The 72089-nt window shown below is 40.2% G+C and overlaps 2 protein-coding genes across 11 annotated transcripts; both read left to right on the top strand.

Annotated features, from left to right (window-relative positions):
- Nucleotides 1-18155: 18155 nt before the first annotated feature.
- TMEM196 (transmembrane protein 196) lies at nucleotides 18156-37194 on the top strand. 7 transcript variants are annotated; one of them, XM_063324975.1, is made up of 5 exons: nucleotides 18158-18792; nucleotides 29985-30041; nucleotides 31880-32134; nucleotides 33953-34026; nucleotides 36344-37194. In XM_063324975.1, exons 1-5 carry the CDS (start codon nucleotides 18634-18636, stop codon nucleotides 36348-36350), a joined length of 552 nt encoding a protein of 183 aa, XP_063181045.1. In that variant the 5' UTR covers nucleotides 18158-18633; the 3' UTR covers nucleotides 36351-37194. The 7 variants fall into 7 exon arrangements, with proteins under 7 accessions (XP_063181050.1, XP_063181051.1, XP_063181045.1 ...); XM_063324974.1 differs by having other exon boundaries at nucleotides 18159-18798; XM_063324976.1 differs by having other exon boundaries at nucleotides 18162-18780.
- A 23834-nt stretch (nucleotides 37195-61028) lies between these two features.
- On the top strand, nucleotides 61029-68002 carry POLR1F (RNA polymerase I subunit F). 4 transcript variants are annotated; one of them, XM_063324972.1, is made up of 6 exons: nucleotides 61029-61315; nucleotides 61498-61639; nucleotides 62813-63021; nucleotides 64132-65670; nucleotides 65895-66024; nucleotides 66678-68002. In XM_063324972.1, exons 1-4 carry the CDS (start codon nucleotides 61098-61100, stop codon nucleotides 64532-64534), a joined length of 972 nt encoding a protein of 323 aa, XP_063181042.1. In that variant the 5' UTR covers nucleotides 61029-61097; the 3' UTR covers nucleotides 64535-65670; nucleotides 65895-66024; nucleotides 66678-68002. The 4 variants fall into 4 exon arrangements, with proteins under 4 accessions (XP_063181042.1, XP_063181043.1, XP_063181041.1 ...); XM_063324973.1 differs by having other exon boundaries at nucleotides 64132-65666; nucleotides 65936-66024; nucleotides 66678-68001; XM_063324971.1 differs by having other exon boundaries at nucleotides 65922-66024; nucleotides 66678-68001.
- Nucleotides 68003-72089: the final 4087 nt, after the last annotated feature.

The following is a 72089-nucleotide window of genomic DNA, read 5'->3' as shown; positions in this document are numbered from 1 at the left end:
AATGTATATACTAAGTATGGGCTGCAGGCCTTTTGGGGGTGCTCTAGTGTAGGTTCTTCCATGGGCTGCTCCAGCACAGAACACCTCCTGTTCCTCTGGCCTTGCTGTTCCTTTTCTCTAATTTCTGAAATATGTTTTCACAAAGTCACCACAAACTCCTCTGTCTGGTTCAGAGGCAACACCAACTCCGCTGTTGGACTCAGCTGTCTCCTACGGTGGGTCCGTTGTGGAGGTGGCTGGAACTGGCTGTGTGTGGCACAGGGTAGTCCCTGATCTCCTCCCATGGTGGTCATTCATTAGGGCCCCACCCCAACCTTGCCATTTATACCCCTACATTAGCAACATTATTGCAGAACATTCATTCAGTTGCTATGAAGTCATGCTTTTGGAAACCAATTTACCTGCTTGTGAAAAGTGCATGGCAGCAGTTGCCTGACTGATGTTCTCCTCATAAATAAAGTTCAACCTACAGGGCACAACTTGCCAGAACGTGAGTCCCGGATGATTTGGTACCTTATAAAGCCTTATGCAGAGTACTAATATTCAGCATGGACGCTGTAGTCCATGAGGGACTAAACATGAGCATGGGAGTTTGCTTTTAATGAAACTGGAGACACAAGATGCTCTGCAGAGCTCAAGAGCTGGCTTCACTGCCAGGCAGTTAGCCTTACTGGCACCAGTGGTAGGTGGCTTTTGTTCCCCTCTAGTATTAAGACAATGTACAGCAATATTAAATCTGCTGTTGATCTGAAGGTTCAGCAAAGTTCAGTGCCTAAGCATTGACAGGAGAAACTGGTGTAACCAGTCTCATTAGAAACATAGAATCATAGAACCTGTTGGGTTGGCAGGGACCTTTAAAGATCATCTAGTCCAACCCCCCTGCAGTACGCAGGGACATCTTCAACTAGATCAGGTTGCTCAGAGCCTCATCAAGCCTGGCCTTGAATGTCTCCAGGGATGGGGCCTGCATATGCGTATTTATATAAATTAACTGCATTTTTTAACAGTTATACTATTAAAACTGCTCTGATACCACCTCACTCATGAATGCTTTGCAGACACAAGGCACCTCCCATTGGCTAAAATGAGTCGCAATGCAAAAACTGAGTGCAAGATCAATGTGTGTTTTTCCAAGAAGAGAGACCAAGTCTCAGCAAGAATAATTAGCAGCTGAAATAATTAGCAACGTTAGCTCTTTTAGACCACAATCAAATATTCACTCAAGCCTCAAGGACTTACTGAGTCAGTGTAGCTAAGGCAGAGCAGACTGTGTAATGAGAAGCGCCGTGTGGAGTTGGATCAGCTGCCTCTTACTCCTGTGATCAAAAGGACCAGGTGGAGTAATGGTGGGCAGCCTTTTGGTATAGGTTCAGACCAGTGCGTGTGACATTGAAGGACACCTTTGCTGCTCTGTCCGACATGTTAATGCAGAAAAGACTAAGAGGTTCCTTGGAAAATTAGCTTCAGAGTAGCTGAATTTAGGGAAATTGATTTCATGAAAGTGATGAGAAGGAAACAACTGCTGCTTTTTTTATTTTAAATTTTATTTATTACTTGGGTTTTTTTCTCAAGTCCCAGATGCTCGATTCATTGGAGGCAATGAGGTCTCCCGGTAGCAGCCAGTGTGTGGAGCAGCAAATTGCTGCTGAACTCAGAGGCTTCCACAAGCTGAGGGAGACTGGAGTGACCTGTCTGCATTGCTGTGATGGACAGCAGAACTGGACCTTGCGTATCCTTTCCTTTTCTGAAAGATGCTTATATTCTAAGAGACCTCCCAGTACCAAACAGTCATGGGGTGGCGCCAGAAAAAAAAAAAAAAAAAGTGGATGTGGAATTAAAGGAACGGTGTCTGTGAAAAATTATTAAAAATACAGAGTGAAAAGTTGAATTCCATCAAAATCCACAATTTTGAGTAGCTGTTCCTGGATCTATGTTTGGGAACTTTATTACCTTCCTGTGAAGCTTTAGGTCAAGGGGGTCTTCACCTAAAACTTCCCCCTTAAAATAAATAAAGTCTCCTGTATTTTGAAGAATCAACATATAACATACCAAAAAAGGAAGTGACATGTTGATAAATGTATGTGAGTCAAATTCTGCACATACTTAACTGAAGTTTTTCTTAACAAACACTTTTCTATACAATGGAAACTTTTAGACAAAGATTAAGCAGGAAGACCACGAAATAAAAATTAAGGATATTGGTCTAAATCCTTTATTACAGTGAGGGAAAAGTTGGCTTAAGATTTAGAAGATCAAATACGCCTTTACCTTGCCATCAAAAAGAATAAATAGAAAATAAGAATAATACCATTATCAGAAAGCAGAATCTGGTCCAGAGCTCCCCTGCCAGTTAGCTTGTTTTGTCCACGACACATATTCTTGAGGTGAGATGACATTATTCCAATTTTTTTGACATTTTAGAATCACTTCATACTTTCTCTGAGCTTGAGCTTGGTGGGTGCGAAGCAGAAAAGAATGAGCTCAAAGACGTCTTCTCTGCTGCCAGGCAGGAGACTTTACAAGAGACACCAGACTTGGGAATGTGAGATGCCTGTCTAAATAATTGACAACTACAATGAAGTGAGGGCAAAAGTCATTCCCAACCAGACTATATTTAAAACTGCTAACCTGAGCAGGCTTCATATTCTAGGAAACGTGTCTGAGATTCATCTTAAAAACCCCGCTGCGTGTTTCCAACTTCAGTCATCAGCTCCAGTGCATTTTTAAAGGAAGATTTACTGAGACAGTTACTGCACAAAACTAGCTATAGGGAAAGTTACACTGTACCGATGAAAATAAAACATACTATGTTATATTACAGCAAAGCTAACTTAGAAACAGTCCGCTGTCACGAAACTTGTAGCTGGGTGTACGTATTTAAAAGAATTAGTTTTATTTATGATCTGAGGTTGTGCTTTGCTCAGAGACCTTTCAAGAGCTAGATTAGCTGTGGATATAATGTTAAATTCCAGTCAACACATAGGCAGAAGGAACAAGACCACTACCCGAAGGGTCTGGTGGTTGTGTTCCAAACCACGGAGTGGGCACCAAGCTCAGGGATCAAATTCTTCACCACGTGAGTATGCCCTGCTCCTGCCAAAGTCAGTGGGAGCAGCATGCATACATTGCAAGGCAGAGCATTTAACAAAGAAACAGAGATATATTTCTGCAGAGAAATCTTTCTTGTGTTCTTTACGAGTATTGTTTGAGGGTTTGTTTTTTGGGTTTTTTTGTTTGTTTGTTTGGGGTTTTTTTATAAGCCTGCAAAGCTGCGGGATATTGAGAAAATAGATATTGGATGAAATCCCGGTTCCACTGAAGTCATTGGGAAAATTCCTATTGACTTCCCCAGGGTCAGCTTCCATCTACAGTATGGTCCCTTGTGTATTCTTTCTTGGTGACACCCAAATAAAATGTGCTTTGCTTAGAAATCAAAAGATGGTTTTCATTTTTTTTTAAGCTGCTAGCTCTTTCAGCTCAGCATGGTAGCTGAAATACAAGCTGTGCTCTTCCCTGCATCTCCTATTATTACCTGTCATAAAGAATCCACAATTAGGGTCTAGCTGGCAATTTCATTGCTGATACACAAAGCTGATAAAAATCCAGATTGTTCTTCCAAAACTGTTTTAGCTGTATGTTGCTGACATAATAGCTTTTTTGAGGTGGTGTTGGAATAGTAAGTAGATATGTATCTCCATCCACGTTGCCAGATCGGAAGCCCAACGAAATCAGTGGGATGGGCTCCCACCTAGTAGAAAATCAATATACTCCACAATGTCATTATCGTTTAATTTTTACAACCCTGTAGTCGGGTTTACTGCAGCAGCTATTCCAGTGTACCTGATCTCTGCAGGCGTTTTCAGAATTACTTCAGTGACAGCAGGACCAAGTCTGTAATACTTGACACCAGTACCTGCAGACATGCACGGGAAGAAGCTGATCACAGAATCACAGAATCACAGAATGGTAGGGGTTGGAAGTGACCAGAGACCATCTAGTCCACCTGCCCTGCCACAGAAGGTTCACCTAGGGCAGGTGAGTTTTGAATGTCTCCAGAGAAGGAGACTCCACAACCTCTCTGGGCAGCCGCTCCAGTGCTCTAGCATCCTCAAAGTAAAGAAGTTTTTCCTTATGTTCAGATGGAATTTCCTGTGTTCCAGTTTGTGCCCATTGCCTTTTGTCCTGTCATTGGGTACCACTGAGAAGTGTCTGGCCCCATCCTCTTGACACCTGCCCTTTAGATATTTATAAGCATCGATGAGATCCCCTCTCAGTCTTCTCCAGGCTAAACAGACCCAGGACTCTCAGCCTGATAGTTTAAAATATTTTTTTCAAATAAACATGACTTTAAAGAACCCAAAATAGAAGAGAAATATTCACAGATATGAGCATTTCTATAATACCACAGCAATCTGTTGAGAGACTTCTGTTTTACCTACCGAGGAGTGAGAAATGGAAGTCGAGAGAGGATGAGTAAGGAACAACATAGGGGGTTCAAAGAATGAAGAGGGACATTTTTTCTTTTGCAGATTGACCAGTGGAGCAGGAAATGTCTTGTACATGACTTAGGAGTTTAAGTCAGGCAATTTCTTTATACATGGAAAATATTAGCTTTCAAGTTGTGTGCAGGGCAGACAAGCTAGCTGGCCTACACCTTAATCTCTCTACAACTAGTGTGATAACTTATGGAGGGTGTCAGAAACTTTACGTTCCTTTCTGTGAGAAATGCATCTAACTTGATTTCTGTCCTGTTGGAAAAAAGTCAAGTTAAAATATTTCCTTTTGCCACAGAATGTCAACATCAAGTTAATAGTTATTATTATATATAGAATAATTTCACATCAATCCACAAAAAATGGAAAACAAAATGACTAAGAGGAAATAAAGCAAATCTTTCACATTTTTTTAATTAAAAGTTATTGAAATCGAGTCATTCCCATCCAATTCATATTTTCTTGAAAGAACTATTCTCTCAAAATCGTTTGACCCTATCTATTTATAGATGTTGTTTGTACTGCTCTTCTTATTTGTTTCTTTTTGCATTACTGCTCAAATAATTTCATATTGTGATTTATGCTCATATGGCAACACAAAGGATTGAAGCCAGCGACATCTATTAAAATAGCCTGTGTCAGAGATTATACTGTATTTACCTCATCCTGAGGCATTTTCCTGTGATCTCTTTAAATTAATTTAATTTGAAAAATGTTGTTCTGGAGCTAAAATACACTGAATAACAGTTGGTTGTTTTGGAAACTGAATAACAAGAAATAACTTCATCCCTTTTTGTCAAGCTACTAATTGTTTTGTTTATTTAAATTAAGAAAACTGTATGCCTACAGACATGTTATGAATTCTCAAGATTATACAGCATTCTCTCTGCCCAGCAGCAAGGATTAAAAAAAAATAAATCTGTAATTAATGTTTCTCTTCACCTACTTTTGTAAATGGAGAGCAAAAAATTTAAACCAAAAAGCAATCCTTTGTTTCCAAAAAAGGAAAGGCTGGTTTAGTGGCTCTTCAGTTAATTGGAGGCCTTTATCCGGCTTGAAACGAGAGTGGAAGTCAGGGACATAGCCTGTCCTCAAGAGCTGGGGTGCTTCTCATGAACCATCTCACAAGGGAACATTGCTTAGATCCAATAAACAGTTGGGGACCTTCTTTTTAATGAAGATACTCTCTTGCTGACAGGCTCTGGGCAGAAGCATCATCGTGTCTGTTCAAAACCACAGAAAATTGTGCCTTGAGCTGGCATCACAGCAAAGCCCTACTGACTCAGACCTGGAGTGACAACACTTACTGCTTTCTTCTACGTGAACAAACGGCACTGGAGCAGGCACAGCGCTGACGTGTAACAAGAACCAGCCTCTGAGAAGGGCATGCTCTAAATCGAATCAGACAAAAAGGAAAAGTGCAAGGATTATTTCTATCTTACAAATGGGAAATGCAGTACAAAAATAAGAGCTTTGTGAGAGGGCTCACATGGTCTCAATGTGCATAAATACCTGAAGGGAGAGTGCAAAGACGACAGACCAGGCTCCTTTCAGTGGTGCCCAGTGGCAAGGTAAGAGGCAATGAGTACAAACTGAAACACAAACCTGTCTGAGCATTAGGAAACACTTTTTTACAGTGAGGGTGACTGTCCCTGGGCACAGGCTGCCCAGGGAGGTTGTGGACTCTTCATCCTTGGAGATATTCAAAAACTGTCTGGACATGGTTCTGGGCAACCAGCTCTAGGTGTCCCTGCTTAAGCAGAGGGTTTGGACCAGATGACCTCCAGAGATACCTTCCAACCTCAATCATCCTGTCATTTTGTGATTCCATCTCAACAGAAAATCTGGAAACTGACCCTGCCACTGCTCACCCTCAGGCCAATGGCGGAGGAAGACCCTTACGCTGTGCCTCTGAGCTTAAGTTATTTGTGGAGTATTTTATTCACACATTTTTATGTGACTAAATGAGAAGCAAATATTCTGATCCTTATATCTACTTAGATCTCTTTATGCTGCTCTGGAAATGCAGATTCTTCTCATTTTTACGTCTGCTGAGGGCACACTAGTTTCAGTCGCATGGTGATTATAGTGATATAAGGGAACGCAAAGTGTATCTGGATAGGGATTTTTTTATTTAACTTTAAATGTGACTATGAATTTGGCTTAGTAAATTTGTGGCATATTTCACTAGCCTCACAGATTCTACTCTGGTGAATGTTTTCTGGGTTTTTTTCAAGTTGTGATGCCCTGTTTTCTTGTTTATCAATATTATATAGATAGGGCCATATACAAATAGCTTATCTGTCTTTGCATGCTAGGAAAATTTCAGAAAAGGCTTTGTTTAGATCCTAAACAAGTAGGAACATCTTGTGGTTGACATACTTAAATTATTTGAATGCCTAACAGGGGCAATTGCCTTCTTTGAAAGTGCAAATATTCCTTCTAAATCAATAACCAGAAGGAGGAGCATTAAATAATTTGAAGCAATGCTAAAAGAGATATAGTATAAAAAGACAGTCTCCTGTAATTTTTTCTATATTCTTCAAATTCCATATCTTTGTAATATATATCTACAGTGAGAGGAACCATAAATGAATTGTGAACGACAAGACAGTCTTCTAGGGGTGATGGTTTTCCCTGAGGTACTACAGCTCTGCGAAATAGCTGGTGAATAAAAAGGTGTATGTGATGTGGTAGCAGTAGGCAAAGTTAAAAACCATAATTATTCCGTAGTTAAATATGGGTGCAGGAGGCTTTTACTCTTATCCGTTCCCACAGGTTAGATTCTTGGATGATAATTCATTGGTTCACATCCACCAGATATAAAACAATTAATACACTCAATGCTTAATTCTAACTTAAGTCTGTAAATGACAGAAATTTATTTGTTTTATCTATGTTGAGTTGCATTTAACCACGTGAGCTGGGAACCAATTAAAATGTGCTTATTTCAATGATGTTTTGTCTTTTCCTTGCAATACCCAAATACCACGGAAGAGTAAGGAGAAATCTATGCTGTTATTTTTAGACTGCTATTGAAGGGAGATGAGGTACCATGGCCAGAGGGAAAATATATTTTTCTGTTTATTATATTTAAGTGACCTCTCTTTTTTTCTCCAAGGTATTTTTTTCATAAAAGCATCTATTTCTGAACTGACACCATTTTTCATGTAGGCGTCTTGCAGGCATGGTACAATTTACATTATATTTTAATTTTGTTTTAATAATAATTTTAAATTATCTTTTTAAAAATTATGTGTACATTTAGCATTTCATTTTCAAAAGGAAAATACTGTTTTGGCGTCATTTAATTTGGATTAAAAGTTAATTTTTGAGAAAAATACACAGCTCAACTGCATTAAAAATTATTTCTAATACACTTGGGAGAAAAGGCTCATATCAAATGTACTAAAAGGGAAACATCCTGAAACGTCTGGTGGGTCATAAAAATAGTTTCCACTTTTCTTTTTTCATGGATGTGTTAGAGCAGTCAAAAGATGCGTAATCAGTGAGTTCTGGGGGTATGGTTTAAACTGAGAGAGCTTGGAAGCTTTGAACAACGATGAGGGAAATCACGCTGTTGTAAGAGACAGCCCGATCAGGACAAGTGAAACAAGAAATGTAAAAAGCAAGTGGCACTGAAGTCTCCTAGAGATGGCTGAGATGGCCTAGGGCAGTGCTCCTCCTCCCCTACCACAGGTCTCATGGAGTCTCTCTCTCTCTCCCTCTCAGAGTGGCGCAGTCCCAGCTGTGAAAGAAAGTGTTATTCCCATGAAGATAAGCTGCTCTGTTCCATCAGAAGCTGCGGTGCTCACAGGTGCACGTTAAGGAAGGCATGAGAGACTCTCTGAAAGCTTTTAAAATACATATTTCTATTGTTTTATTTCAAGACACTTTGATTTTCTCTCTACACCCACAAAAAAAAACCCCAACGCTCAAAAATAATTATGCGCTAATAAGCAGTTTTTAAAGTAGTTTGGTGTAATTATCATATGGAGATATAACACACAATGTCAAAAAATGTATCAGGAACACACGTTGGGGAATGAGCGTTGAATCAGAAACCAAAACACAGCTCTGTGATCACCTTTTCAAGATGGAAAGCACTAAGCAGAAGTGAAAATACGATTGCAATATGACTGTGTTAGAAATTATTACAAAATCTGTCTTTACTATCAGCTAGTACTCACTGTTCTGCTGGTTGGGAAGGTATGGGATTTTTTTGGATTGCTCAACTACAGTAATTTGCTGCCAGATGGATGCAATTTTAAGATCATTATTTGTAATCCTTCCTGTGCCCTCAGTATTTTATCTTGAAACAATTGCAATTAAGATGTTCCACAGCAGTTTTTTGCTGAGACATGTTCTTTTCTTGTTCACCCAGGTTAAAAACACTGCTAAATTAATCATTGTACAATTTAGCTAAGGAATGTAGCTTTCTTGATACGCTGTTATTTTTAACATTTAATTAGGAAGAGTCAGAGAGCTGATTAGCAGTACAGGATGATAGCACAGATCATTAAGACTCAGATGCAAACCTAAGTGCACTATCTTGTTCCACCACGGGCAGGTGGCAAGTGCCTGTGTAAGCAGAGCTCTCATGGCATGAAGCGCGGTGCTACCTGAGTGAGGGGAGATTTTGACGATGGGACCTGGTTTCTTTGTCGGATATGTGTGAACTGATCTGACTGAAACCCACGGGAACCACATGCACCAAGGGCAGCCAGCAATCCAGAGGGCTCAAGGTGTGTCTCTAGGCATGGTTGCTTCAGATACACTTGCTCTTCAGAGCTGTAAGGACAGAATTCTAACTTATAATATTATGTCTATAGAATATACACATATAAAGCCCAGATGTGATTTTATTAGGTGTAATAAGAGCCAGGGTGCCTTTGGTCTCCTCCTGCTCTTAACACTGGCCGTGTTTGCATAAACTCCCTAATCCCATGACAGTGATGTGACGCGACAACTTTCCCAGACAGACAGCAGATCTAGCTGCTGCCGCTAAACTGTCATCAATATACAGAAATTATTGACCAAAAATGGTCTCAGTTTTATAGATGGATGTAGTAGGATTTTAGTCTAGCAATATACCCTGTGTTGTTTCAGCTGTAAAAACTATTTGTAAGTGTTGACCAACTAATAGTCATTACACAGCTATACCCAATTCAAATGACATTTCATTCAGTAGAAAGATTTCTACCAACTAGACAAGGAAATGGATCAGACTACAGATCTTTAAGAAAATCATGTGTTACAGAAACTAACAACTTGCTGGGCGTAGTCCAAGAAAAACTATGATTTCCAGGCACGTTGACAGATCATTCTTTCAACTCTGTGCCTTCTGAGCTTACCGTTTTGAACTCCTTTTTCACTTTCCCCATACAGTGTCTGTCTTATAAAAATGATTATTACAATCTGGCAGAGAAAAGAGGTTGATGGAGGTATGTACGGTTGAAGGAAAAGCTTTTTGTTAACGATTAATTCCTATTTTTGACTAACATTGAAAAAATGGGAATAATTAAATTTTAGTCCCCAAATACTTTCCTTATTATTTTGAATTTTTTTATTATTTTTTTCTGTACTCTACCTTGGGCACAAAAGTTTAATAATTATTCTGCAAAAGTATAATGCAACAAAAGAAAATCCAGTTCCAAATCTCCTCAAGTAACAGCCCAGATCCCCCATGATGAAGGACTTTGCTAGACACAATGCATCTCATCAGTAGAACAAATTGCTCAGTGGGAGATAGATTCTGATATAATTAAAAGAGCTGGCAAAGGGGAAATAACCACACTTCTTATTCATCTGCAAAAATATCCTAACAGGCTTCAGGTTAGGGCTCTTAACAGGGTTTGTCCCAGCTGTTACCTCTTTCATAACTCATCCAAAGAATATGAGCAGGCAACAGCTGGAGCCTGGACTCTGCCTTTTTCTACAGTGTATCAGATGCCAAAAATGGGAGCAGATACTGGTCCTGAGGTTCTTCAGTGCTCCTTTCTGGGTTGGCACTATTCCTAGTTACTGCAGCAGCATAAATCCCTATTATGCATGGGCTATACGGTCTGTCAGGCCACTTAACATGTGCAGGTTTGTTCTAGCCCTCGTTCAGGCCGTGCTCCAATTTAGGCAAATGTGAGCTTTGTGAATCTACCTGATGGAGGCTGTAATGACTCTGATTCAGCAAAGCCCTTTAGCGCATATTTAGCTGTATGTGTGTTAGGTTCATAGTCATTCAGGAGAGCATTATTCATACGGTGAATTTTGAACACACTGTATGAGGGCTGATATTACTAAGACACCTTCTAACCTTTATTACTTGAATGCGCCGCAGGATTCTAAAACATGATGGTAGATCTATAAGGCACAGAGGTTTCAGTTAGACACTCATTTCATGGCATTTTAGGTTCGAGAATGCTTTATTACAGCTTATACTGTAAGAAAATATTTTGACTGCATTCATATTGGAAGGGTTTAATTGAATCTCGATTTAATGGATTTCTGTGGAATATGAAACTTACCCCACAAAGTCAAGGCCAGAGACTGAAAGATGGCAAAATGTCAGACAGGTTATGTAAGTCATGCAATTCAAAGAGCACTTTAATTTACTATCCTGCAGAGACTGTTTATACATTCTGTTTATATAGCAAGACAGTAATGATGTTATCTCACTTTTGCTTTGTTTTGAACATCCAAGGTTAATGTATTAAAACAAAAAAGGGTGACAAAGTCAGGATTTTTCCTGGGCATTACGTTGAATAAATTATTTGGAATAAAGATTTGTGTTCCTGTTTTTATTTTGGATCAGTATGCTTAGTGTTCATCCCAACCAGCAGAGTAAATTGGTAGAGATTTCTTGCAAGCAGAGACAACATAAATGTCATTTTAAAACTGCTCAGTTTATTGCAAAGGACAAGATGAAAATGAGATGTGTTCAGAAGATGTCAGTGAGATCCTTGTGGCATACCTGGTACTAGGAACTATATCTGGAAACTTTTGTATGCTCACACCTAGTATGGCAGTCCATTACTTATAGTGCAATAGCTGCAAGACCATAGGCAGGTTTCAGAAATGGTCTGAACAAAATGCTCAGTCTCAGTAGATTTATTGATTACTGAGTGGAGTATAAGAAAGCACTAAGTAGCAATGGCTTTTTTAATTTCTAGAGCTGCTATAAGCATGCTATGTACTTCTATAACACCTCTTCATTAGCTTAGCTTCACAGCTTCAGGATCGGAGCTATGAGGTGTACTTTAGAGCTATGGAATAACTTCTCTAGGGGTTCAAAATGAGAGTGAGAAATTCAAAGCGCATCTATTACGGCAGATCATCTTCTTGGCAAAGGTCCTAGATAGAACCTTTCTTTCTAACTTAGTTCCAGAGGCGGTGTGAAAATCATCCTCTGCTGTCCTGATTTTTTCAGAGCATCCTCTCCTACTAGGAGACCTTAAGAGATGCTTAGATGTGGACTGTAATATAGATGTCAGACAGAGAGAAGCTAGAGAGTTCAACAAAGACTCACTCCTTCAGTATAAGACCCTGTTTCCTGCTTCAGTTTCTCATACATAATAGCTTAAGTTAGTGGGTTGGTGGGGGGAGCAGATTATTTGTTCAGATGAAACAGGGACTTAATGGATCAACATGGATCCCTGTTCCTGCTGATGCACAGGTTAGAGTGTGCAAGGCAGTCTTTGCTCCAACACTTTCTAACTCACAGTCCCTTGGCATCAAAAGGAAAAGTCCTCAGCAAGGTTTTTTCTGAATTTTCTATCCAACACTATTTCTTCTTTTCCCTTCTTATGGAAAGAATGGCTTTATGTGACCCTTTTCTTCCCCTCATATATTCAAAATATTCACGTGTAAGAGCTTGGGTTTGTAGCAAGTCCATGCATACTTGCCAGGATAAGCAGGAGTCAAGAAGACCTTGCATTACTTTCCAAACACTCTCACTTGCCATTCCCTTCATGACCTACTGAACTGCCCCATTTTCTCTTGCAAGGTCCCAGCCCACCAAAATAACCACTGATTTCTCCTAAACTCCTCTACGTCTATGAGCAGTGCTGATACTTCCCAGCCCTGACAGTCCCCAGCAATCCCTCTCAAGTCTTCTCCTCACCCTTTTCCAACAAGTTATGCTGGCATCATCACAACATTGCATTTGCTATCCCCAAAATAAGGACAAAGTGGGTAGGAAAATGTAACATTTGTCTACATTGTTAGGAAGACTACTTTTGGCTTTGTTTTCCTTCCTCATGGCAACAAACATAACGGGTTCCATTAAAATGTTTTCCCTCTCTGGCTTTTAGCATAAAACAACAGCTCAGCTCAGAATGATAAGCTGTTGGCCTCCAGTCTTGTCGGTCCCCAGCCTTTTTACTTCTGCTCCCCAAAAGCAAATAGCTCCAAGCCTTTTTTCTCCATGGTAGGGAGAACTTTTTCTTCATTTGTCTTTAATCCTGAATCCCATGGAAATCCCATGTCAAGATCATTTTTCTTTACATCTAGATCTTACTCAGCAGGGTACAATCCTAGACAGATACCATCTCCAGAAACCCCCCTCTTTAACAACTTAAATTAATTCCTCCTACTAAGCAGGGAAAGCTCCTTCTCAAAGGAAACTGTATGACAGGCCATCATTGTCCCAAACCACTGTGGAACTCTCCTATGTCCCTAGTAAAGAGCCTGTCCATCCTCTGAAAGAAGGTAAATATTTTAATGATTGTCTGATAAATATATACTTATTTCATACACATGGTGTTTGACCTTACAGTTCAAAACAGTTCCTAGAGCAACCAGTTTTTCCATTCTGCCCCAGATTCCCCACTGGGTGACATCTTCCTTTAGTGAATTAGAAGTGATGGGTCTATAAAACTCATCCTCTGGGTTACCGAATGTCATTTCATCCGATTTACATTCCCCAGATCTCTATGACAGCCTGTTTAGCACAGCGCTACTGCACCAAGAAATGCACAAGAACTGTTTTACAAGTATTGTAAACTTGTAACAGAGGAGTGCTTGTTTTAATTAGGCATTTCAGTGCTGTATATTATACTGATGAACAGAGCTGCTGGGTGAACATGGGTCTGTAGATTTGTCCAGAGGTCTTCACTGGCTGGGAATTACCTGCTGTGGAGTCAGGGAATCACTGCTCCTGGGAAAACTTACTCTTTTCTGATGATAATCCTTTCTTGCAGTTTCCACAGAAACCATATTAATGTAGAAAGAGTGTTTATTTAACAGGACATTGATGTTGGATGAAAGAGACCTTCTCGGCTCAGCTACAGACTTTTTGTAAAATGTTAGGCAAGTCACTTTAAAGGTCCTGTGACTCATATTCTTGTATGTAACATGAGGGTAAGTAATTTCACATGCACTCTTAATTAATGTTTTGATAAGTAGCAGGAGACTCAGAATATGTGCACAGATTTCTGATCTCTTCTACTGAAGGAGAATCCTTCTCCCATCCAATCGAGGTAGTAAAAGGTGCCTTGAGGGGACAGACTTTCTGACAGTTGTAGACAGAGGTGGTAGTTAAGAATAAATCCAAGAAAAACTAATTTATACCCACTTTTAACTCAGGCTACATAGAGTTCATCCAATTTTCATTATCAAACTGAAACTTGAAAACATGTGAAATTTTCCACCCAACATCAAAGACTGTCATAAATCCTCTAACTTCTCTTGAATGAAAACATGTGCCAAGTAGTTTTAGAATATGTCATCAGATTTTTGTGTGTTATAAACCCATACTTTAATGACTTAATCCAAGAAAAACAATTGTGACCTAACAACCTTAACAGTCACATAAGTGCCACAGATCCTAGCTTTGCTGGGGCTGAGCTACCCATTCAGCAGAAAGTTTGTCTGAGTATTGAATTTTAAACAGACAAAATCAATGACAGTGCCTTATCTTCTCCCGTACAAGATTCTGATGGGTTTTGCTTCCTATTTTAGAACATCAGTGCATGCTAATTTAGAGTATGAACAAACTAAGGAGTAAAATGTACTAAGAGTTGATTTTGCACAAAAAAAAAGAGGGAATGTTCTAAAGATTGTTTGGTACACATTTCTATAGATAGGATGCAATTGATACAGCTGGTTTTAGAATGAAATCAATGGGCACCTCTTTGTAAAACCCAAGGCACTGCATCACCCTGAACACTTAAGAGCTGCTTGTTAGAGTGCTGCTCTCCATTGCTTTTGCTTCAGTCAAACTTAATTGAAGGGATCCAGGTAACAAAACAGTGTAAAGAGATGTAATCTGCAAAGTAAGGTGAAAGCAGAAGGTGCCTGTGAGAAGAAGAGGATTTGCAAGCTGCCCTTGAGGCTGAATTTTTCCATTTCCTAAAGAATGTCCTGGTAGAAGTCATTTAGTCTACGTCACTTATTCCAAGATAGCTCAACTGGTATTCCTTGGGACTGGCTAGAAAATAAAACCATACGGCAAAAGAGTAATTCAAATTCCAAGATCACTCAAACTTCTGTTTATTTGCCCAAGACTGCTACCTTATACCCGCATATTAGTAACACCAACATTTAGGGAGTGAGTACCTTCCCTCTTGGAACTGCCCCAACTTATTTCTCATCTTCTAAGCAGCCATAGAATGGCTGTACAGTTTCAATTTTACTCACAATTTACCTAGGGTGAATTGGATTCAACAGTCTGAATTCTGATTTAATGCTATAGGCCCAGTTCTTATTCACAATAAAGCTGTTTAAAGAATTGTTTTAAAGGCACATGGAATTAGAGAGTAAATAAATTCAACCACTTTAACATTATGTATTCAACTATGAATACGTGCTCAAAAGTGTTACATAAAACGGGTCATTTCCAATGGAGAGTCTATAACCTTCTTAGTGACTCTCCTTTCAGCCATCAGAGCTGTATAAAAGGGACTTAGTATAAATGAATCTTTGTACCCTGATTTCTATTTCTTCATTGCCAGTACTATGTCATTTAATTACCCTTCATCCCACTGTGAGACTAGAATTTTTTGTCATGAAACATTTTTAAAGTCCTCAATGATAAAAAAGAGGAAAAAAGTTTTCATTCAAAGAAGTCAAGAAGAATAAGATTGATGACTTTTTTTCATGAATCCAATGGTTTAACTTAAAAAATCCAAAGCCCTCATGACTCTAGTTAATTGCACTTTGGATATGGGATTTCAGTATTTAATTTTCTGCAGGTATAATGAAAATTTGCCTGCACATTGAATGATTTAAAAAAAAAAAATCCTTAGTATTTCATCATATTCTTTTTGTTATCGGAATCAGAAATACAGGAAACATTTCAGTGAGCAGTCAAATTACTCTGTAAAAGAATGCCTTAATGCAGCAAAGATGTAAGCATGTGCTGAAATGTATGTATGAATAGTCTCATGTGTAAAGTTAATTGCCTAGATCAGCACGTAATGATGATGCAGCACAACAGTATAAATAAAGTGATTACATGGACAAAGACTGTATCTTTTCATTTTAAAAAGATAATGATTAGAATATTACATTTCCTTCCTGTCTTTATTTGAAAGGGTGCAAACCAGAGATAACTCACAGAGCTCCTCCTGTGCAGTCTTATTAACTCTGACTGAGGTCTTGCTTAGCTCTTCACCTCTCTGCAGTCTGCAGATTAGAAAACAGGCGCCCAGAGCACTCTCTCTCCTGCCATTGGACTCTGGTTTTATGTCCCTGTTTTGATAACTGTCGCATGAAGTGATCTCCATCTAGGACACACTTTTCACAAGGTCTCTTTCCCCCCATCTTTCTGACAGCTTATTATGACTGAAGTGGAAATGTTACATAAAACAAGCTGTTTATGGAAATCTTATTTCTGTCACATGATCTCTATCCTGATATGACAGGCACTCTGTCTGGCTGCAAGTATGAAATATATTAATTATATCTGTCATTATGCAATTCCCCTCTTATCACCACTGGTTTTTATAGTCCTGGTAAAATATACTCTGAGCAGTAAAATCATTGCACCTTAGCACACTTTAACGTTTATAACAATCTGACATAATAAGGATACTGTCATTGCAGAAACACCTTCCTACACCCATGTGGGTACTTGAAAATCTGTGCTTTCTCCATCCTCCTACATAAATATAGTAGCTTAGGAACTTTTATGCTGTGCCTTGATTTTTAATGATAAGAGATGTCAGGTACCATTTAAAACATAAGAGATGAAAAGGGGACAATTCAGCTTCAACTATAATGCAGCTTTCCTTCAGATGTAGTCACCTGTTCTGCTTCTGTGAGCTGGGAGAATTGTAAGAGAATATGAAACAGCTAACGTTTTAAACTAGAAAGCAATAAGATCCTATCTTAGGACCCCTTTCTCTCACTTTCAGATATCAGAAGAACATAAACAGCTTAAGGTGACAGACTTTTATGCCAGTCTAACTCCACTCACAGCAATTAAGTATGCAAGATTTCTACAAATGCAATCTAAACTCTGGCCTGTAATGGTAGGTCTAGTCTTCTCAACTGTATATAATATCTATGTATAGCTTGTTCTCTTACACTTTAGCATCCTGTCTCCCCCCATGACAGTGGCTCAATGTCTGTCTTCTCAAAACACAAGACACAGGTTTTAGAGCCCCAAAAATAAGTTCAATCAGGACTTTGCTAATCTTATGCTCTTGCCTCCAAATTGTACCATCAAATAATGGATAAGTCTAGATTGCCCTTCTGGATTCTGATGACTGAGTGTAAGATTTCTATACAGGTTCAGAACTCTAGATTTTTGCATACAAGGAAAAATTCCATATATGTGATGTTTAGAATTAAAAAAAAAAATACAATGTGTATAGAGAACATTAGATAAATTCTGCCCCAGGACACTGATGTTTTCGAATCATGATCTAAATTTTGGAGATGTAATTGATGAAGGACCGCTTTTGCCCCATTGTTAAGGTAACTGTTTGTAGGTTGGTGATCCACATTTAGGAGACCCAAGGTGCTGGATTGAGCATTACCACGTTGTGCAGCACATATAGATTGTCAAACTGCAGTTGGACTGGCAAAGCATTCCCTGTATCTGAGCTGCAGAAATAAAGATCGGTACCAAGAAATCCAATATAGCTCAAGTAGCAGATCTGGATCTCTTGTTATATTTTGCTTTGTTGCTCACTTGCTTTAGGACTGACACAGTTCTGGCTGTTGTCAGAGTGACAAGAATGGCTACAGTAGTTGCCCATTTCAGCAATAGTGTTTTGGAAGAGATTAGAGAGTTTTGCAGCGGTGAGACATGACAGGATCCAGCCTTTATACTAATACGAGAGGAAGATGGACTTCCTCTTGAATTTTGACAACAGCACCTGGGAGGAGGGAGGCCTGTGCACACCCCAGCGAGGGGGCTCAGCTTTTAGGGCAGCGTTGCTCGGTGGCAGCCTGCAGCTGGCTTTGCCCCGGCTCTCTGCGTCCCGCCGCTACGCCGATCGGGTGCAGGACGAAGGAGGTGTGCGAGCCGGGGTGCCGTGGGGGGAGGACTGGAGGAAGGTGCCGTTGCCTTGTGGCCCTGGGGCGGGGCTGCCGTAGCGCCTCGCCTGTGCATTGGGTCTAGATTCATACATAAATATAGCCGGGGTGGGCTCGCCACACTCCTCTCCCCCCACCACCCCCCCACCCCCAACCCAGGAAGAGAGCGGGGGAGAGAAATAAGGGGGGGGGGAGGAAAAGAGGGAAAAAAAAAAAAGGAAAAAAAAATCCCAGTGAGGTCATTTCAATGAGAGCGCAGGAGGCGATCAGACAAGGTCGACTTTTCCGGCGGAGGCGCAGCCCCTGAGCAGGCTGGTGCCGCACACACCGCCGGCCGCGCCGCCCAGCCCCGGCCCCGCCGCCGGGCCGGCACCTTGGAGAGCTCCGCGGCGGCGGGGCCGCGCTGCGCTGCCGGCGCGGCGCTGCGCGGGGACTGCGCGGGGGCTCTGCGCGGGGGGGAGCGCTGCGCGGGGCCCGGCGGCGCCGGGGCCGCCCCGCCGCCCCTCGGCAGCGCCCCGCCGGCCGCGGATGCGCCGCTCCGCCCCGGCTGCCGGCGAAGGAAGAAAAGTTTGGGGGCGACTTAGGGCCGCGGGAGCGCCGGAGGAGAAGGAGGATGCGCGGTTTCCCCGGCTGATCGGGAAGGAAGGATGACCGAGGGAGGATGTGCACCAGCAGCCAGATCATCGGGAGCCTCCTGGTGCTCTCCGTGCTGGAGATAGGGTTAGGGTTGTCCAGCGTGGCCGTGGGGGCGGTCAGTTTCAGCCTGGTCCTCACAGAGCATAAACCTCAGCTGGGAGACTCTTCTCCGGTATGGAGCGGGGTGTGTGTACGTTAGCCATTTCACTCTCTCTTTAACTCTTTATGGTGATGATCAGACCGTGCGAAGGCATGCCCCTCTCTTCCCTTTCCTTCCCTTCCCTTCCCCTCCGCGTGTGCATGCTGCGCCGAGAGAGCCTCGTCGGGTCCATTTCCAATGTGCATGAAGTATGGTCTGCATATTCGTGGGGCGAGGGGGGAGGCACGGGGGGCAGAGATGTATGTGTGTGTTGGGGGGATGGGATATGGGAGACCTCTTCTTTCTCGCTCCTTTTCATTTTTCAATTTTGCTGTGAACAATTGAACTTTCTGTGAACCCATTCTCTCACCTGGGAAAGCCCGATGCCTCGAGTGGAACATGGGCCGTAGCTTACAGTCTTTAAATTGACTGTGAATTTTGCTTTTAAAAAAAGAACAGCCCTGTCCCTTATGATGAGACTGTCAAAAGGTGTTTTAAAATAATGTCAAGGGTATGTCAGCTGAGTTCTGAGCTTTTGGAGGAAAAAGAGAAAGAGGAAATGGGAAGGAAAAGGAACGATATGTTCTCATGATCTGGGCACCCTGAGCTTCTTGTAAAATGAACAAAGAAATCAAACTCCAATAATGGGTTAATAGAAGCATCATATCACAGAGCATTTCTCACTTCTCAAAAACCTTTCTTATTTTTTCAGTTTGAGATATGCATGCTTCTAGGAAGAATTTTCCTCCAAATGGTTGTTTATGTTTATGAAACAAAGAGTGGGAAATATTGAATATTCAGCCTAAACATGAGTGGGCATTTTTGAACTCCAAAGCTGGTTTTGGCCAGCTTGGATTGTACAGCAGTTATTTCTAAAAGGATTGTTTGCTTTGCTTGAGATAAGATGATAAATGCAAAACACTCTCGGTTACTCATCAGAGTCACCTCCTGTAATTTATAGATTCATTCTGAAAAAGTGCTTCATGTAATTTTCTCACTGTCAATAGTTATTAATTACTGACAATGGTCATAAATATTTTTGGTAGTATATAAACACAGACTGTGTTCTGTACTGCAGAACAGGTAGGTAGAGAAATGAGAATGAAGACCAGATAAGATAAGGCAGTGGCCAACAGGTAATGATATTATCAAAATCACTTCAGAGAGGGAGATTTCTGATCATTGCCGATGAAGAAAAGAAATTACTCAAAACCAGTGTCTATCTGAAGATTTAATGACAGAGGGCAATATCCTGGGTTTCTCTGAAGTCAAAGAGTTTTGATCAGTCAGTGAGATCAGTATTTTATGCAGTGGTTACATTTAGTGACAACACTATCACAGCTGGTACCATTTCATGACAATGCACATTTCCTACACAACTGCCTCATTCATTTTTATGGTTTGTACTAGCCATAGATCAAGATCCTATTGCATTAGATGTTGGCTCCAAGGACCTTATAATCGAAGCAATAGACAGATGTAGCATAAAAGGATGTAAGGGAGTATAAAGAAACAACAAACCAAAATTGATTGGTATAACAGGTGGTTGCATTAACACACCAGCAGTCTGGCTGATTTCAAGCTGTTTGTAGGTAGAGTTTTAGAGAGGAATAAGACAGAGGACAATGAAGTGATTTTGCAGATGTTTATAGGAAATTCTCCCAATATGTGAGTGCAGAGGCACGGAAGGGAACCCAAAGGGACTTGTAACAAATGGGTGAAGGTTGCCCACCATCAGAGCCAGCAGAGACAGGCACCAACTGCTAGGAACTGTGCAGCAACCGCAGGTGGGTAGGCAGAGAAAGGCCACAAAGAAACTGTGATGTGGAAGCAAGCAGCTTCTGCTTCACGTAAAAGAGGAAATGAGAAATCACAGCAGCATGCAGAGTGGCGTGACATGGTTATAAAAGCTTAATTACTTTGCCTTGAACTAAAGATCCTTGGTCTATATTGTCACCGTCATGGCACCCTTTTTGTACTATTCCAACAGTTCAAATTGTCTGTTAGGTTGCTTTCTTCTGACTAAAGGACTAGCAGGTGAGGCAGGACTGGAAGGGGCCAGAGATCTACTGCTCTCCAGGGGTGCTTAGGGCCATGCGTAACTAGGTCCAAGCTAAAACAACTAGAGAAAGGTTTGTTTGCACTATCCTTAGAATTGTCCTGATGCAGAAATGGCATAAGCCACCTTTCTGCTCACTGGACCTTACACTGAGCTCATGCTGCCTGTATTAAAGAATATGTCTTGAATAAAATACGGGGGTTTTTTTCCAATTCAAACTCTTGAATTAAGGTTTTCCTTTGAGAAATTAAGGAATTGATTTCCTTAAGGAAAAGAAAGGAAAAACTAACATTTTGAAATTTTAGGATGCAAAACACTGGAGTTAAGTTGAACAGTATCATGTCTCCTGTTGCAATATACCTGGAAATATACTGAAAACTTCTGACCCTGTTCTGTCCTTTCATGTGGGTGGAACTCTGCATAGGCCCAAGTTCATAAGGAAGTATATGGAGATAGCATCACCATGGAAACCCTAACCTGAATTCCTAAAATTTGGGCATCTTAAAATCACGTATGTACATTCTATCTCCTATACGTGCCTCCCTTTGAGGCTCTGCATTTTATGTACATTAGCTTTCCTCTTAAAAGAGTTGTTCTTATTGCTCACTGTCTCCATTCAGCCAGAAAATTTACTAACGTAAGTTTAAGCGTGTGAATCCCACCCATAGGATTAGAGAAACAAGTGAAGTTAAGCATGGGCTGAAGTGCTCTGATCATTGTATGCCTTGCATTATGTATAAGCAAGCCAGGAAAAGTGGAGGAGACAAGCATGAAGAAATGGAAAGCCTAGACAATATCTACATCAAAAATGCATGGAAATGGGAAAACAGTTTCTAAATTTGTTGTTCTCACTGGAGATGAGCTGCATTAAGATAGTAAGAGTTGTTTAAAAAGTAGCCAGAAGAAAACAACTGAAGGTGTGACTGACTTCTCAAATTATCTGGAGCATGTGGAGATGACTGTCCAATTTATTTTACATCATATTCAATCTGTTCTTTTTAAAATATGCCACAGCTGCTAAATTGCAAAAAAACACCCAAACACAAACAAACAAACAAAAAAACCCCAGTCCCATATAACCTAAGGTGAACATGTTGATTTCTGGATTTTCTTTCGGTTTGTTATGAATGTATTGGTATAATCTATGCCACAGGCTGTGCTCAGTGTCTCCCAGACTTCTTTTTTTCAGAAAATGAGAATATAACCGTTCCAATTCAGTTATATGATGTACTATAGAAATGATACAACAAATGAGGATACTGAACGGCTAACACTACCATAGCAAGAATGACAGCATCCGTAGCAAAGACTTTTGCACAAACAAAAAAAAAATATCAGACGATCATAATTCAAAAAGTATTCACAGATATTTTTAAATGGTCACATACTTTCCCATCTATATTTAGAACATAATGGTTTCATCACTATCACTAGGAGTAGTGACTATTCGCACACACACGTATATGGCTCTAATTCTCATTTATTCTGCAGTGGTGAATAAATTCTTGCTATAAATGAGATTCTCTCACAGACAGAGAGAGAGAATGAGAGACAAAAGCCACACCTTTAGTCAAATATGCCATCTATCTTCATATGCAAGAGAGATACCTGATGATTCACTTCTGGCTATGTCCCTCAGGAGTAATAGTTTCGTCCCTTATAAAGACAAATACCTAAATGTATTTGAGAGATACACCTTCTCTGAATGTTGGTCGGTCTGTCTGTCTGTAGCGGCAGTTATTGTTTACATGTTTTGTGATTTTAGCACAGTGGAAGTCTGCCTACCCATTAAAAATCTGCATTTATAGTTTGGCTACAGAAATTTGCTCCAAGTTGGCACTTGCAATATTTGATTTCAATGACTTTTTTTACTCAGGATTTGAAGGAAAAGAAAAAGGGTGAGTCAGTATGGAACTCTCACAGAGCAAGAACATCATTTTAGGCTGTTAAATCAATGTTGGTGGCCTAAAATTTTAAAACATTAAATTTTGCATCTAGTTTTTACTGCTGCCAAGTTTCCTTTGGAAAGAACAGTCAAACTATTTTTTTTTTTTCAAAAGAACACTAAAAAATTCACATTATTGTTTAGTATGCAGACAAAATGCAGATGTGATCCTACTTTATTTTAACATGTGCATTGCATTTTCATCAAACTGACCATAATTCTGGCTGGCTCCTGCTCCTGATGAAATGAATCGCAGCACTAAGTGAGCTCAGTGGAAGCTGGAGAGAATTCTGTACCTATAGATGAGGGAGGACGTACCAAGCGTGGGAGCTTCTTGCTTTGCATGGAACCAGGACAATTCACTCCAGCTGAGAAGCCTTTCAGTAGGTTTTCTTTATCATTCAGACACTCCAGAAGCATAAAGCAATCTGGAAGACGGTCTGTCCAAGGCGACTTGTAGTTCCTGGGTTGTATTTAAGAGGATCTGTTGAATATACACTGACTTAAGCATATGCTTAAATGTTTTGCCGAGATAAGACTTTAGTTCACCTGCAGGGAATAATCTTTAATTTATTAATTTTTGAGATTAAACCAGTCATACTCTAAACTAAATATTTGATACAACAACAACAACAAAAAGCATTATTTACTATTTCTTATTCTGATAGGCCCTAAACAAGTAAAAAATAACATTATTTTCTGCTGAGAATTTGAGTGTTTTTCAAAATGACCAGAGGTTTTTTGAATCACTGATGGCAGGTAGACTTTCAGGTTCAGAGACTCACTTCTAAATTTCCTTGAGTGTTTCTAAAAACCATTTCCCATTTTTTAAAGGATCTCGTAGGCCTAGAACCAGATGAGTGGAAACACTAATCGCAGGGACTGGGATGGAATTTAAACTGCTTGAATATGGCTTGAATCACTGGGAATTGGAGCAACCTGAGCTGATATGACCCAACAGCACACTGCCAGGTCAAAGTATTATCTCAGATTAGACATGTTTTAACACTATGTCTCACTTCAAATAGCACAGCACCCCTCTCAGCATGAAAGATCTGGTGGGACACAGGGTTGAGTTGTGGCAATGGTGTTGCTTCTGGTTCTGAGTCTGGATGACTTGCAGCCAGCTAGACACTCCTGTCCCCACAACCCCTTGCATGGGACAACAACATCATTAGAAGTTTCCATCCCCCTTTTGCAAAGATTATTGTGTTTCTCTATGGAGGTAACGGGCAAACCTACTACCTTGGCTTGCTCTTTTTGCCTGTTGTCATTTTTCTCTAGTTTGATGCCTTTGTTTTCATGAGTGGATTCTGTGCCTTTTATGTCTGCACTAAGAAAACTTAATCTTTGTTCTGAAATACTGCCTTGAAGAGTTACAATTAGAGATACCGTCCTGATCAATTCATCTATTAGGGATTTCAGCTTTTTTCTCATTTGGATGGTGTTGAAGCGACAGGATTATTAAATAAAATGATGGTCCTTTCTAGACATTACTAATTTTAAATTCCTAGATATTCTCATGGTAGTTACTTGTTTATATAGTTTTAGTGTAAAGCAAAGATTTTCTGGTTTACTACCTGACAAGAATAGATAAGTGTGAAGCTGTTGATTCTGTCTTGATGGTTTATTCTTCCACATGGGGGATTATTTGAATAGGTATGATATGCTTTCATTTTCACTGTGTTATATTCAAATTTGGAATAATTTCCCTTCCTCTATTTCATCAGATACATATGGATGACCCAGAATGCTGGAGGGCTTTCCACAGAGTGTATGTAGTTTGGGCTGCTTCTTTGTCATGAACAATAACTAGGGATCAAGCAGTCCTTACATTCAATGGGTTTTCTCTACTATTTTCTTCAGCCTCTCTCCAGAAAGATTTTCCATAGTCAGTTTTCATTTTCTCAAGGGAATTACACTCACCATTGCTTTTGCCTCCTCAAAACAGAAGAAAGAAAGGTTTCTTAGCTTCAATATACAATATAAAAATAGTTCCTTTTCTTCTGCATGATGGAAACCAAAAAATCTGTGGGTCTCTGCAGATATAACTACAACGGAATCTTTTTTTTTTTCAGACTGCCAGTAAGAAAGCCTTCTTTTTTCCAGGAGAAAGTGAAAGAGGCCAAGTCTTTTTTTCCAGAAAATATGAAATAAGGATGGATCCAAACCACAAAACTTGAATCTAAATTGAGATTTCAGCCTCCTTACTGAAATTTCTGGGTGTTTGGGTCTGAGGTTTTGTTTCAAGCCCATATTTAATATAAAGTAAATTAAAGCAGGCTCAAAATAAACACTCTCCTTTTCTGGGAGGTCCTTGGTTCTTTATTCCAAAGTTGAACAGACCAAAAGAGAGATTTCCGCCATTTGTGATCAGTCCTGCCTAACCAGGGAGGTCCCAGTTGACTGAAGGTTAGCAAATGTGACACCCATCTACAAGAAAGGCTGCGAGGAGGATCTGGGGAACTACAGGCCTGTCATTGTGACCTCAGTGCCAAGGAAGGTTATGGAGCAGACCATCTTGAGTGCCATCACACGGCACGTACAGGACAACCAGGCAATCAGGCCCAGTCAGAATGGGTTTGTGAAAGGCAGGTCCCACTTGACTAACCTGGTCTCCTTCTATGACACGGTGACTCACTTAGTGGATGAGGGAAAGGCTGTGGATGTTGTCTACCTAGACTTTAGTAAATACACAGTACTGTGTGTAAAGTTTAAATGGTATAACATATTGTCATGACGATAAAATCCTTCAGGATAGACAAGAACAGAGAGAGGCAAGACAGCAGAGCCCCTGGTGGCTGTATTCCAGTTGACAGTATTATAAAATAGAAGAGTTCAAAATTAAAAGACAAACAGGAACAAACAAAGGAAATTCCTTTTGAGTCTCATTTGTACTTCCATTCTTTTTCTGGTACAAAGAGCTAGTGTAGTTTCTCCCATCCACTTTTCACTACTGCTGATCACAACACTGAGACATCAAAAATTTTACAGGACTTTACTATAGCACCAACAAAAAAATTCCCTGAGTCCTTAGGTATTCTATCAAAAAGCAATAATCAGAGGAGTCAAACACATAACGTCGCACGGACTTCTTAACCTTTCTAGAGGTCTCGATATTGAGAAGCCTGGCTAAGGCAACTCTGCATGAGCAGAGTTTCTGAGCCCCGGGTATTGCTAATATTCTCTCTGTAAAGCAGGTTTCCACTGCTTCCAGTGAATCAGAATCCTCTGCAGCCTCAGAAGAGAGTGGTAAACTTGGCTCACCATGTTCAAAGCTCTGCATGAGGTTTAATTGCCTGACACTGTGGCTCAAATTCATCCATTGGTTTTAATCGCAAAATGCCTGCTGTCATAAATAAATAAACATACTGCTTTTTGGGCAAGCCTTTTCTCTGTGAATGTAACACAGACTGTCATCTAAAAAAACCCCAGAATAATATTAATCCTTTGCTACTGTCCAAGTGCTTTTCTTCCAAGGTTTTTAACATGTTCAGGCACACTACTGCATTCAGTTTCACAACTGGTTTGTCTCATAGTCATAATGTTTATAAAACTTTGGCGTGACCTTCTCAGGCTCACACAGAAGGAAGTGGAAGAACCAGGAATACCCAACTCCTATCAGTTAGAATAGAATAGAATAGAATAGAATAGAATAGAATAGAATAGAATAGAATAGAATAGAATAGAATAGAATAGAATAAACAGAACAGAATATTTCAGTTGGCTCTCTCTTGAGTTCTTTAACTCAACAGAACATCTTATTCCTTGTGTATATGTATAAATATTGTACATGTACAGAGAGAGAAAATACAGAGCATACATACAGACCATGACACAATACAATAGTATCACAGAAACATAGAATCATAGAATATTTCAAATTGGAAGGGACCCATAAGGATTACCAACCCCAGCTCCCTGCTACTCTCAGGACTACCTAAAACTAAACCATATGACTAAGAGCATCATCCAGATGCTCCTTGAACTCTGACAGGCTTGGTGCCATGATCATTTCCCTGGGGAGCCTGTTCCAGTGACCGACCACCCTCTCAGTGAAGAATCTTTTCCTAATATCCAATCTGAACTTCCCCTGATGCAACTTTATTTCATTTCCTATGGCTGGTCATCAGAGAGAGGAGATCAGCATCTCCCCCTCTGCTGCCCACCTTGCAGAAGTTGCAGACCCCTCAGCCTTCTCTTCTCCAACCTGAACAAACCAAGTGACGTCAGCTGCTCCTCATAAGTCTTGCCCTCAAGATCTTTCACCATCTTGGTCACTCTCCTCTGCACACGCTCTAATAGTCTGATGTCCTTCTTATATTGAGGAGCCCAAAACTGCACAGAGCACTTGAGATGGGGCTGCACCAGTGCAGTGTAGAGTGGGACAATCAGTTCCCTCAACTGGCTAGCTATGCTGTGCTTGTGCACCGCAGGTTGGCCATTTTGGTTGCCAGGGCACACTGTTGACTCATATTTAACTCGCCATCAGTCCAAACCCCCAGATCTCTTTCTGTGGGGCTGCTCTCCAGCCTCTCATCTCCCAGTTTGTACGTATAACTAGGATTACCATGACCCATGTGCAGAATCCAGCACTTGTTCTTATTAAATTTCATATGGTTGGTGATTGGCCAGCTCTCTAGTCTGACCAGATCTCTCTTTAAGGCCTCTCTACCCTGAAGAGAGTCCACAGCTCCTCCTAATTTAGTATCATCATCAAATTTACTTAATGTACATTTGACTCCTGCATCCAGATCGTTCCAGAATTCTACCTCAGAAGCCTCTTGATTTTATGACTTTCCTCAATGTGTGAACAATGCTGTACTTTTGTATTCTTGGCCAATTTAGTAATTATTCCACAAGTAATCATCCCTTGATTTTGAGAAGCCAGTACCTTAGGGCTTGCAGATTAGCTCATTCACTATTCTTTTGATTCAACTGGGAAATACCTTAGGTAATATACGTGTATATGGCAGTACATAAAGGTGATTTGGAAAGGTGTGTGCCCTGTCCTTGAAAAACAGTAAAGAATAGAAGAACTGCCCAAACTGGTGGATTCTAATGCTGAGCAAATCTCTAATTTTCTTGTTGTTCCTTTGATCATATGCAAGGCTAATATAATTTGTTCATTACATTCCCTTCTGGGTAGCAAAGACTGTACAATGGAAATAGAAAGTCTTCTCTGATTGAAACCAATGGTAAAAAAATCCATTGACTCTAATAGGAAGAGAATTAGAGCATTGTTGACAGAATGGGTGAACTATTCTTTCATCTTTGAAGGTAAATTACCAAAACCCCAGCTTTTTAAACTAGTTAACATATACTTGTTACAAGTTGAAACTATCTTTGATGGTATCTTCCAGATCCTTTCTGTAAGCTTTCCAGAACTCATAAATTTTTCCTTATACACTATTTTCCTATTGATCCTATTCAATCACTGCAGAGCAAAATTATATTAATAATCTGCTTTATCAAGCCTGACTGAATAGAACTTAATTAGAGTGATGTCTTGAATAATTTTTTTTGAGATTTCTGCCTTAATGTTGAGAAATACCAAACACTACATGCGAAAATCTGAAGCATGCCTTCAGTTGAACGCAATCTGCAATGACAGGATTGGGAGTGAAACTCCAAAACTTCACAGAAAGCCTGAGTGAAAACTTACAAGGCAGGTGTGATAGTTCTGAGCTGAAATCTCCTCTGTGAAACCCATTGTTTTTTTGATTTTTATTCCAATGGTTGAGCTCCAGTATGATTACCAGTTGTATGTCCTGACCCATTCAGCACCACGGTCTACCTGACTTGGCCTTCTCCGTAATCAGATTGGTATTAAGTCTACATGCCAAGCTTAGTATAGAGGCAAATAATAAAAAAAAATAAATAACCATGATAATGGTAGGAACTGATTCAATGGGCGTAACTCAGAGTAAAAATACATCCCAAGGCTTATGCTTAGCTATATGCATGAACTTACTTTAGTTGGAGGGAGAATGTACTAAAACACCTCCTCAACTGAGATACTGAAATTGCAAAATTTTGGAGGGTAAATGAGATGTAGATGCAATATATTAAATGGACCCTGAATGCTGTATAGAAACTGCTTAATTTCAGCCAGGTCTGTTCTGTGATTTAATCCTAAATTATGGTCAAGCAGAGCCTTTCGCTAGAAATACCATCGCAGTGCAAAAAGGATGTGGAAGAATCCAGTTTTAAAACTATAAAATTACTTACCGATAGAGGTGTAGGGTTAACTTTACTGAAAATAAGTAGCACAGATTTCTTAATAAAGGAGTTTATGAGGTATCAAAGAAATCTTTTGACAGTATTACAAACACCTGGAGAAGGCCTTATTGCTTTCATACAACTACTGTAGTTCCTACCATGACTGCTCCCTCAGGGACTGTTCGCTGTTTCCCTTGTTAAACTTTTTTAGAGGAGGAAAAAGAGACATCAGAGAATGTCACCAGTCTTTGACACAGGTCACTAAAAAGCATTAACATCTAATCATATCAGCTGGTAGGGGGTGTTTCTGGTTTTGTTAATTAGTTTTTGCCTAATGCTTGATGCGACAATTAGCAGACCAGTTTGTGAAAAGGAACTACATGAAAAAAAGCACAGGTACCTTCATGCTATCTCTTGCAAAGTGGGCTATCTAGAATCTGAAACAGATTTTCCTGCATGTTCAGTGTAGCCACACCAACAGATGTACTCATGTTTCCACCTGCACCCTCAGAGAGGACTGAATGCCATTCTTGCCCAAAGTTCCACTGGCTTGAGGACAACAATCCATGTCTGATCCCCCAGTGGTTCACCCTGTAGGATCATGGCATTAAGCACCTCAGCTATGCTTGAAAGTAGATGATTTGGATCACTGACTACTACCTTGATAAACTTTTTGTAAAAAAAAAAAGTCTTGCTTGCAACATTGGGGGTTTTTTTCATGTTTTGTTTACCCAAGCAGCTTAAAAGTAGGACTTTTTTTTCTTTTTTTATGAGTAATCATCCTCAGTCTGACTTCTCATTCCAGTTTCTTCTTCTCGGATAAGTATGTTTATGGTTGAGTTATAACTTCCTGAAACATAAGGTTTGTGATTAAAATGCTGACAACAACTGTAACCATTGCCTAACCCACTGTTGTGGTCACCACTACAGCAACACAGCAGGATTTAAACTTAAGACCTTAAATGATGAAATCACGGAATCACGGATAATTGGTATTTTCTTTCTTTGCAGTTTCTGCTTTGTGGTATATGTGGAATATTGTGCGCCAAAAAAAAATCTGGACTCGTTGTAAGTTTTTCCACTGCATATATAACACATAAGTATCTGAAAGGAATACTTATCTAACTTGAACTCCTTACTGGGGGCTTTCTGTGTCCAAGAGTTTCTGATAAAATGTCAGTAAGTAAAAATTGCAAGTCAGCAGTCAAAAAAAGTAATCAGCACTTTGGGTTAATCAAGAAAAACAAAGAAGTTCTGAAATGGCCTATTTAGGCCATGACTATTTAAGCCACACATCCTTATTTATCCCTGTCTGGACAAATACGGATGGAAAACCTGTTGACACAAATTTGTGTCAAGTCAGTAAAAACTTCCCCAATAACTCCACTGGATTTTTACTTCTCTCCTTCTGTGAAGTGTGGCATGACTGGGCTGCCACCTCAAATGAGGCTGCTGACCAACTTGGACCCTAGATATCGTAGCTGTTCACTGTTTTAATAAGTTCTTTTTGCAATCAGAATCATGAATAAGCCAGTTTTAAAGTGATGGTGGATGTTTTCTGTCTCTTCTAAGAATCAGAAGTACAGTAATTTTTCTGACTGCAGCAAAATGGTGTCACAACAGAACTTTATGTTAGAGACATGATCCTATTGTAAGTGATAATGTCTGGATTAATTTTCTGTCAGCTTGATTATTCTGCCATATACAGACGGAAGTCATGTAAAACCAGCAGAAGTGTGAAAAGAATCAAGATCTCTTTCAAATTATTTTTGCATATCAATGAGTTATCCTAAACCCTGCTACAATGACAGCCTCATTTCTTAAAGTGTGTCGACCATAACCAGTTTCTAAAAGCTGTCTGTTCTGGCTGTCTCGTGGAATAGCCACTTCCCGGTGGACTGCAGCACACAGCCTGAATGATACATTCCTGATGAAATTCTCATCCCAGTTGTGTACAGAAGTGGTCTGTAAGGCTCCATAAATTGTTCCGACCACAGTAGGATAAGTACATACACAAAGCCATATTGAGTAACATCAAGGGCCCATCTAGATCAAGACCTGACAGGCCATCAGTCAAGGGAATGAATAAGACAATAATTTAGAAGTGTCTCCATAATACGGTCTTTTGCCTTCAAGTCATTTGTGGCTCAAGGACATCCTGAACCAGGGTGGCATCTCTGTGATTAAAGTGATAGGAGGTCTTTAAACGTGTCTCATTAATTGCAGCCTGTTTCACATCTTTCTAAAGTTCCCAGAAACATTTCAACAAAGTTAAAAACAAACAAAAAACCCACAACCAAGCACATAGTTGCCACACAGACCTTTTGTAGAGCTGCATCACAGATTTCTTTGTTGTTTCTCTTGCTTCTTTGTCCAGCACATTCACCTTGAACACTTTTAAAGTCCCCACAAAAGCTGTAGAAAGCCTCCAAACTGCTGTCTGACTGAACAAATTAGAATTGAACAGGAGGCAGAGTCAGATGGCACACAAAGCAAGAGAGATTCACCACAAATACATGAGGCGTTCACTCCTGAGGAGCGGTGAGAAACTGCACAACAGAAAATTATGACACATTCTGTCATGTTACTGTTTTTAATGAAACGCTAGAAATCAAAAGATTTGTGTCCTGGTAGTGCTTCCATTGACTAGCTTTTAACATGAGCAACTCATTCTACCCAACGTTATCTTACATGCAACATCAATCTTAACTCTTGTACACCAGAAGGTATTGTATTCCCTTGGAGCTCTGTAGGAGCTGAGGGAGATAAAAAGGAATGTCTGTGTAGTGTTTTGCAGTCCATGATGCTATTGAAGCATTGAATTATGGTTAGTCTCATTTTTATATGAATGAATCTGTCTCTGAAAAATGTTACCGTGACGTAACCTCTCTTGTCTTTCTTGACAGATGATACTTTTTTCTGCCTGCTGCATCTGTGGACTAATTGGAGGAATCTTAAATTTTCAATTTCTTCGTGCTCTGACAAAGAAGTCATCTGCTCTCTATTCTTTGCATCTTGCCTCCATGTCTCTTGCATGCATTGGAATTGGTGGTTGCACCCTTTCTTCATGGCTCACTTGTCGGCTAGCCAGCTATGAACAAAGGCGAATGTTCTCAGAAAGAGAACATTCATTGCATCACTCCCATGAAATGGCAGAAAAAGTGAGTTGTGTGTCCTCCTTTATTTGTTGTGCTTCTCCTGAAATGCTACTGTATGTGTTAACATTTACAATTGGCAAGAGATATATTCAGTTTTCAGTTTTATATGAGGAAGAGCTTCTGGGAAATTAAACGCTGCCATTCTGTGTAAGCTTTGTTATGTTGCGTTATATGGAGCTATTTTTAGGTACTGTGTATTTGCAGTACATCCATTTCAATGAAGTACATCCATTTTCAACATAATTCCATTGTATAGCTGTTCAAGGGCTTAGCTGCTAAATATAGCACTTCATAAATAATTGGAAGCCTTATTAATATGGATTATCATGTATTGTACTGTGAAAAAGCACAGAATGCTTTCTGTAACCACATCATTGCATGCTTCCAGGATTTAATCAATTTCTTCCTCTCCCAAGTACTCAGCTTATAAAGTAGGTTATTTAAACACAAAAGCCACAGTTCACAAACCTAGATGACTAAACCTAAGCACCTAAGGGCATATTTAGACACCTATATGAAACTGGTCTGATTTGCAGCAGCACCGAGCATTTACAGCATTTACTGTCTTTCTCTGTTAAAAGGAAGCTTACCAAGGTGTCTAGGTCCCTGCTTAGCTGTTGAAACTTAAGTTCCCAAAGTTGAGCATGTAGGGCCAAAAGAATTCACTGAAAAGAGTTCTTGAAATCATCTCCTTAGAGTTACAGATCTGATTAATATTTGAGAAGAAAAATGTTTACGGACGCCCTGTGCTTTATGTTTGGACTTTGTATCCAATGCCTTTCATTTGAGAAATGAGTAGAGAAGGGAACAAAAGCCAAGTGGGCTTCACATCTAAACCTCTGTGTGCAAGTTTGCATTACAGCGAAGTTCAATAGTCTGTATCGTATCATTGAGACATCCGAACAGCAGAGCGAGGATTAATTCATTCAGACCGTAGAATGTTCTCAGATTCCCTGACAAAACAAGATACAGCAGTTAATCGTCCATTAAGTAAAAATTACTTGTTGCTATTCTTTGGTTTCGTAACTAAGATGAGACTCCAAGCAGAAATATAGACTGAATTCACTCTAGAAGATATTTGAAACATGTTTTAAAAAGTTAAATAGTATAGGTTACAACAGTACCAAAACAGCGTGATAAAATCAAGGGAAGAGATACATTTCTCCCTCTCATTTTAAAATGAAGCAGAACTCTGTTGAGCTATGTAGGCAAGTATGACCGTGGTCTTGCAGACGGTAGGCTAGATCCTGCCTTTCAAAGATGCTCTTGCCTCAACAAGGACAAAGATGAAGCCCATTTGAGAGAAAAAGGGAGAGGCTGAAGATGACCATGTATAGCAGTAGTTCACCTCCTCCTTTCCTGGCCCAATGACCTCCTTAGCTTTTAGACACTAAGCAGTGAGGACTGCCAGATGCCCACTTTTCTTGGGTGAAGGGCTATGATGCATGTACAGAGCAGCCCTATTGCACATGCTCAGCGAATGTGGGATGTGCCCCACTGATGGTGGACTCCCTGCATGTGTGTTGTAGAATCAGGTATGCATGTGTAGCTGGTCTGATCTGGGACTTCATAGACCTACAGCCTGCGGACTGTCTGCTGCTGGCAGGTTTGAGTACATTAGCTCAAAGCATGCCCCTAAAAAATAATGAAGGCTACTGAAAAACTTACATTAAATTAGGCCCTGATTTAGAAAAAAGCATTAAAGTGTTTTATATATAAGACTATTTTGTATATTTATACTCATATACAGTAATATAGACATGTACTGCATGTGCATTTGTTTGTGCTATATTTATTGTATAATTGTTATATTTATATTAGAGATTGAGGGGTATTGAAATAACCGACCTGCCCAGCTGCCCGGTGGTTCCCCCGACACCAGAGTTACCTCCAAGGTACGCTGAACACTAGGGAGCTACCATGTTGTTATGTCACTTCAGGAAGGGCCACCTCTAAGAGTAAGTCATAGTTTCAGCTAATCAAAGTTGGCTGATGCTGTGATGTCACTCTGAGTCAGGAATGGTGCTTCCAGGTAGTGACATAATTCTACATGGTGAATGCTGCAATCTGGAAGTAAGTTGAGTATTTAAAATATTCACCCTAGTTACAGACATCCAAATGCTCCTATTTGGATGTTGCCACCATTGACTCACTCTGCTTCTAATCTGTGTGCTCCTTCGTTTCTTGAATTCAGCAACATTTTTTAATTTATTAATACTTTTATTTTTGAAAACATAAATATTGGGGGAAATAAATGTTTTTCAATATTTTCTGGAATTATGATGATATTGTAATAGCTGATGTCTGCAGAGGATTTAAATGATAAAGCTGACAAAAGAAAATTTACACTCACTCACAAGTAGCTTTCCGTCAGATCATTACTATCAACCTGTTGTTGACTGATAGTTGGTGTTAAATGGCTTTGGTATTCTTGGTTCCTTTCCCAGCTGACTGCTATCTTCAGCGTAGATCCAACAAAGGGTTTAGGCACCTACAAACAGGCAAAACGTAGTGCCTCATTTCAGAGCAGACAGCCCCCAAACTGGGACCCAGAGCCCAGTGTTAGGCATGCATGTTCCTCTTCAGTATATGAGGAGAATAAAGCACCGTACAAAACCATCCAACACCATCACCTGCCAAATGGAGAGCTGGGTAGTAGAAAATGATCAAAATTCAGTAAGTTTATACAGCTTATTTTCTTTGAAGCTTACGCTTGATTCAGGAGTATTAATTGGCAAGGCTACTTGGTTTGATGGCCCTAAGTTTACTTTGTAGAGAGGAATAGGACATCCTTTCTTTCAAAAACTGCACAGGGAACAATTAAGTCTTGTGGTCTACTTTAAAATGTAGCTAGTAACACCTGAGAGAGAAGGCACCAGTGCTTCCACTTTATGTTGAACTCTGAGTTCCTGTCTCTGCCTCCCAAACCATTTATAAAATCAAATATTGTGGATTAAAAAAGAGAGAGGAATAAAGACCAGGTCCCAGAATTTTCTTCTCTTTACCGAGTATGTATGCTACAGAGTCAGGCTTGCTCTTTCTGATTTTCTCTTTCTTTGTTTAGCCCAGTGAACCTTGCTTTACTTTCTTTACAGAAACTTCCAGAAGAAGGGGGACAACCGAATCCCTTTTCTTCCACGTTTTCTCCAAGTGTACATAGGAGGTAGAAGAGGTGAATTTAATCTTTCCATGCAGAGAAGAGCTTCTGGTTCTCATGCAAATATTTTAGAACTAGCCCAACTGTGGCACCTCCACCTCATCTACCTGAATTTTAAAAAGAATAGCCCAAACTGCATTTTCATGTGTGCCCATTCCTCTTGGCATAGTTGGATATTCGCTGGGATATGCCATTGGACATAAGCAGCAGACCATTTCTGCATCTGAATTCAATTTGGTATGAAATAGGCCTAGGACTGCTCAGAATAAGGCAGTTCTGAGCATAAACTCTGTGTGGCCTTGCAGTCTTGAAGGTCAGAGAACTGCTTAATTAACGTAGCCATCGCCAGGCTTAGACAGCTGCTAAGTAGGTATTGTTTGGATTGCAATTTGAGAATTAGAAAATCTAAACTCCAAACAAATCTTGGTTTAGGTGCTTTAGGATTCTGACTCACGATCAGGTCAGCTTACTCTGAGATGATTCATCTGCCACTTGAGTAGCAATTGCTGAACTGCTAAAAATTGTAGTCTGGCATACTAAAGGAAAACCAAAATCAGTCCCACCCCAAGGCAAGCAGTCAAACCCCTTAAACCCTGTTTGGATCTAGACCTACTTCCCAAACGTCTGTCCCAGCTAGCATTGAATGGCATCTGTTTGTAGCATGTCAGCACAGAAAAAAGTTTTGAATGGAAAAAAAGACTTAACTACCATCTTTGTAGATTGCCACACAAGCTTGAATTCACGCACTTTCAAAGGACAACATCACAAAACTTGCACGGATGCCATCAATGCTGTATGTGTGGTCTGAGAGTAATGTCCAACTCAATCAGTATCAATGAGTCTATCAGCTTTCAAATGTACTTAATTTATGCAGGAAGAAATGTGATTTCTTTTTATTTACAGTGAGATTTATCGAGCCAAGTAAAAAATGTAAAGTTTTTCTGACTGATCGAAATTCAGAGTTTGTTAAATTTTTGTTACAACCTTAGCTAACTGAATTTCAAGCACCGTAAAATAATTGTAATTTTAATTAATGTTTTCTATTCTTGTTCCAGGAAATGACAGACAACCTAAGTAATGGTGGCCCACATCTGATTTATAATGGAAGTGTATATTAAGAGATTTTAAAAAGTTCCATGGAAAGAAGTGGGTTTAGAATTTTCTTCAGGAAAAAAATAGACTCCAAGAAATTAAGAAAATGGAACTATCTTAGCTTTTATGGCTCAAATGTCACAACTGCAGAACAGCACAGTTGCATTTCCCTTTTAGAAACACGTTCAAAATTTGTCTCCTAAACATTTTCCGGATATACAATATTTATTCATTTCCTGGCTACTCTCTTTTGGTTTTTTATCTGAATAACTTTTCAGAATTGTGATAGTATTTGAAATAGACTTCTCAAGACTCTTCTTCTCATGAAGACTCAAAACCCAGAAAAAAATAATTAAACTGGATCCCATTTAGCCCGTTCACAGGATTCTTAAAGAGAAGAGAGCAGAGGAAGGATGGCTCAGGGGAATCTTTTTCTCCTCCCCACTTAGCAGCACCTGGTGTAATACGATGGCTTCAGATCATGTGGCATGGTACCAGCAATGCATCTGCACAGTCCACCTCCCCACATTGTGAATGCATCCAGCATCAGTTTTCCCAGTAGAGCATATCAAAAGAGAGCGCAAATTACTCTTCCAAAAGGCTCCCATTTCACATTCAGAGTGTAACTGAACAGTGTGCTGAAATCAACACCGATGTCTTTGTTTTGAAAGACAGAATGCTCTAAGAACGCCATAAATCAAAACCTCAACAATGCCTTGTTGTAAAGAAATTGTAAATATTTCCAATTTGTGAATTAAGTATATTTCGTAATTTGTTCATAAAAGATGACAAATAAAATGAAACCTAAACCAGAGATTTTAGAGATATCTTTTGGGTTTTTTTCTTGTTAGAAAGATCTTGCAAAGCTGAACTGTCGTGCTTGCTTTTTTCCACAACACATTGAAAGGTTCCCAAAGGGGTGAAGCAGGCTCAGAAAGGCGAAAAACAAAGGCCGAACAGAGGTATGGTCAAGGTCAGAACACGCTGGCAATTCTGCACACCCACAATAGAGTTTGGGGCCTGTTAAAGGGACAGGTTTAGTGTTAGGGGACATGGGTTTAGAGGGACATGGTTTAGTGGTAACTTGGCAGTGCTAGGTTAACTGTTGGACTTGATGATCTTAAAGGTCTCTTGCAACCAAAATGATTCTATGATTCTACAGCAGTGTGTATGTTAAGGCAGCAGCTTTAACTGACCTTGAACTTTATTATAGGACCTACTGGCTCATATAGCTATGAGAAATGGGAGATGTAACCTGTAACAGAACATATCCAGCATAATATTCATATAAAATATTAATATAAAATCACTCGTATGTTACATACTGAGTCTCTGACTGTGCTGTAAAGTCCAGCACTTCAACATGAGTTTGAGATGTGAGCATTATTGATGACTGGTTATTTATACCCATGTTCCCAGACAAGTGTGAACAGAATCTTATTCTTATTCAAGCCATGCTACAAAAACCTCTAGAAATTATATTAATTTGTTTTGTGAATCTATATGGTATAAAATAATCTTTAGTTCAATTATCTTAGCATTTTCTAAGTCTATAAGGGAGTTTCCCATCTAATTACAACATAGGAAACATCTTCACTGTGATTTAAGGCTTTCACTTAAACTTCATGAAAAGTAGTTGGATTGCTAAGCTTGTGAGTCAAAAACTGGTGCACCTTATAAGGCTTCTCTTCACTTATCTGTTGTCTCAAAGGGTTTTTGAATCTTCTCTAAGCCCCTGATATACTAATATGTGTTACGTACGTTAGTAATTGCTGATGAGACTGTTCCATTTCATAAAGAATATAGATACTGTCATAGCAAAAGAATTAGATGTTAAGGCATCTCTGCACAAGGATGCTGCCCCCTTTCCCAGATCCTACCAGCCTTTAGACTGTCTCCCCTACTATATTCCAGCTTGTCTGGGCTCTTTATAGGTGCCATTGCCTCTTCAGCTTGATGTTCCTCTTCCTCAGCAATGGGAAACATAGGATAAATCCGTCCTCAGCATCTGCCCCTTTGAGAAGCACTTTTGCTGCAGCTCTGGACACAACTTGTCAATGGCAGGACTAGTGCCTAAACGGGCTGCAGAGTTTCACACAGGTTGAAGAAATCCATACTGGACATAGAACCAGAGGAAATGGTTCTGCAAGATGCCCTTCCTTACTGCACCAGTACACAGAGTGTAAAAGGGCCTTATCAGTGAAAAGCAAGAGTAAAATAGAAAATCACTCAAAAATCCACCTCAGAACTACCTGGATGAGGTTCATGATTAGCTCTGTACAATTGTAAAATCACTGTTCGATCAGAGGAATCTTGTGACACTTCAGAACACTTCAGGACTAGGAATGGTAGCTTCAGATCCTAGAGAATGGTTTGTAATTGTAGTTCAGAATCTGCTTAGGAGCGACATGAAAGAACACACCATAACGTTATCCATTTACCTATCACAAACACTTCATTTCCCAGCATGGTAGTAATAGTATGTGACGGCACAGGGGAATGGGTGATTCTTCTATATCCAACATAGTAGTCCAGTGCAACAGCTACTTTCTCATGCTTTGGAAAGGAAAGGAGGATATATTCTCCAGGCTCACAATGTTTGAAGCCTTACTGTAACTTATCAAATACAACCACACCACTTTTGCTGCTCTTCAGGGGGTGCTGGAAGGAGAGAGATCTGGGCCCCAGAGAACAAAAGATTCAATTATTTGGTGGGTTTTCTTCTTTCGCTGCGAAGCCTGTAGAATGCAGAAAAACTGGCTGGTCCCTGCATTCATAAAAGCCTTGAAAATGCAAAGCTGGAATTCAAAAGACTTAGGAACAAATGTGACCAAGACAACTGCTCCTACAAAGCAGGACATACAAAGAGAATCAAAATTCTTAAATTCAAAGTAAATTACCATAATATAAGGATGTGGTAGGGGAATTCTAGGAAATGTTTCACTTCATTTAATGAAGTTTTGTTCCACAACTGCATACAGAGTTCAACTGAAATGGAAATATTTTCTGTATGTTTTCATTACTGGTAGAGTTGAAAGGACACTTATTCCACTTATCCAATGGTATGAAAACCAAAACTTTTAGTTTTCAGAATGTGACCAGCCAACATATCTACACCAATAGCTTGAAGGCTGGGCACCAAAATACATTTTAATCTAAATAAGATGAAGCACGTATTGTCCTTGACGCAGTTATTTCTGATTCATGCTGCTGCAAAAGCAGATGCTGGCTCAGATTCTCCCAGCGATATTCAGCTGTTATTTAGTAGGTCAAGAAACACTCTTCCTGAAGGGGGTTACTTATTGAACTGTGTGCATAAGACTTAGCTGGTAAGTCTTTAATTTATGTTTTAATATTTTAGGCTATATTTTAGGCTATGCTTGGCATTTCATAGAGCATCAGCCTATAAGAAACACACACATGTTTTGAATTTACAACAATCAACAGTTCTTATTGCAAAGTGTGGAGAAAAATGCATATAATATGTTTTAAATCTTTGTCTTGGACAATCTTCAATATATATTTGTTGCATTAAGACATACGAATTTCCTTTCAGATGGTCTGGGGAGGTATGAAGGACAGTGGACCAGGTCAGATTCAGTAGAAAGTTTATATGCAGTTAGACATAATCACAAATAGTTATATTTATAAAAAAATTTTCCTTCAGAGTGTGATTTTGAAGATAGAGAGGAAAGAGAGTATAATGGTATAAACCATTTTTAATCCTTTCAGATCCCCGTCCCCGCCAGGTTAAGGAGTTAAAACAAGATTTTTATAATTAAAAGCTTAGAAATATCTAAAAGCAGACTGGTATTATACTCCCATATCATTGTAGATATTACTGCACAATCTTTCTGTCTAAAATGATTCTAGCTAGCTTTCCCTTCCTGTATCAAACTGACATCTTCAGCTCCACTATAAACACCCAACAATTTCCACAAGGTTGTTGAACATGCATCTGGAGACAGATTTTGAAGAATATTTTTAGAATTTGTACAGGAGCTAGACAGACAGACTCAGAAACTCCAAGGAAAAAAAAAAAAAAGAAGAATGATTTTGTTAAAACATAATTTGATTGGAGTGAAGATGCTAAACTCACCCTAATTTAATAATGTTAGCCTGAGGAACTTGGGAAGCTTGTTCAGGAAGGCCTTTTTCCCCCCTAATTATACAGTTAAGAAAATGTGATTTGGTGTTCTGAAGAGTGAACTGGGATGAATCAGTAGCTGGAATTTCAGCAGAAAGTTACGTGCCTGGAGAGATTTGTTTGGCTGTGGAAATGTTCTGCTTCAGAAAGAAGCTGCTTTGATTTGGACCAAAAGTCCAGAGGGCTGCACCAAGGTCTCTCTCTCAACCTCTCTACAAAGTAGTCAAAGAAACATCGAAGACACGGGATAGACACATCTACTTCTGCCAGGGAACTAACAATAAGGTCTGCAGAACATCCTCACAATTGCTCTGTGGTTCCCTCAAATGAGCCCTGAGCATATACAGAATTGGCAATTTGGGGTTTTTTTCCCCCTTGCACTACATTTGATTGGCTGTAAGGTATCTTTTATGTCCTTTAACCACTGAGTCACAGTAGGTTAATTTAATGATTTCCACACCAGTGTAATTTTGCTTTCTAATCAGTAGAAGGGTTGGGTTTTTTTTTCCCAGAGATCCTTTCTGAAATCCAGTTTTAATCCTGCCATAAGCTGCAACATGTGCCCTTCTAAAAATATACGCAGTTATGGCATATTGAACGGGTTGACCACGTACATTAATTAAAAATAACTCTGCATCCATGAAAAAAGCTGTTTTGATGAACTGGCCTAATGTGCAATGGGAGCATGCTAGGAAGGCAGGCGGGAAGAGGGACCACAAGCACAAACGAAAAAGCTTTGAACTGCAAAGTGTCACTACAGTGCTGCATATAATTCCACCGATGTAAACCAGGTATATGAGTCAATACAACCTGTCTTTGTAACCTTAAGGAAGCAGGCACAGATTTAGGAGGAGCTAAGAGCCGTTAGGATTTCCTGCCCTCTTTCTCACATCCCGTTACTAGTAGCTAGTGTGAGACAAATCAAATGAGGTAACTGGGACCACAAACTTGTGGAGCTCCGCTCCCACATCATTAGGTGCACCCTTTTTTCTCTCTCTCCCACTTCATGCCGGTTCAAGCTAGGAGGTCACGTCCCGTATCTTCCCTTATCTCTTCTCTCCTGTTAAAACACAGCTGTATCTTTTAAAGTGTTCAGTGTAGAGTAAAATCTTACCTTCCCTGCCCAGAGAAAGCAAACACAGATCATTGCCTTCATTTTACAGCGAGATTGCAAATGAGGCAAATCTAAATCTAAACCATGAAGTCCAAACACCCAGACCAACAGTATTAAATTCCTGTGGTTTTCTACACTTACTGATATCGTTGCTGTCTTCCCCCCTAAATCCAGGCATAAACTCCAGGAATGCTGACAGCTAATATTTTTCTGACGACTATTTATTAACTGTGTACCACGCTGGAAAAGTACGTGTGTCAGAGCTGCTTTGGTAACCACTATGCATGAAGCACAGTAGGTCAATATTGATACCCACATCGTGGCGGCAGCAGCAGAGATCTTGAAATGGCCCAAGAGTTCTGGATCTAAATGCTACAAAAGGCATGGAATTCTGTATGATCTTATTTATGCAAGGGATTGTTTTGTTTTTATTTTATACTTGCTAAAAATATTGTATAAAACCATGACTAAAACTGTTAAGTTTGTAAATTAAGACATTCAAACATGAAGAATACCCAAATGGATTTTAAGACTAGAAAGCACCTTATGATCAACTAGTTCTTCCTTCTGCATAGCACAAGACATGATACTTCATCTGTCAATTCTTGTATCAATCACATAACATCTGGTTAAGCAACATAAATTTTTAGCATGAAATCTGATCTTTATTTGAAAACTTCAGAAGATTTATTCTATTCCCTCCCTTATACCAACAAGCAGAAAATGTCCCACTTTAAAGTGATTTGTTTCTATGAAGAATTTTTTTGCTTTATTTCCCAGGCACTGGCTCTCACTAGGCTATTGTCTGCTAAATTAAGGAGCCTGGGAGAAACTGGGATTAAGTCATGTTTTAACCTTCTCTTGGGTGAGGTTCTTAAATTCCCTCACTGTGGGGCAGATTTCCAGACATCAAATACATACATTTTTTAAATTTTTTTTTAAATTTTTTTCCTAATCCCTTTCCAATTTTTCCATGTAAGCTTATTCTTTCTTTCCTGTGCATAGGAATTATGACAGTGTCTTTAACTACTTCTCTCATTCATCCTCGCCTTAAAAAAGTTACATTGAACTGACAGCCAGCAGGCTAAGAGTTCTCAGCACATCCCTTTCCCTGATTGCTTTGAACTAATCTTTATACTATAAGGATTTTAAAATTGAATATAATTTCATACTCTCTCGGATTTCTTTGTGCAGTTTCTTCTTCTCGGACAAATGACCTATTTTACCCCTAGAAGTAATGAGGAAAATAAGGAATTCTTTATGTTTTAGAATCTGTCTCTTTCCCTGATTTCCATCAATGGATAGACAGATCTTTGGTGTGAATTTTTTTCAGGCTGGCAAGTTTACTTTAACCCTCATGCCTATAAACCTAGGATCTTAAAAGGTTTACACCATGCAATAAGGAATTCTGCAGATCTCCCATAATCCTCAGATGCAGAACCAGTTATGGTGTAGCTGTATTAATGAGGCACTCCTGACCTGAGCTAATTAGCCATGCTGAGACGTATGGCTGACAAACCTGAACACAGAACCACATACATACGAATATATTGCTTCTGCACATTACAGATGACGTACAGTAATGCACTGTGTGGCACAGGCACACCTATATTGCTTCAAACCCATGCCTAGCTCTGCAGAGGGAGTTCTGCTCTCTCCAGCTCTCAAAGCCAACTGCCAAACAAAGCTGAAAGACTACGCGGAGATTACATTTCCATCTGTCAAAAGAAATATGTTTGCCTTATGTTAAATGGCTTGCTCAAGAGGGAATGACCTTTCTCCCCCCGCTCTTATGATATATGTTAGCTTTTTCAGAGCCTATTCTATGGACTTGGGTCATGACAGGCTCTTGGCAAATAGTGCAGCCAGAACGAGCATCCAACAAAACAGCTTCAAGGATATATAAATACTAATTTGTTGCAATCTGTCATTCAAGAAAGTGTTGCAACATTCTTAACTCTGGTAATTCTATGGCTGCAGTGATGAGCTTGTGTAGGCACAAAGGAACCAATTGCATCCCTGCTGCAAGACCGGAAATTTTGGAAAAAAACTAATTCTGAGGAGAGGGTTAAATGATGTATTGGCATCTCATACATCTATGGCAGTAAAAAAATAAAATTTAAAAAAAAAAGGAAAAAAGGTAGCCTTGTTCAGTGTATCTTTAAATTCCTCACTTTCATTTTAACTTTTTTTGGGTGTGTGTTCAATTTATTCTTTTATGTCATATGTTTGGGACTTCCCTATTCTGTATACTACATTCAATATTTGGTTTGAAAATCCCACACATATAAAAAATAATGAAAAAGATCTAAAATTAATTGTTCATGCTTTACGAACAAAGGGTAGAATGTACATGTACCCAACTTCTCAAATACTAAATTAACGTCCCTTTCGAGGACCACGTATAAATATGCGTTTAGGGAACTGCTTCCACTGAGAGCAATGGGACTAAGACCTATGTTTAAAGTTAAACCTGGACAACTGTCTTAAACAAGGATTCTTTTGTGAATGACAGCCTAACACTGAGATGAGTTCAATGATTAGTAACTACTCTTGGTTTGCAGTGGTGTCAATGTGAGAATCAGGCCCTTAATCTGCATCACCCTGAACTCTGCAAAAATAGCAACTGACTGTGCAGACCAAAGGCACAGAAGTGATCAATCAGAATAAATGAATTTTGTAAGTACAGATTTACTGGAGGAAAAAAAAAAAAGGAAAGGGACAAACAAAGGGATTTCTACTTCCTTCTCCCCATCTTTCCATTAGCACCCAATAGTGAAAAATGCCCATTTCTATCAGTCAATGCAATCACAGCTGCCTTGCCTGCACAGTCCCACGACGTCAACTGCACTGTCCTTCACCCCTCACGGCACCTACATTTATAGTCTGCAATACTTGCAAGTCTTTAAGATGACTCTTTTTAATGGTTCCCCCCAAATGCACTGCTCTTAACCCCCAAAAAGGTTCACACTTGAACTCTGAAGGTTTGTTTGGAAGGATTTACTTTTGATTTCAAGTAAATGTATGTTCTGGGGACTTCCAGGATATTCATTGGGTCTGTCAAGGAATGAAAACATAACAGATGCCCACCAGCTTACTGGCAAAGAGAAGAGGCTCTGTCAAAGCAGCATATTTATTTGGAATTAAGAATCTAATTTTAAATCTCCTTTGGCGACAATCGTATCTTTGGCATTTACATTTCCAGTGTTTATACTACTGTCTTAAGAACACTTAAGTAGAACCTCTATTTCCAAATAAAGTTTCATAACTTGGCAGGCTCATGCTCACTTTATAAATATAAGAACTTCAAATCCTTTTCCATATAAACATGTGCAATATTTTCTACCAAAAGTGTGTGACAGCCAAGAAGTTCAATTATTCTCAATCTATAAATCTGTGCAAGACAGCTCATCCAAAATAAAGCATCAGCCTAGGCATAATTACAAACATACATGTCCAGTAAAGGGAAATTATTAAAGAAATACCCTCTAAGTATGAAACAGCAGCGACTTGCCAGGAAAAGTATACTGTATGTTAGAATATCCCAGAGGTTCATTGGAATACAGTTGCGGTGAAAAATGACAGGAGATCTTTTCCTCCTAAGAGTGTCCACAGTTCTCTGCTGAGTTGGAAATTAGCAATAAATGAGGAAGAGGTCCCTTTCAACCTAGGCAATTCTATGATTCTAAGAGAAAGACACCCAAGATGTCCTCTTTGCCCGTACGCACGCAGCCCCACAGGGTGGAGAATGCCAGGGAGAGCAGTTCAGTTCCTCCTGTCAGCAAGCGTTTGTGGAGATGGTCCAAAGATGCACAACACTGATATAGGCAACTTGCCTTCTGCTCCCATACAGAGAGTGAAAACAGAGTGAAAAAAAATGAAAACAGAACGAGAAAAAAAAAGGTGTATTTTTCCAACTGACGCCCCCAATACACATTGCCACGAGAACAGCCCCACGCATTGCACGGGGGGCGACTGCAGAAGCAGATGCTACTCACCGAGAGTGAGTACGGTGCCGTTTTAGCTCAGGTTACTTGGATTTTTGGATAGATAAGCAGCAAGAGATTAGGAGCAGGCTTGACCATGGGTTTAAGTGTGCTCAGCCCTGTGGCCTTCACTGTTCGATGCTCCTGCCGGCTGTCAGCCTGGCTGCCGCAGCCACGTTGCTTTGGAAGAGCTGACCTTTGGCTGCCTGTGAGCAAATTGGGCTGGACGCACTCACACCACCCCTGACTCACCCGGCCACGGCCACGAAGAAGCTGGGCACGTACTAAAGCACGCAATGTCCTCACATCGCTCTTCTCTGGAGTTTGGCTTCAGCCTGGTTGTGCTGGTGAAGCTGAGTTTGACAACAGGTCTGGATTTTCTTAGAAAGCCTCCAGTGGAAAGGGTGTAACATGGACTCAAACTGAGGTGAAGCATAATTGAAGATCAAGTAAGCTTAAATCCCACTAATGAGTCTAGTACAGCATTAAAAGGGATCAGATTCTGATGAAAGTTTTGGGTAGTTGCAAGCTAGGCCTTGCAAGCCTGATATCTTATGTGCCTCACTCTCAAAGTGGAATACACAAAGTTTCTTTAGATGTTTGGGTGGACAGGGAGAAAGGGGTGAGCTCTGCCCCTGCAAAAGAAATATCTCCTCCGCTTGGGATCCACAGCTCTGAATCTTTACCTTAAATCGGGAACCTGTGAAGGAGCCGAGCACTTAAAAACTCCGGCTGCCTCGAGAGGACTTCATGGTTTTACCTCTTGAATCACACCTCGACAGCAAGAGCCCTCTTTGCTCAGCCCAGATGCATTCAGGCTCCTACCCCCATTTCTCAGGAGTGTTCACCAAATGTCTCGCTAAAGGTTAAGCTGGGAGGCCCTCTTCTGTCGACATGAAGCATGCATAATTTACTGCACACAAAGCAGCACAGCTCTGGGAACTACTGATTAGGACAAGTCAGCTACAAGCCCTGAATTTTGCTGTCAGCTTGTCGCACCGTTTCTTTCAGGTTTGGCAGTTGGGGGTACTTTCTTCCATGACTGCCTAAGCAAATCTGAAAGCAGAAGCAGACTACTGAAAAAAAATCAGCATTACCCAATGCTACCTCCCTCTCCAGGAGCTGCAGGACAGCTCAGTTTTAACCCTAATCTTTTTTCCTGTCCTCTCACAGCCATACAGCTGGGTTGTTAAAGCACCCCCTGGTACTGCAGGTTTGCGTCTCCTCTGGCTGGGAAGGGAACCAAAGCCACTTGCTGGCTCACTCTTCTGGCCACTGCATAAAATAAGGGCTTGTCATCCACCCCCATTTGAAAAAAAGACTACAAATGTATTGGGGGGAGCAGGCAGCTGATACCATCGACATATTTTACAGGTATTCTCATCACACACCACAGATTAGGGCTCTCAAAACCTGTTTTGCTTAGAGCTTGGCTTCCAGCAAGGTTTAGGATGGAGCTGGAGAAGGAGCCTTTTGAAGTGGGGCAGGTCAGCCCAGTGCAGCACGCTGAGCTTCAGGCAGCACAGAACAACTCATACTGAGTTTTGCCCCAAGATTAAAATGGGGTGGTTGAATTGGCACCTGAATTCCATCTCAGTCCTGTTTTAGCTGTTTACATCTTTCACAGGATCTGATTCTTTTTGTGGGACAGTGCCCTTGCTGCACCCTGGCAGCCACTAGCAAGGCCAACCGAATGAACCAAACGTCTAATTTTAACTAATAGGCAGCATGCCTTACAGACACATGCACACACATTTCAGCATAACATCAGGCTTACAAAAATAGGGTAGGAAACCAACAATTACACGATCACAATTTGAAAAGAAAAATTTATTGTATTTCCAGAGTGTTAGGTGTTTGAGAAACTCTTTTATGGCAACAGCAAAAAGAAGTGTTTTAACAGGAGTAATATATGGCTTCTTATCACTACCAGTAAGAACTTCCAGCATGCTTTGTCTCACCAGTTCAACAGGACTACTAAACCCTTTAGCTGCTTATTAACCTAACCAGTAGTGACAAATAAAAAAAAAAAAAAAAGGAAATCACACACCATGAGCTTCTTACTAATCTCAAATAATACCATAATAATAGTATCTAGCCCTAAGAGGAATGCTTTTTAGTTGATTTTGCAGATAGAATACTCAAACAGCTAAGCTGCACGTTTAACTGATGCATTTCAGGAAATAAGATCATTTTCTTTCAGCATATTTGAGTTCCTTTGTTGATGGGAGTACTCACAAGTATCACAAATAGCTGGAGATATTTACAAGAAATTAATTTAATTAAAGAAAACAAAAGCAAATGCTTTTAAAGCAATGCAAAACATGCTAATATAGATGTTTACAAAGTATAAATCATGGATAATGTCTGTGTGGTAAGTGCAAATTATTCTAATTGCACAATTCAATCAAGCTGTCTGTAGATTCAAATTCCTCCTTAAAATGTATATGTATTCTTTAAATTCTTTCACTATTAGCTCATTAAGCTCCAAATATAAACTTATATAAATAAATACACTTAGCATTTCAGCTTCCCACTCACGTCTCTCATCTTTCACATATATCTAGTACACAAAAACGCATGCTATGAAGAAATACTCTGTGGGAAGTTACATTGATTTGATAAAAGTTCTCATTTATATGTCTTACAAGACTTTTAAGAATATATAAGGGGAATACAGGGTCTGTATGTAGACTACGTGCAAGATCAGCATTAAGCACAAGTAGTTAAAATGACTGTTCTGCGCCCTGCTGTCCTGGTCTAGAGTCCTCTCCTCCCCACGTGCCCCACAGTAACTGCTGTGCGGAGACTGCAGAGTGTTGGATGAGCCCAGGAGACTGGTTCACTGGTGAGAGAATAATTTAAACGCCTAATTCAAAATCTTACTGGATTGCCCTCTTTGTCAAAGGGCAGCCTAGCCTGGGCAGCCAAATTGCCTGTGGACTCCACCTAAGGCTCCAGCCCTTGCCAACCCTTTTCAGGTGCTTATCTGTTAGCACGAGCAGTTTCATTGAAGTCTGTTTTCAGAGCAAAGCGATCTGCGTGCCTAAGTGTTGAAGAGCTGAGATTTAAAACATCCAACCAGAGACTGGCAATGTGACATTTCTGAATTTCCTTCAGCACCTGATCATTAGCAAATATCAGCAATGTCACAATACTGAGCAGCGCTGAGAGTTGCAATTGGAGGGTCACATTATTTTTGGAGCACAGAGTGCTTTGAAAAAGCTGATTTCAATTTGCAAAGTACGCCAATGGAATACACTGCTGTTGTGCTGAGCAAACATGTTAGTTAGGCTTTACCTCATACACCATATAATACGCAATCTGAAATACCTGCTGAGCAGCAGTACAACAAACGTCATTAATTAAATGTCAGTGAACCAACAGTAACCACACAGTGGCATCTAGGACATTTATTTCCTGAGTCAAGTTGAGATGACTACTGCAGAACTCAGCCACTGCAGTGTCATGATTTTTGGTGAAAGGTGGTTGCCATTTATGGATAACAACCACAGTGGCATTACTGTTTAACATCTGTTTAAGTGAACAATGGCATCCTGTTTAACATCTTCATTAGTGATCTGGATGATGGGGCACACTGTAACCTCAGCAAGTTTGCAGATAACACAGGAGGAGGAGACGTGGCTGGTACGCCAGAGGGTTGTGCTGCCATCCAGAGGGACCTTGACGGTCTGGAGAAATGAGCTGACAGGAACCTCATGAAGTTCAACACAGAGAAGTGCAAAGTCCTGCACCTGTGGAGAAACAATCCCATGCACCAGTACACACTGGGGGCCACCCAGCTGGAAAACAACTTGGCAGAAAATGACCTGGTGGTCCTGGTGGACATCACATTGAACATGGGCCAGCAATATGCCCTTGCTGCAAAGGTGGCAAATGGCTACATCAGACACCATATTGCCAGCAGGTTGAGGGAGATGATCCTTCCCTTCTACTCACTACTGGTGAGGCCACACCTGGAATACAGCTAACAACCACCAGGGTCTCTGGAGAAGTCTCTGTCCATGACAAATTGACACAATGGCGCTATGGCCTCTATTTGCCCCTGAAGCAGGAGGAGTATCGTAATGTGTATTCTACACTACCTCATCTTGCAACTAGGGAGAACTTTCTAAGCACTCCCTGAGGCATCCAGAATGCTTCTGCTGATGTCTGTCTTGTAAATGTACAAGTAGATGTATAAATAAAGAGTTTCTCAGACCACAGGACAGATTGAGGGCTGCTGCAGGGCACAGTTTTATCTGTTCTGCTTTCCTCAGCTTTTACTGGGATGAACTCTGATCTAAAAGACTGCCATGGCCCTGTTTGTGTCACTGCCAAATACTTATTTTTCTGTAATGAAGCTGTCATTTAACCTAGACTCAGAATAATTTAAGTCAGATGGGACCTTCGGAGGCCATCTGGTCCAAAGCATTTTTTTAGTATTTTAAAAAACAGAGATCCCACAGCTTCTCCAGGCAACCTGTTCTAGTGTTTGATCACCCTAACTGTAAAGAATCCTTTCCTTGTATCCAGTAAGAATTTTCTCTGCTACAACGTGCACCCGTCATCTCTCATCCTTTCACTGTGCACAGCCAGGAAGTCTATGGGTCCATCTTCTCCATAGCTAATCATTAGGTTGTTGAAGACAGCCAATTAATTCCCCTCTTGGCCTTCTCTTCTCCAGACCAAACAAGCCCAACTTTCTCAGCCTCTCCGTTATATAGTCATTGTACTATTGTTTTCCTGTGTCAAGTATGGCACAGCAGTGTATGTCTTTTACTCATTGAAGATATTAGTAATATTTCATTAACCACATTTAGTGATGATGCAAACCCAGCTAAGTGGGACTCAACTGTCTATGTCTTTACTAGCCATAGTGCTCAAGGGTTGCTCTCATGTTAATCCTGTATAGTAGAGGCAGAAACCATTTCTAAAGGCCTCATCCAGAAAGTACTGGAATCAAAGTACAAACTCAGTCATGGCTTTAAGTCAAGACACTCCAGTTTTCAGAACTTTTACATCTCTTTTCACAATGAAACAGAAAAAGAAGAGTTCTCCCCACTCAGAGGCAACTTGGTATTTTTGAATAGATCCAACAAACACTTGAAAAAATTCCACTGCATTGTGCACAAAAAAGAATTAGAAACACAGTATCTTATTCCTCACATACAGAAAAGATGTACTTTCATAATGTATTCTTAAGTCTTCAGATGCCTCTGTAGATTTCTAAGGCCCAAACAGAAGCAGATCCACCGCATCATAATATTTTATTACTGTATATGATGCTAATAACTACACTACTTTTCCAAGTTGCCATAGTTTCATGAAGATGCCACTCACGCTTCTTGTCTCCTGTGCGTTTTAAAATGACATCAGTAGTTGCTGCCTATATGCATTCATACAGGTCAACTCAGGGGGTCCACCTCTAGAGCAAATGGGAGCATGGCAGGCATCACACCATCCCTCCATCACACACAAGGGGCTACCCCTCCAGCTACTTGGTGCATAAGTAACAACAGACTATGCTGTGTGCAAGCCAGTACTGGCAGAGACGGCAGAATACCGTATGTTGGGCAGGTGTGGAAACACAAAGCACCACATTGTCCAGATGGCAACCAAGGGCTACACTTCTGTCAGACAGACACCTTTGCCTTGGAGAATGGGCGTGATATTGGGGGCCACAATGAGGTATTTCTCTGATGGAGCAAGCATGCTGCGTGGGGCTCAGACAAATTCCTTTGGCTACAGCTGAAATTTGCTTGAGGGAAGACTAACAAATATCTTGGGAATTGACTATCCCATCTCATTTGTTTCCAGGAAGATAGTGATGGTAAAAATAACGATGAGAACGTTGTGATTAATGTCACATTTAAATTTACATAAAGGACAATGCTGCACTTCAGAAATTTCTCATGCTGTTAAGGGATTTGAATAAGTGAAAAGAGAAACTGAAATGAGAGCGGGATTTTGTCCACACTGCATTTATTTTTTTTACTACTTTCACCAGTCTAGGGAACACTAAAACTGTACTTTTGTCATGACTCTCACAGAAGAGCCCCTGATTCTCATGTTTTGTTTTGCTTTGGTTGTTGGGTGGTTGGCTGGTTTGGGGGTTTTTTGTTTTGATTTTTTTTTTATTTTACTATAACCATGACTTCTGTTATCTTGGGATTTTTGCATGTGGGTGGATGGATGTGATGGTAAGCAGTTGAATCAGTTCAATGAGAACTCTGCCAAACTAAACCATGAACTCAGCAGGAAGTTAAGTGAGAACATAAAAATTTTCTCTTTAAATTACGAGAACCTGGCAATTGCCTAAAAATTATGCTAGGTCTGTTCTTAAGCCCTATCATTCAGAGATATCATTCGGGCATCAAGCGATACCTAGCATTGAATCACTCAGGTGAGGGACGCTCAAATAGTTTTCAAGATAAGAGCTACTCCAGGCACAGTACATTGGAGATTACTTAAACTACTGCAGATGCATTTGCTTCAGCACCCAGAGCTGCTCTACTCAAATGCAAATGGTGACATCGAGCTCTTCGGTATCCACTCGGAATAATGACCACCCTTTATTTGCCTGAAGGTAGATAATGCTGCTATTGATAGTCAAAGGCTCAGCTCTTCTAAGAAAATCAACGACATTAAAGATTTTCTGAAGTAGTATACACTGCCTGAGAAGGGCAGGAGAAAAATAATAAATCTGGACTTGTTCTACACTGATGACTTTTTTTTTTTTAATACTCACCTTCAAGCAGAGATTGAGGAAGAATTTCTTCATCATTTAGGCAGATCTTTATATATCATACACTGATTCAAAATGATTAAAATATTATCTTTCAGTTAACAAAGGATATTCCTGGAACAGGAATCCTGGTATTTTGGGAGAATAAACAGAATACACAGCCAAATGTTATGATGCTTACTCAGCCTCTTTGGTTTACAATATGAGAACAGAATTCCCATTAGATTTGTGGTATTTTTTTTTCATTCTTGTAGGCTGGAAATACAAGGAGAATAACTTTTTCAATGATATTCAAACAAGTCCATATTTGATCCAAACCAAAACCATATAGTCACAAGACAAAAACTAATCACATTTCTGAACCTCAAAAAAGACTCGTCTCTCATTTTCACTACGCTTGGGGTAAAGGCTTCATTTTTCCAGTCTTTCAATAGAAAAGCATTTACCTTTAACTGCAGAAGAAAATACAGACAAAAGAAAACAGAATAATTTGTTACCATAAATACAGGTGATAATCTACCTGTTAAAGAAAAAAAAAAATCTCCATAACTGAATTCCTCAACCTTGTTTTTAACAATTCTCAAGTGTCAACCCTTCTGAAACTCACTTGCAAAAATCAGATTGCAGGGCTGGGGCTTCAGTTTGAAAGTAGCCTAGCAGATAAAATCAAATATCTTTCATTCAAATGGGTTGTTACTTTGGATCTCTTTTAAAAGGCAAACTCCACAGTTGAGGAACCTGGTCTCCAGACCAGAAGGATTAAGAGCTTCCCATTAAAAAAAAAACTATGGTAAGAGATGCAAAATTGGGAATAGCACTGTCAGTTAAAAATTTCTGTGCCTCAGCAAAAACTATATAATTTCTAGAGTTTTGGCTGAGCAATGATATAGGTCTAAATGTCTGAATGTTCTTCATTTCATTATAAATGTCTTCACAATTCTTTATGTGATTTAACAGGATATGAACACAAAAAAGACAGAGAACTAGTAGAACCAGACAATTACTTTGTCTTCTGTAGTATCTTGAAGAAGCACAGGAGTCATAAAGCAGGATGGCAAAAAGACATTTTCTACTTTTAAAATTAATAGCAGCTGGCTTTTCTGGAGGCAATCCCCTGTGGATCCTTAATTCCTATCTTTCCTTGCAATTTTAAAAAAGCTGGAGTAAAGGGTTGCTTGAAGTTTCTTAGAGTATAAACAGCAAAAAAACACAGCCAGATTGTTAAGAGACACTTCATTTATCCCATTTACAACCTGTGCATCCATCTCATTTGTTAGCACAATTTGTCAGAAGCATTTATAATGCTGTAGATAGGCCTTACTGTTCTTTACGTTGGCATAGGCTGCTTCCCTTCCCTGCTTCTGTGGCAACATCACCTCTCGTATACATGGGAAAAGTCACATTCTCACATTATTTGCTGTGCTTTCAGCCAGTATCTGAACACACTTCACTCACTGGCTGGAAACATGGAGGAGAGACTCTGCATGAGATCAACAGCCAGATTTCTACAGGTCATGATGTCTCTATCATTGAAACTATGCCTTCAAACATCAGCAAAGCTGGAGAGGGGCACCACAGCCAGCAGCAAACATCCTACGGCAGGTTCTCTCTTTTCCACAGTTGTAAGGCCAGGGAGCTACTTGGACACAGTCATTTCAGTAATATATTTATAGATGAGATGTTTTATCTCCAGAAGAGTGATTCACAGTGTAGGCAATACTGATGGCCAGCCATATCAGCCATTTCCTGGCAGGCAGCAACCTACTTGGAGAAGTAGGCTGGAGGATCCAGGAAACTATAGACCTGTCAGTCTGACCTTGGTAGCAGGGAAGGTCATGGAGCAGATCATCTTGAGTGCCATTACAAGTCATATAATGGACAAGCAGGGGATCAGGCCTAGTCAGCATGGGTTTATGAAAGGCAGGTCCTGCCTGATGAACCTGATCTCCTTCTATGACAAGATGACCCGATTACTAGATGAGGGAAAGGCTGTGGACATTGTCTACCTAGACTTTCAAAAAGCATTTGACGCTGTCCCCCATAGAATTCTCATGGAAAAACTGGCGGCTCATGGCCTGGATGAGCATACAATCTGCTGGATCAAGCACTGGCTGGATGGGCGGTCCCAAAGAGTGGTGGTCAATGGAGTTAAATCCAGCTGGTGGCCAGTCACAAGTGGTGTCCCTCAGGGCTCAGTGTTGGGACCATTTCTGTTTAACGTCTTTATTGATGACCTTGATAAGGACATAGAGTGTATCATCAGCAAGTTTGCAGATGACACAAAGCTAAGCAGGAGTGTTGATCTGCATGAGGATAGGGAGGCTCTACAGAGAGACTTGGATAGATTGGACCAATGGGCCAATGCTAATGGAATGTGCTTCAACAAGGCCAAGTGCTGGGTCCTGCACTTGGGCCAAAACAACGCCATGCATCGCTACAGGCTTGGGGAAGTGTGGCTGGAGAGCCGCCTGGCAGAAAAGGACCTGGGAGTTCTAATTGACAAGCGGCTGAACATGAGCCAGCAGTGTGTCCTGGTGGCCAAGAAAGCCAATGCCATCCTGGCTTGTATTAGAAGTAGTGTGACCAGCAGAAGTAGGGAGGTGATTGTCCCCTTGTACTCAGCACTGGTAAGGCCACACCTTGAGTATTGTGTCCAGTTCTGGGCACCTCAATAGGAGAGAGATATCGAGGTGCTGGAGCGAGTGTAGAGGAGGGCAACAAAGCTGGTGAAGGGCCTGGAGAATAAATCTTATGAGAAGCAATTGAAGGAGCTGGGACTGTTTAGTTTGAGGAAGAGAAGGCTGAGGGGAGACCTCATCGCTCTCTACAACTACTTGAAAGGACATTGTAGAGAGGTTGGTGCTGGTCTCTTCTCACAGGTAATTAGTGATAGAACAAGAGGGAATGGCTTCAAGCTGCAGCAGGGTAGGTTTAGGCTGGACGTTAGGAAAAAATTCTTCACAGAAAGAGTGGTCAGACACTGGAATAGGCTGCCCAGGGAGGTGGTGGAGTCACCATCCCTGAATGTGTTTAAGACTCGTTTAGATGTGGTGTTAGGGGATATGGTGTAGGGGAGAACTTTGTAGAGATGATGGTTGGACTCAATGATCCCAAGGGTCTTTCCCAACCTAAATGATTCTATGATTCTATGAGAATCAAGGGCCAAAGGAAATCTAGCCAGTCCCCAACTGTTAGGAGATGTTCATCACAGCCATCGTTGTGCTGATTTTGGCTGGGGCAGAGTTAATTTTCTTCATAGTAGCTACTGTGGGGCTATGTTTTGGATTTCTGCTGGAAACAGTGTTGATAATACAGGGATGTTTTCATTATTGCTGAGCAGGATTTACACAGAGTCAAGGCCTTCTCTAATTCTCAAACTGCCACGCCAGCGAGTAGGCTGGAGGGGCACAAGAAGCTGGGAGGGGACACAGCCGGGACAGCTGACCCCAGCTGACCAAAGGGATATCCCAGACCATATGATGTCATGCTCAGCAATAAAAAGCTGAGGGAAGAAGAAGGAAGGAGGGGACACTGGGAGTTATGGCATTTTGTCTTCCCAAGTATTCGTTACGCGTGATGGAGCCCTGTGTTCCTGGAGATGGCTGAACACCTGCCTGCCGATGGGAAGCAGTGAGTGAATTCCATGTTTTTGCTTTGCTTGTGTGCACGGCTTTTGCTTTACCTATTAAACTGTTTTTATCTCAACCCATGAGTTTTCTCACTTTTATCCTTCCAGTTCTCTCCCCCATTCCACCAGGGGAGAGTGAGCGAGCGGTGGTGTGGTGCCTAGTTGTTGCCAGCTGGGGTTAAACCACAATAATCATCAATGTCATTACAAATCAAGACAAATTATTAGCTGAAAAAAATTAACATAATTGCTGTCTTATCCCATTTCTTTCCCTTAATGTTTCTCTAAGTCATTTCCTAGCTATTAAAGACTGACCTCCTAATCACTGACAAAAGAAAGCACAGTCTGCATATTGCAATACACTTAAAATTTTCAGCCTGCCATGCCATTACTATGCTTATCTTGGACGGATGGCACTTTTCAGTATTAAGGCTTTAGTGTGCCATCTGGTGGATTTTCAGCAGCATTTGGTACATTTTCTTTATGTACAAACCCAGTGATACAGAGATGCCTGATATACTGACAGGAATATCTACCTTCTTTGGTCAATGTCTTTGTTAGAGAGAAAACAGTATTCACCTTATCATCCCGTATTTGCTCAAATTAGATTTTTGCCTGAGAATAACAACTTAATTCCATTCACATTTCCAGTCAAGCGAATTTTTACTACTGTAACTATTGTGTAACTTTAGCTAATCCCTCACATTCATTGATTCTGTACGTAATTGAATGGTGGCTCTCTCTCTCAAAAAAACTTTACAAAACTACCCTAACAGAATTCCATATTTAGGGCCACAAATTGAGACCCCCCAGTGTCATTTAGATGCTTAATTCTCACTGACCAAGCATCCCAGGGTTAGTCTCTATTTGGGATGAGGGTCAAAGATATCGAAGCAAACCTATTACCATACAATACAACTTCAAACAAAACTGAGAGTTGGAGTACTGATTCTTCATTCAAAGTACCACAGCAACAACTGTCATCAAAAATACTGTAGGTTTTTATGATACCACACGAAAAATGTGAAGCCAGCTAAAATATTTGAAAAAAAAATCTGAGCGTGAGTTTTCTACTGTACATGAGTAGAAACATGAGCTTTCTTTGTAACTGTGAGGCTTTTCTTCATTTCTCTTTTTTATAGAGCACAGGTTGTGTGATGAGGAACCTGGAATGGATTCAATTTCAAAACGCACCAAGTTCTTTAAGCAGATGGCCCTAAGGGGGGGCGTATCTTCTACTCCAGCAAAGTGCCAGGGGCACTCTTCCACTCTGCGTGAGGTGCAGTATATTCCATTGCAGCTAAGACTTCCAGGATTTTAATGCTGGATGGAGGCTGCCCTCTGAATGAATGAGCTGCAGCTGCCACAAAAGAGCTTCTATTCAACATACGATGTCAATTCAGAAACCTGGACTGAAGATGGCAATGACTGCATGGGAATAAAAGAAAAGATCAGTTGAGAGGTGCTGGATATGTGGCTGTTAATGAGTCTCCTTACTGGAGGCTGGCCTTCTTTCCATAAAGAGAAAACAAGACAAATACAGATAAAACAGGAAGGAAAAGAACAGCAGTGATTCAAAATGCAGCTTTTGGTTTTGGTCCCAATTGTTACTGGCGACCTGACCACTAGAGAAAAACAGGCTCAGCGCAGTTTTATCAGCCACTGTGAGACTTGGCAAACGTACCAATGCTGTGCTGTTTTAGACATTGATTTTAGCTGCCTCTTTGGACAGAGGCTCACTGCAGTCCGCTGCTAAAAGGTCAGCTGAGACAGATTGTTTTTAAACTGAAAGCTAACATTGAGAAGTGAAAAGAAGATATACAACTGGGGAAGAAAAAGAAGACAAATTAACATGGGGATATCAGCACTTTAGCGTTACGGGTCCAAGTGATTTTAAGAACTGAACTGTAATGAAGGGAGGTGGTAGTTGGACTGATATTCCTCTCTTCTGTCAGGACATCTTTTACAATCAGGTAATGAAAGCCCAAGTTATACGATGGGTCTGAAGTCTCTAGGAGACTGCAAGACAATGCTGCTTTTGGTCGAGATAGGCTATGTTGCATCAGCAAGCAGTGTGACCCGACAGGTGTGGACTCACAGAGAAAAAAAGGTGGTGCTGGGACCAGGTATCTCCACCAAAAGAGTTTCAAGAGGGCTATTTTGAATTAGCTCTGGCCTGACCTCGTACACTGAGTGACCATTAGGATTTAAAGTTCATTCTCCATCTTACTTTGGCCTGAAAGGAAATCTGGAAGACCCAAGAGCACTTTGCAGTGAAAACCAAAGGACAGTAGCAGGGATAAATGGAGATTCAATTAGAATGTGCAGACCTGACCTCAAGTAAAATACCTACACATGACCACAGCACCATCTGCCGCCAGGAGCGATTCTTGTCTTCCAGGCCAAATGGTAGTCACAACTACACAACACACAACTCTCTTAAAGACAGCTGGCCTTGTCCACATAGTTTAGGGTTTAGCGCATCCCTCTGCAGTCCCCATATAGTATTTGCAGGCTTTGAGACATTATTATTTTGCCGTAGGTTTTCAGTTTAGAGTGCCTGGTACAAAGCAAAAATATTTTTGCAGCCTGTCAGAGTGAGACTTTCTGTAGGCTGCCAGGAAGGGGCACATCCTGCATGCTCCAGGGTACAGCATGCACGAGTAAGGAGTTTTCTGGGGACAGATGTCCATGGAGATAACCCCGGATTCCTGCAGGCCCAGAGGGAGGAAACCCTCTGGCACCATCTTGTCCAACCTGCCTACAGGGAGAAAAACAAAAGTCCACATTTTTGTTCCTGCTGCCTTTCCATCTTATTTGGAGTTTTTGTTTAAGGAGCACAGTTAGGTTTTTATTATCCTGGATAAAGCGGAGCGTAACCCTTAGTGCATTATACGTTCTCACTGCAAACTAAATCCACTCATAAATAAGAGTTATAAAACATATCTTTCATTTAGGAATAGAAGTGGATGCAGTTATTGTATAAGGTCTTTAACCAAGATTGAAAGCACATTGCAAGGATTAAATATGATATGAATAGATGAAATAAAAAATACAGGTATTTCTTCCAAAAGGCTGAGAGCATATAACATACAATTAATTTCAACAGACATAAAATACCTTGGAGGATTAAAGCCACAAGAGAATACAGATTACAGTAGTTCAAGACATTTTCTCTTTCAATTTTGCAAGTTGAGTCTGACATCTGAAAGCCATTTTTATGTCAGTTTTTTCACACTAATCCAACTTAACTTGCAGTAAAGTACTGCAAATTATATGGTTTGTTTTACCTGTGAAAACTAACAATGTCCTGTCTTCGCAGCATGTTCAGTCAAAGAAAACCTTCTGGTGATATAGTATTTGAGTAGTTTCAAAGGCTTTTGTGTCACTTAACATTTTATAGGGAGTTCAAGGATTTCTGTCATCTGACGTAAGGCTTGTTTTTATAGAACAACAGTGTTTCTGAGGCCTCCACAGCATAAAGAAATGTTAACACTTTTAATAAAACTGATATATCAAAAAATTATTTTTATAACTCCCCATGTGGATTCAATCAGTTTGAAAGGGTACATTTACTAAAACAAGTTAAGCTGATATAAATGGGATTGTATCAAAGAAAGACGATCTCTTCAACATTTTGCACCAGTTCAGTCAAATCAGGTTAAAATTAAATCCTAAGGCAATACTAGACAAGCTTGTGCTTATCTAAAGCCTGACCGATGTTTCTGGACAAAATCTTCACTCATCATCCACAAGTTTCATTGGTTACAACAGGAAAACAAGCTTTTCTTTTTTCACTATCATTGTGGCTCACTTTGTGGGCCATTGCAATTTACAGTGCACCTTTTGATTTTTGTTCTCTCTTGCTTCTCCTTCTGTCTTTTAGCACATGGTAAATAAAAGTGTTATGAAATTTCTCATTATATGTACAAATTAGACCCAGGCCCTAGCAACAGAAAACAAATTCTGCATTCTTAGAATTGCCACATACAAAGACCAGCATTTAAGGTAATTTGATGTCATGGCTTTTGTCTAAATCACCAAATGATTTAAATTTAAATCAATTTAAATTTACAGTGACATCGCAACACAGCATTTTGTCAAAACTACCAAATGAAAACTACCTGTTCAAGGGCAGGGAACTGCTGGAGAGAGTGCAGGAAAGGGCTACCAAGAGGATTAGGGGACTGGAATATCTCTCTTATGAAGAAAGGCTGACAGATTTGGGTCTTTTTAGCCTGGAAAAGACAACTGAGGGGGGATCTTATCAATGCGCATAAATACTTAAAGGGTGGGTGTCAGGAGGATGGGGCCAGGCTCTTTTCAGTGGTGCCCAGCGACAGGACAAGAGGTAACAGACACAAACTTGAACACAGGAAGTTCCATCTAAACATGAGGAGGAATTTCTTTACTTTGAGGGTGGCAGAGCACTGGCACAGGCTGCCCAGACAGGTGGTGGAGTCTCCATCTCTGGAGACATTCAAAACCCCCCTGGACGCGTTCCTGTGCAGCCTGCTCTCGGCGACCCTGCTCTGGCAGGGGGGTTGGACTAGGTGATCTCCAGAGGTCCCTTCCAACCCTACCATTCTGTGATTTAGGTTCACGGGGCAATTGGCTGCATGAGGAGGCACACTGGATGCAAAACCAGCTCAGAAGCGAAAATAAGTGATGCCGACCACGGAGGTATAATCTGAGGCGGCAGTAAATGGTGCGCCTGAGAGCGCACAGACGGGTTGTGGACATAAACCGCTGCCTCCAGGTGCTCCCAGGGCTGTGGCTGTACGGGGGAGTGGCGCAGGTGCCCAGCAGGAATCTGGGGGGCCGCGACCCCGGATACCCACAAGCCTCCTCCGACACCGAAACAACCGGCCCGGTTGCTCGGAGCGGCTTCGCCGCCCGGCCCGGACCCGCCACCGCCACCGGGGGCCCGCCACGACCGGGCCGCACGGCGCAGCCCTCTCCCCCCGACGCCGTCACTCGGAAGTGCGTCATTCCCTGCGGCCGCGACCCCGCCACTCCGCGCCCCTGCCCTGCGTGACGCCATCACGACGCGCCGTGGCGTGTGCGGTCGCAGCCGTCGCCGCCGCCCGCAGCATGGCCGTGGCCGCGGATCCGTCGCCGCTCGCCCCGGCGCTGCCCGCCGCCTCCATCCCCTCCTTCGCCGTGGCCCGCGGCCTGGTGGGGCGGCGCTACTCCTGCCTGGTGGTGGCGCCGCACCGCCGGCACGTCGCCCTGGCGCCGCGCTACCTGGGCCGCAAGCGCACCGGCATCCGCGCCCAGCTGGACACCGAGCTCCTGCGCTACTCGGAAAGGTGAGGCCGGGAAAGGGGCGACCGGCTCGGGGGAGGCCTCGGGCCGCCTGGGGGCTCCGCGGCGCCGGCTGGGCCCGCCGCCACCCCCACCCCACCCCCCCCCCGGGTGGGGCTGTCTCCGGCCTAAGAGCTAACGGTCCTCCCCCTCCCCTTCCTTCTCCTTCTCCTCCTTCTCCTTCCAGCCTTCAGGGTGTGCCAGTGGCTTACGACAACATCAAAGTGGTGGGTGAGCTCGGCGACATTTACGACGACCAAGGGTTCATCCACCTGAACATCGAGGCGGACTTCGTCATCTTCAGCCCCAAAAAAGGGAAAAAGCTGGTGGTGCGTAGGCGCGTTGACGTCTCACAGGGCATTTTTTTAATAAAGTGATCACGGCTTGACTTATCTCTATCATAAGCAGAGGTCTGGGACTTAGGTGGAGTTATATTTTAGTTTATATTAGTAGTTTATTCGTGTACAAGTAGTTTACAGTAGTTTATTAGCAGTTTGCAGTAGTACTAGTAGTTTTTATTTTCCTGTGTCTGTCCCTGTATTTGTTAAATTATATATATAATATTTATGTATTACTAAAATATTGCCTTATAAGGATTATGTATGATTAAATACTATGTCATAGTTTTGTATATCATTTATATCAATGCTTCTTTCTGAAGACCAGATAATTCTCAAATAGGTGTGTTTGTTCTTAACGGTGGCAGGAATGTTTAGGATGTTCAGGATGTTCTCGTGGATTTATTTCCTTCGAGTACAAGAGCAGTACATCAAGTTGAAGCCTGCCTTTCAGTAAAAGGAGATGTGTGGCTCACAGAACAGCTTTAAGCTTGTTAACACCCTTGCTTCAGTACTTGTGGGAAAAATAAGTTGAGAGTTGGCTTCCATTCGTTGTTGCGACATACCTTTTGCAGCATGACGTGTGTCTTTGTAAATGTGATTAAGAAATGAATGTGTCCTCCTGCTAGGAAGAGAATGGAAAAACTCTCAGTGTCTTTCATTTATCCTTGGGGAAAGCAAAGGCGAATAAAGTTCGGCGTGCAAATGTGTCAGCAAAACCTGCTGAATGAAGTACTCTAAAAGCTTTTTATGTGTCATCTGTATCTTTAGCTGCTAAGTAGTGCTCTTCCAGCATGAAGGCTGTTTTAGGCAAGTAAGTCAGACTTAAAATGGCTTTGATGCAAAGTTGATGGCTGTAGTGTGAGGAAGGAGTTATCTGTTCTATTCAAGTACTCACTGTGGCTGATTCCCATGTTTCGACTTTCTTTCTCTTGCCAAATAGAGGTTCATTTCTACTTTGTGAGTAACTGTATGAAGAGTATGTAGGAATAACTTTGATTTTAGTGAAGAGTTAGCTTATGTGCTAGATAAAATGACTTTGTAACTTGTGCAAATAAAGTCTTGTTGAAAAGTGTCCATATAGGAAACTAAATACGTATCATACATGCATTTAAAGGGGTGATCTTTACTATAGCCTGATATGACATTCTTTTTCTATTTTAGGGTATAATTAATAAAGTGGCCCCTAGTCATATTGGTTGTCTGATACATGGATGCTTCAATGCTTCTATCCCTAAACCTGAACAAATGTCGATTGTACAGTGGCAAGAGCTGGGGTTAAAAATAGGGGATGAACTGAAATTTCAAGTATTGCACTTGGATTCTGATGCAGCTGGGGTGTTCTTCATTCGAGGAGGACTCACTAAAAGCAGGTATTGTTCCCTAATAGAGAATATTTTTGAATGTTTTAAAGGATTTGTTACAAGCTAAATTATTTCAGTTAACATCTTAATCTTTAGGCTTTCTTATTTTTACACAAACCCATGTCTATATATACCCTGTGTTAGTTATCTTAAACTAAACTTTCCAGTGTTAAGGACTTGAATGTAAGTTTTCTCTGGAAAAATAAAATTAAATTTTTTTTTGAGCTTTAAAAATGGCGACTCTGCTGACTTGTGAACTCTTGATTGCATAAATAATATATATGTAAAACAGCACCCCCAAATGTCTAGAGTAGCTGTGTTTATGAATGTGCATAGGCTTTTCAAGTGAAAACACTCCAGTTCCTGAACGCAATGTTTACAATGCTGTTTACTTACACACACATGCTGTACTACTATTGAAAAAATCATAACATTTTTCGTTTGGTTTTTCTTTTTGAATCTGGAAGGAAGTTCTGGGTTGTTTCAGTGAACTTACAATGAAACGAAACGAAACGATTTTGTCCTCAGTGCCTCTGGGGACATCTCCTCCTCGATGGTTTTTAACTGCATTCTTTCCATTCTCCAGCACACTCGGTTGCAAGGTACCTGCTGGATTTTTTTATTTTTGTTTGAGGTGGTTTTTTTTATTCTCTTTTTGACTTTTCTGGCATCACCTTTGTTTTAACTCTGTAGACTTCAGCAAAGCAATTGCTTGGTAAAACCAGCAGTGTGTCTCATGTATGACTGAACAGGCCATTGGCTGTGCACGTATGTGAATAACTTAAAAAAACCCTTTACTACATAATGTATAATTATGTATTATTGGAAGAAGGAGTACAAGAAAAGAGGAAATATCAAAATGGTCTGTACAGCATTTTATAAAAGAAAGTTAGGCTAAGATTTGAAAGAGAATATTGCTTGTGTGGTAAGAGAGAAGCTAGTCAGGAAATAGAAATTACCCTGAAAGTTAAATGGGCTTTATGATTGTCTGTAACCAGAGTATCATGTGCTCCATTTATTGTTGGTTTTAGCGGTATGTTTTAGCAAATTCTGACATTTCACTGTGTGAGATGCACTGAGATGTCTCAACTTAAGCTTATTTTGTGTATTTGTTTACAGCATGCGGCCCAAGCAGTCTGTGACCATTACTGACAGTACAAATGGAGATGAAATTCAAAACCTTGACCACCAGGAAAATGGCTTGAATGACTCTGGGGGAGACAATGTCACAGGGGAACCTCTGGGTGAGATGGATAACACTGGGAGGGAAAATGCAGAAGAGCAAAGTGCTGATGCTGTTAATGGATTATGTGATGATAAAAGCAAGAAGAAGAAGAAGAAGAAAAAGCATAAGCAAGAAGAACAGGAACATGTATTGCCTACTAGTGACTCCAGTGGTTACCAAAGCGACCATAAAAAGTCAAAGAAAAAGAAAAGAAAGCATTGTGATGAAGTCGAAGAAACTGAATTATCTCAGCTGTCCCAAGAACCCAAAGCTAAAAAGAAAAAGGACAAAGTCTGAAGCGCCTTTCCTGAATAAGATTTTAGACGGTTTTGATATACTTGCAATAAAATCCTGTTTTCAAAATGCATATGTATATTTCTTTACTAAACAATCTGCTCTGCTAGGTGAGGTGATGTTTGTGTGCATACATGCACCCACAGCTTTAAAGGCAGGAGTTTTTTAAGAAGTGATAGAAGAAATGGCATAGAAGCAATATCTGCCTGTTTCATTTACTGGAAAATAAGGCACAGAAGAACAGTGGAATGTAATTAACAGGAACGTCTCACCTCTCCCTGCTTCCTGGTTCCACACATTAACCAGGAGCTAGCTGTGGTCTTTGCTACTCTAATTCCATCTTTGCTGCTCAGTGTCTTGATTTTATAAGGGCAGATTAGGCTTACATTTGGGGTTCTGGGAAATACACCTCAGTTCCCAGGGGCTGAGAGGAGATGTTTGGGGTTTTTTTAATTATTGTAAGGGGCCATGAATGCCTGTGAATGAGACTGCAGCCTGACTTAAAAGTTAAGCAAGCTCTAGTGTCTTGGATCTTTCAAAACAGCTTTTGTGGTATTCTAGGAAAAGCAGTATGATCAGTTTATTCAGAGCAAGAGGGAAGACAGGAGAAGATTAAAGTAATCTGGTGTAATGCAGTACCACTTATGGGTTAGAATACCACTGAGATATAGGCCGATAAAGCAGTTGGTAATGGAACATACTTTGATAAAGTTCATTTTTATGCATCAAGTTCATTGACTTCACAGTGGTTTTTTTTTTTAAAAAAAGCTAAAGTGCAACTCCCAACTTTTTGTGCTAGGTGTAACTTTCAAACGCTGCTCTCTAGAATAGGAGGTAGCTACTGTCAGTATTTTCCAAACTGTTGGAATTAACGTTAGTGGAAAGTTCTGACAATGGGATAATGACAGTTAAACATTAACAAATGTACCTTTACTAAGAACTAATTTTCCTGGTGTACACGTATGATAATTTTTTGGGTATCGGTACTTCTGGTTGCAGCCCTTTTCTATTGTGAGTTCTGGGGAGGACTGTAGTGTGACAAGGCTAAGTCTTTACCTGAAGTAGGGGAGGCAGTGGTTACTTTGATATTGATTTACCTGTTACAAGAAGATATAACCAGCTCTTTGGAAGCCTTGTGAGTAAGTAGCACATATGTGGAGACTTGCTGTTCATCTGTCTGTTCTTATTGAGAAAACATTTTGCTCTAGTGATTATGCTGGTGCTATTAGCTCACGTTACTAGATTTATATACAGAGCCTAATAACACATCCATTCTCATTGAACATATTCTGAATTTGAAGTGTGACAATACTTATTTTAGGGCTGACTGTGCTATATTAATGTCTTTTATTTATCTTTAAAGCTCCAGACTTACCAAGTCAAATCTAAGTTTCTGTGTTCCAGGCTGGATGGTATGGTGGTACATCATAGGCATTTTAAAGTTGTCATAATGCCATAAAGAACCGAGTTAACAGTTTTTGAAGATCTATAAGGTGAGCTTAAATATCTGTTTAAGGACAGCTAAACTTCAGTATATCCTCTTTTGCTTGCTCATCAGCGTACTTGGTCTTGAAACGAGTTTCTGGACAGTCCTGAGATGAACGTGAATTGTCCCTGTTGTGTTTCTACATGTGCCAACACTGACACTTGAACTACATTTGGTTTCATGGACACTGTGTCATCTGTCCATTCTTCCTGTACTGTGACAAAACTTGAGAAGTTGGATAAAGTTTGTTACACGTTTGTTACAGCACACTAGAAGGTCAACTGAGGGCAGTATTCTGGCACGTTAAGTGTTGCAGAGAGCACAAGAAGTCTCACCGTAACATGCTTAAACTTTAAATACACAGGACAGGCTAAAGGTTGGGACATAATTTACAGTCAGAAATTATCTGTTGGCTTTTCCCTCCCCACACCACACCTTTTTTTTTTTCTTTTTTTTTTTAAAATAAGTTGATGTAGAGGGAAGAAGTTGGATGGGTAGGTATGGGGGATATATCAGACGGGAGGATGGCATTTTCTGTTGATGCCTATGGGAAGAGAAGGATGGAGACAGTTGCTATTGCAGATAAACCAAAGACTGTGAGAATCGTATGACTTCATCTGTTAGTCCTTAATAATCATTATAGCTCACTTTCCCTTGTAGGGAAGGGAAACACATCTTCAGCAGACTCACTGTTGGTGACTGTGGCATGAGCCAAGCCCCACCAGTTCATAGAACCAGCTCGTAGCACCAAGAGTTTTGTCTTGCTCTGTTCCAGCTTTCCATCAGCGTGGAGACAAGGGAGACATTCCAGGGGGAAGAACTGAAGTTGCAACTAACGAATCAAGTAACATAGATAGTATAAATGCTTTTCAGCACTTTGAATGTTCTTTTCCCACTTTTGCTGCTTTACCATTCTCTTACTGAGAAAGAAACTCCTATTGTAATTTAAGAAACTATGCAAACTGTCTTTTTGACGGTATTAAGCAAATTTTCTGAAAGCATAGTGTAATCTGTCTCAGTTATGGGCCTTATTTAAAAGCAGGATTTATTTGGCACACAAGTGTGGCCGGCACCCTCTTGTATCATTTTTTGGCTTTCTTTCTTGTCTTACAACAGAAGAGTGCAATTAAAAAATAAACTAAGTGCAGGAACTGGCTATTCATGATTGCTGAACAAGTTGTTGCATGTATTATTACATTAAATGTAACATGTTACATTAAATTCATGCAGTAAAATTGTAGACTTCATTGCCTGACATTTGGCCGAAGCAGTTGAGGGTTTTCTGCTGTATTGTGTCTTTGGAAGGGGAAAAGTGAAGAAAAGACTTGAAGAAAAGTGCTTTTCACAGTTGGAGACAGTATTGGCAGCCTCACAGCTGCACTGTTGATGTTGCTGTAGACACTGTTTCAGCATTAACTAAATATGGCAAGAAAACTTGGATTTTCAGAAGTGAATTGTCACTCTATTCATGACTTTAAATCACTTTGCTTTGGTTTTTCCCCTTCAAAAAAAAAAAAAAAGTAAGATTTTCCAATGCTTGAAATTAACAAAGGAAAGAAGCCGAACTTGATACTTTGCATAGAAGTTTCTAAGAAATTTGATCGTTATAGATGTTTAGCTTTCTGTGTTCCCCTGGACTACAAATGAAGAGTTGTATTGAATTTTGAGTTAAGTTGAGGTTTTTGAAAACAGAACAAACATTTGTAAAGCTTCCAGTGAGGCCAGGTGACTTCATATTTGCTTGCACAGCCCTTCTGTTCCTTTTTTCCATTTGCATTCTAGTATAACTCATTTCTGCCGCACAACAAAGAGAAGGTTAGAAAATAAAATTGTATTTTGTCCTATAACTATGTTGATAGTTACACCAAGGTAACTATCAGGTGATCTAGAGAAAATATATGCTGTTCTTTTTCCTGTTTTAACATTAAGTTGGCAACAAAGCCAATATTGACTTCTGTCTGTGGTTGATAATCTTTTGTCTGTATTATGAAAACTGTAGTTCCAACTTAACCAGCTCTTAAGTTTCTAAAGCAGGAACTGCTTCTTTTTAGTATTATAAATGTTTTGATTCTGCAAACATATTTCTCGGTGTATTCCTTGCCTTTGGCAGAAGAGCAAGCGCTCTTAAAAGAAAGTATTTTTAGCCTTCACTAAAACAATTGTTTTCTATTCTCTGAAGCTTGCAATGATCTGCAGTGTTAACTTTTGCTCTTTGTCTTTTCCTTGCTTCTCTTAGAAACAAATTCTTTGCTTTTGACTTGGCAATTTTCTGCTGCTTAAAATATGCAGCCCAAACAGCCCAGAGGATGAGCTCTAGGGAAAGGATTTTTTTAAAGGGCCTAAGTAAGCTAGCTGCCTTTTGGAAAACATAAGCCTTGATCAAATCTGCCTCTGAATAAACAGTTTGCCTTTGGAAGCATCCCAACTGTTGATAGCCTTCAGACAGTGCAGACCTTTACTGTAAAAAGCATGGGGGTAGTTATATGCCCGAAGCGTTGCAATGGTATTTTTTTTCCGTATACCTATGAAGAGGTTATGTGATCTGATGCTCTCAGGATTATTAGGGTTGGCTATGAAAGGACTGAAACAGTTTAATTCTAGTAAGGCATATATTTTTCTTACCATAATGTTGATTCTATTCTGCTATTTAACTTTCAGAAATTCTGTAATTTCAATAAAGACTGAAGGACTTCAGTGTCCAGTAGACTTAGTCTGTTTATAGGGAGAAGATACTTTGTCTTTTTGGATTCATGTGAACAAAAACAAGATTCTGAAAATCAAGCTTTGCACTTCTCCCACATTGTCGGTTTTTTACAGACACAGATCATTATTTTTGTGTCCTTCATCATGACTTTACACATAACTAAGTTAGAGCTGCGTTAAATAAGCTGTAAATCTTATAGCAATTGACCTGATTCAAGTTCCCCTAGAGCCAGCTGTCTCAGGTAAAGACGGGTAAGAAGGAATGAGCTTTAGTTTTCCCACTTTATCCATCCTCCAGAGTTTTTAAAAGACCCCTGCTCCAAGACATTGAATACACAGTTCATCTCCTCCCATCTCCCAAACTGATATCTCTATAGTGTATTATTGCTGCTGGAACATTCCTCTTTCGGCCAGAGACAGTTCAGCTCAACAAAGACTTCTTTGAGACATCTGTCTACAGAAACAGCTAAAATGAACTTGCTGTAGAGAAGGTTAGTGAACTGTAGAAGTTCTTCCTACAGAGCAAAGAAACCTTGTGAATAGAGGAAAGAATTTTGGTACAAAACTCATTATCAATACCTTGCTCTTCTATGGATTATTTTAGTGTACTTCATATGACTAGAAGGTTGTTCTGTGACCTTTGGTGTCTAAAGCTTTATGATACTGAATAAGAGTGCAGGTACCAAGGTGTGCCTGACTATTGCTCCTTATCCTCTGTGCTCCTTCGTTGTGCTTTCTTTCACTCGTGCCTTTGGTGTATGGGGACTTCTCCGGGAATATTCTTAAATCACCTGAAACATGAGGCCTCATTCAAGAGCAGCACATTTCATTGGGCTGCACAAATTGATTGAGGAGAACCATGTGTTTAAGAAGCTCTGGTAAGAGTCAGTCTGTCAGTCAGTGTGTTGTTTAGAAGCTCACATTGGGCATGGCTGATCCACGGGAAGTTTGAACACTGAAAGAAGCAGTTCTTTGTCAAACACCTTGACTGAGTTGCAATTAAGGTTGCATTCAGAAATAATATAGCAGCTCTGTCTGCAAAGCCATGATCAGTGGACATGATCTCGTTGTGATAAGTACATGTACAGCACAGAAAATTTCTGCTGAAGACCTGGGAGTGCAGCAGTTAGTGGAATGCAGGCTCTGCAAGTACAGTGCCAGTTTTGATTTAAAGCATTTTGTCAAAACGAGCGTGGAATAACTCATTCACGAAGCAGGTTGAAGCCAGAGTTGTCTTGTTTTCAAGGAGAGTTGGACTGGGCTACAGTTGGCCTTCATAAAGTCAACCATTTAGGCTCGTTTGTTACTGTGCATGAAGACACAGTCTGTGCTTTTATTTTTTCATAATAAAAGTGTTAGTGTATGGATAAATTAAAAATTTTGTATGGATCTGTCAAATCAACATTTAAAATCTGGACTAAAAAGAAAGGCAAATTTATGCTGCTTCAGTAATCATTAATATCAACATCAGGAGAAATAAGACGTAGTCTAGGAGCACTATTATATTTTTGCATCAGCTCCTTTTTTGTTTCAGATGACCAGCGTTTTGAAGCACTTTCCTAGAAGGACAGCTATTTGTCTCCCTGCTGAAAAAAAACCCAACCCCAAAACCCAGCAACAAAACAAAACGTGCACAGATGGTGTAGGTATTTGCAGTTCCTTCATGGAGCCTGTCGACGTTATCTTGTGGCTTTGTGAAGAGGGGCACACTTTCACATTTGGTGTATCTACATTCTACACAGAGAAGCAGTTGAGGACCTCAGCCTTTCAAAGAAATTCCATATATTGAGGCTAAAGATAAGTACGTGGAACTGCACTGACGATGAATGGGATGTCCTGATAAATTGCTTTGATATGATTTTCTCAATGTTAAACTGAATTTAGCATAAGCATCCTACTTTGTCTGTTATTACTAAATCCCATGTTTTCCTAGTTTTCTCAGAGAGAGGGGTTTCATATGTATAATTTCAAAATTCATCCTTTCATTTAAGATAGACATTAGTTAAATTTGACCTCTTTATTTCCCTGGGCCAAGTGAATGATATTATGGACAGTTGTAAGGTTTCTGAGGTAGAGAAAAGTGTGCATGTGTTGTAGTTTTAAGTGCATTTGCAAAATCATATTTTTACCAGGGTAGTATTTATAAAGTACTTTCCAAAATATTCAGATGCTCACAGATTACTTCTGTAGTAATTTGTATTGTGGTTACTTCCATCTCATTTCAATGCCTGGTTTACAAAAACATTGCCAGAAATGATCCCAGAATAGAGCCCAGCATCCTCTTATTCATTCCTCGTTTGTATTTATTCTGTAAATCTGTGGTTCTGTAATATCATGATGACGAATGTGAGGACAAGCTGTTGCAAATAACTTTTTATCTTCCTATTAATTAAGTGCAGCAAACGTCTTTTCTCAGGCAAAACAAATTCCCCAAAGGCTGCTTTCTAATTTTATGAACAAGTTTTAGAAACAGAAGAGTAATTACTGTATTTGTGAGACAGGCAATCAAATTTCTGAACTACACTTGAAAGAAAAGATAGATGAAAGAAGTTAACAAACTGGATTGAATTAAAATACTATCAATAAGACAGATCTCTGCTTCATGAAGGAAGAAAGAAAAAAAACAAGATAATTTTTAGCCAAACAATAGCTGTAGATGTAAAGAGAAAAAATAGACTGAATATCTCCGCAATGTCTTGGTCTGAAAGATCTCACTGAGCTTGAGGTAAGTTTCAGTCTTAAATGCTTTCAGGTTGCAATGCAGCAAGGCGCTTCAAGGTCACCAGCAAGGGAGCATAGATACAAGCAGCACTTCTTGATATCATAAAGATTATGCAAAAACTCAACATTTTTCTATTGAACACTTCTAATTCTATAATGATAAATGTAACAAAGGAAAAAAACCAAACATATATCTTCATTTTCTGTAGCACCTTAAGTTTGGTGGTGTTTTTTTTTTTTCTTACCACTGAAAAAAACCTATTCTTTAATTAATATTTCTAGTGGTTAGGAAAACTTGACTATAGACAGTTCTGGTACTTCAGGTTTTTTTTTTCTTTGTTTTGTTTTTTTAATGATTGCAATTATTTGTGGTTAGACTTTTTTGTTTCTTTACTGGACCACACTTTGGATAATGGTCTAAAAAAATGTAATGAATTTTATAGAAAACTGACTAGGAGAGAAGGATTTAAAAAAAAAAAAAAGAAGAAGAAGAAAGAAAGGAAAAAAACTGGGAATTTCTTCATAAACCCAGAGTACAAAGGGTAAAATGTTAGTTTAAGGAAATTTTTGAAATTTCAAAACCTTTCCTAAGAATAGAAGGAAACTCAAAGACTCCTCTTTAAAGAAATTTCTCTCTTTCCACCAGAC

This window comes from Chroicocephalus ridibundus, chromosome 2 (assembly GCF_963924245.1).
Source record: "Chroicocephalus ridibundus chromosome 2, bChrRid1.1, whole genome shotgun sequence".
Lineage (NCBI taxonomy): Eukaryota > Metazoa > Chordata > Aves > Charadriiformes > Laridae > Chroicocephalus > Chroicocephalus ridibundus.
This window is presented reverse-complemented; position numbering and strand designations above follow the sequence as displayed.

Bases quoted from the DNA above. Each gene is read 5' to 3' on its own strand.
- TMEM196 (XM_063324974.1), top strand. From the start codon at position 18,634: ATGTGCACCAGCAGCCAGATCATCGGGAGCCTCCTGGTGCTCTCCGTG. The intron at 18,799-29,984 runs GTACGTTAGCCA...CTTTCTTTGCAG, and splicing joins CGGTATGGAGCGGGGTGTGT to TTTCTGCTTTGTGGTATATG. The intron at 32,135-33,952 runs GTGAGTTGTGTG...TATTTATATTAG, and splicing joins CCCATGAAATGGCAGAAAAA to AGATTGAGGGGTATTGAAAT.
- POLR1F (XM_063324972.1), top strand. From the start codon at position 61,098: ATGGCCGTGGCCGCGGATCCGTCGCCGCTCGCCCCGGCGCTGCCCGCC. The intron at 61,316-61,497 runs GTGAGGCCGGGA...TTCTCCTTCCAG, and splicing joins CTCCTGCGCTACTCGGAAAG to CCTTCAGGGTGTGCCAGTGG. The intron at 61,640-62,812 runs GTGCGTAGGCGC...TTTCTATTTTAG, and splicing joins AAAAAGGGAAAAAGCTGGTG to GGTATAATTAATAAAGTGGC.